This window comes from Staurois parvus, unplaced genomic scaffold (genome assembly GCF_062004578.1).
Source record: "Staurois parvus isolate SC_StPar_1 unplaced genomic scaffold, SC_StPar_1.0 ptg001137l, whole genome shotgun sequence".
NCBI classification, from domain to species: domain Eukaryota; kingdom Metazoa; phylum Chordata; class Amphibia; order Anura; family Ranidae; genus Staurois; species Staurois parvus.
In genome coordinates, this window is record NW_028318933.1 from 335,035 (window position 1) to 407,123 (window position 72,089).

The 72,089-nt window shown below is 43.5% G+C and overlaps 1 protein-coding gene across 1 annotated transcript; it reads left to right on the forward strand.

Annotated features, from left to right (window-relative positions):
- The first annotated feature begins 16,885 nt into the window (after positions 1-16,885).
- On the forward strand, positions 16,886-56,874 carry LOC149439266 (teneurin-4-like). Its single transcript, XM_089659237.1, has 3 exons — positions 16,886-17,175; positions 53,885-54,151; positions 56,786-56,874. Exons 1-3 carry the CDS (start codon positions 16,953-16,955, stop codon positions 56,872-56,874), a joined length of 579 nt encoding a protein of 192 aa, XP_089515363.1. The 5' UTR covers positions 16,886-16,952.
- Positions 56,875-72,089: the final 15,215 nt, after the last annotated feature.

Here is a 72,089-nt window from a genome sequence, read left to right on the forward strand (position 1 = left end):
ATCCCAATCTCTCCCTTCTCTCATCCCAATCCCTCCCTTCTCTCCTCCCAATCCTTTCATTCTCTCATCCCAATCCCTTCCTTCCATCATCCCAATCCTTCCCTTCTATCATCCCAATCCCTCCCTTCTCTCATCCCAATCCCTCCCTTCTCTCATCCCAATCCCTTCCTTCCATCATCCCAATCCTTCCCTCCTATCATCCCAATCCCTTCCTCCCATCATCCCAATGCTTCCCTTCTATCATCCCAATCCCTCCCTTCTATCATCCCAATCCCTCCCTCGATTCAGCTGTCACAGGCCGGGAGATCTGGATGAACAATGACACGGGCGGGTGTTGGGTTCAGGGTCAGTTCACACTCCATGCGTTTCAGTTGCTTTATTTCTGCATCGCCGATTAGAGGCTAAAATGTCACCAAATATAGGCTATCGCTGCCCCCCCCCCCCCCCCCCCGTATGGTTTGATTCCAGGGGTCTGCCTATTGATCGGGGGCAGGGAAGGGTGGTATTATCTCTGCGCCCCCATCACATTTTGGGGGGGGGTATAATCAGGAATGCAGCAGATGCATGCACGGGGCTACACATTTCATTGTGCTCCCCCCCCCCGCTACCTAAACAATGGTGTTGCCATGGCGTCTCCCCGAGGATACCTCCTTCTTTCCTAAATTCCCCCCAAAACCTCCTTCTTCCTCTGAGGATCGGACCTTCTATCATCCCAATCCCTCCCTTCTATCATCCCAATCCCTCCCTTCTCTCATTCCAATCCCTCCCTTCTATCATCCCAATCCCTCCCTTCTCTCATTCCAATCTCTCCCTTCTATTATCCCAATCCCTCCCTTCTCTCATTCCAATCCCTCCCTTCTCTCATCCCAATCCCTCCCTTCTATCATCCCAATCCCTCCCTTCTCTCATTCCAATCCCTCCCTTCTATCATCCCAATCCCTCCCTTCTCTCATCCCAATCCCTCCCTTCTACCATCCCAATCCCTTCCTTCTATCATCCCAATCCCTTCCTTCTATCATCCCAATCCCTCCCTTCTATCATCCCAATCCCTCCCGTCCCTCATCCCAATCCCTTCCTTCCATCATCCCATTCCCTTCCTTCTCTCATCCCATTCCCTTCCTTCTCTCATCCTAATCCCTTCCTTCTCTCATCCCAGTCCCTTCCTTCCATCATCCCAATCCCTCCCTTCCATCATCACAATCCCTCCCTTCTCTCATCCCAATCCCTTCCTTCTCTCATCCCAATCCCTCCCTTCTATCATCCCAATCCCTTCCTTTTCTCATCCCAATCCCTTCATTCTCTCATCCCAATCCCTTCCATCATCCCAATCCCTCCCTTCTATCATCCCAATCCCTCCCTTCTCTCATCCCAATCCCTCCCTTCTATCATCCCAATCCCTTCCTTCTATCATCCCAATCCCTCCCTTCTCTCATCCCAATCCCTCCCTTCTATCATCCCAATCCCTCCCTTCTCTCATCCCAATCTCTCCCTTCTATCATCCCAATCCCTCCCTTCTCTCATCCCAATCACTCCCTTCTCTCATCCCAATCCCTTCATTCTCTCATCCCAATCCCTTCCTTCCATCATCCCAATCCTTCCCTTCTATCATCCCAATCCCTTCCTTCTCTCATCCCAATCCCTCCCTTCCCTCTCATCCCAATCCCTTCCTTCTCTCATCCCAATCCCTCCCTTCTATCATCCCAATCCCTTCCTTTTCTCATCCCAATCCCTTCCTTCTCTCATCCCAATCCCTTCCATCATCCCAATCCCTCCCTTCTATCATCCCAATCCCTCCCTTCTATCATCCCAATCCCTCCCTTCTCTCATCCCAATCTCTCTCTTCTATCATCCCAATCTCTCCCTTCTCTCATCCCAATCCCTCCCTTCTCTCATCCCAATCCCTTCATTCTCTCATCCCAATCCCTTCCTTCCATCATCCCAATCCTTCCCTTCTATCATCCCAATCCCTCCCTTCTCTCATCCCAATCTCTCCCTTCTATCATCCCAATCCCTCCCTTCTATCACCCCAAGCCCTCCCTTCTCTCATCCCAATCTCTCCCTTCTATCATCCCAATCTCTCCCTTCTCTCATCCCAATCCCTCCCTTCTCTCCTCCCAATCCCTTCATTCTCTCATCCCAATCCCTTCCTTCCATCATCCCAATCCTTCCCTTCTATCATCCCAATCCCTCCCTTCTCTCATCCCAATCCCTCCCTTCTCTCATCCCAATCCCTTCCTTCCATCATCCCAATCCTTCCCTTCTATCATCCCAATCCCTTCCTTCCATCATCCCAATGCTTCCCTTCTATCATCCCAATCCCTCCCTTCTATCATCCCAATCCCTCCCTTCTATCATCCCATTCCCTCCCTCGATTCAGCTGTCACAGGCCGGGAGATCTGGATGAACAATGACACGGGCGGGTGTTGGGTTCAGGGTCAGTTCACACTCCATGCGTTTCAGTTGCTTTATTTCTGCATCCAAAACGCACAGAAAGTAGGTTACATGGTTGTCAGTGTCATAGTTCACATCAGTGCTTGCAGTTCCAGTGTGTTCCGGATGCATAATAAAAAGTAGAACAGGCTGCATTTTTCTGCACAGAACTGTACTGGAACGTGGTAAAACGCATCAAAAACACACCGCAACGCACCAAAACTGCACTGAAATAGACATGTCCCTATTTAATTGAATAAGAGAGAAAAAATTAACTGGAATGCATAAAAAACGCACTGGAAAGCGTCAAAAACGCATCAAAAACAGATGCAAAAACGCATCCGGAACGCATACGGACTGCGATTCCATAGTGCGAACCGGCTCCAAGTCTAGGTCACACCTATGCAGGTTGTGTTTGAACCGTTTCTGCATTGCATTTTGTGTTTTTGCACTTTTTTTTTACGCATTTTTGATTCGATTTGCATGGGTTTTTTTTCTCATTTTTTAACATTTTTCTTGTTGCTAGGCAGATTTAAAACGCAAAATGCAGAAAAAATGTTTGTCTTTGTTGTGCATTTGGCTGGCTGTGATGACAGCGGGCTCAATCATTAATCATAGTAGCATACGTGTCATAAATTAGGGAGATTTATGAGCTGAGGGCCAGAAAGTCATTTTTTATGGAAGCAGCCGACATTGGAGGTGCGACGTGCAGAATCGGATCGCATGAGTGTGAATACCCATGCAATCCGATTCTAATGCGGACCAAAAAAGGTTCCTGACCCTTTCCAAAAAACGCACCGGGTGAAAATGCAGAGCTGTGAACGTGTCCCACAGGAAATCATGTTAAATGGACTTCTCTGCTTTTTCGCAAAACGCAGCGGAAAACGTATAGGTGTGAACCTAGACTAAGGCAAGGTTCACACCTATGTGATCTGCGTTTGATCCATTTTGTAGTGCTTTTTGCGGTGCATTTTGCGTTTTTGCACAGGTGTTTTTTAAACATTTTTGATGCATTTTGCGTTTTTTTTTTCTTTTTGCTAGGTAGACTAAAATGCAAAATGCATCAAAAACACGTCAAAAACGCACTACATGCTTTTCTGCAGCATCTCCATTGAAGTCTATAGAACCAAAAACGCAACGTTTTGTGTTTAAAAAAAGTTCCTGACCCTTCCCAAAAAACGCAGCGGGTAAAAACGCAAAGATGTGAACCTGTCCCATAGGAAATCATGTTAAATGGACTGCTCTGCATTTTCGCAAAATGCATAGGTGTGAACCTAGACTTAGGCGAGGTTCACACCTATGTGGTCTGCGTTTGATCCGTTTTGTAGTGCATTTTGTGTTTTTTGCACATTTTTTTAAACATTTTTTATGCATTTTGAGTTTTTTTTTTTCTTTTTACTATAATGCAAAACGCAGCAAAAATGCAGCAAAAACGCACTTAATGCTTTTCTGCAGCATCTCCATCGAAGTCTATAGAACCAAAAATGCAACTTTTTGTGTTTAAAAAAGTCGCTGACCCTTTCTAAAAATGCACCAAGTGAAAACGCAGAGATGTGAACCTGTCCTATAGGAGATCATGTTAAATGGACTGCTCTGCATTTTTGCAAAATGCATAAGTGTGAACAGGGGCGGACTGACAACTCATGGGGCCCCCGGGCAATAGGGGATCATGGGGCCCCTGTGTCCTTGCCCAAACTCAAAAATGCCTATGAAAAAGGTACCAGGGACATCTCATGGGGCCCCCTACTGACCCCGGGCCCTCGAGCAGTGCCCGAGTTTCCAAATGGTCAGTCCGCCCCTGGGTGTGAACCTAGACTAAGGCGAGGTTCACACCTATGCGGTTTGCGTATGAACCGTTTTGTAGTGTTTTTTGCGATGCGTTTTGTGTTTTTGCGTTTGTGTTTTTTAAACATTTTTTATGCATTTTGCGTTTTTTTTCTTGTTGCTAGGCAGATTAAAATGCAAAATGCAGCAAAAACGCACTACATGCTTTTCTGCAGCATTTCTATTGAAGTCTATAAAACAAAAAATGCAACTTTTTGCGTTAAAAAAAAGTCCCTGACCCTTTCCAAAAAACGCACCAGGTGAAAACACGGAGATGTGAACCTGTCCCATAGGAAATCATGTTAAATGGACTGTACTGCGTAATAGGTGTGAATATTCATGCGATCTTTTTATAGTGCGAACCCAAAAAAAGGGTCCTGCACGTTTTTGGTGCGGTGCAATTAGAGCCATACAAAATGTATGGTTCAAATCACACCGCACAGAATTCGCTTGTGATTTGCTGTACAGTTCCTGTACGAATCACATGCGATATGTCGCACCGCACAAGTGTGAACCCGGGCTAAATTTGTGTCAGGGAAACCATTGTGGATTTAAAGTTGGTGTAAGCCAAACCGCTCAAATCTCATACAAGCTTTAACACATTTAGGCCAGTTCACACTACATGTGTTTCAGTTGCGTTTTTTCTGCATCCAAAACGCACAGAAAGTAGATTATATGGGTGTCAGTTTCATAGTTCACATCAGTGCTTGCAGTTCCAGTGCGTTTCAGGTGTAGAAAAGAAGCAGAACAGGCTGCATTTTATCTGCACAGAACTGTACTGAAATGTTGTAAAACGCACGGGAACGCACCAAGAACGCACTGGAATGCATATGTAGCAATTTAAATTGAAAAAGAGAGAAAAAATTAACTGAAATGCGTAAACAAACGCAATGGAACGCGTCAAAAATACATAAAAAACGCACTGGAACACACATATCGCTATTTAAATTGAAGAAAAAGAGAGAGGAAAAAATTAACTGGAATACATAGAAAATGCACTGGAAAGCATCAAAAGCACACCAAAAACACATCCGGAGTGCATCTCGACTGGCTTTCTATAGTGTGAACCAGCCCTTAAATTGAAGAAAAAGAGAAGAAAAAATGAACTGGAATGCATAAAAAAAACACACTGGAAAGCGTCAAAACCACATTAAAAATGCGCCAAAAACACGCATGCAAAAACGCATCCGGAACGCATCTCGACTGGCTTTCTATAGTGTGAACCACTCCTTAAATTGAAGAAAAAGAGAAGAAAAAATGAACTGGAATGCATAAAAACACACTGGAACGCGTCAAAACCACATTAAAAACGCACCAAAACCACATCCGGAAAGCATCTGGACTGCGATTCTATAGTGTGAACCGGCCCTAAGGCTAGGTGCACACCTATGCAGGTTGCATTGAGCAGTTTCTGCATCGTGTTTTGTGCTTTTGCACTTTTGCCGCGTTTGTGACGCATTTTTTGGTTGGGGTTTTTATTTTTATTTTTATTGTTGCTAGGCAGATTTAAAAAGCAAAACGCAGAAAAAAAACGCAATACATGCTTGACTGCAGCGTTTCCATTGAAGTGTATAGAAACAAAAACATAACTTTTTGCATTCAAAAAAGTCCCTGACCCTTTCCAAAAACCGCCCCGGGTGAAAACGCGGAGATGTGAACCTGTCCCATAAGAAATCATGTTAAATGGACTGCTGTGCGTTTCTGCAAAATGAAAAACGCTGCAGAAAACGCTTAGATGTGAACCTGGGGTGAAGCAGACCCCACCCCCCCCATATGAAACTCCATTACTACAGCTGTCATAGCACAACCTAACACATCTAAGTATAAATTATTCATCAAATGAGAAGTAGGGACAACGCTCTTGTGGCCCTGTGCACTCCGGGGACCCTTATTCAGCCTGATATCGTTCAGCCAATCCAGGCTCTGGAGAGATCCTGACTTTAATGTCGGGATCCACCCAGATGTGGATCGATACCTGACTCCGCCGAGAGCCTAAGCCAGCCTGCACAGCCCAGCATTCCAGTGAGTTCTGGAGGGGCAGAGCAGAGAGCTGGTGACTGACAGCCACCGGCTCTCTGCTCACTAAAGACTGATAACTGAGTGATCAGGGGTCTTTGATCGCTCCGTTCCGGGTCTTAGAGATGGTGGGGGATCTATGCTGCATCCACATCGGTAAGTATGTGAGTTTATTTTGTTTTCATCTTGAACTTCTCTTTTAATGCTCCTCTTATAGTCTTGTGTTGCTATTTTGGCTTGCAGACGTAATTGGTGAAAAGCTTCTTCTACCATTTTTGCTGCAGGTCCATCGATGACATCATCACCAGATCTCACACTTGCGCTGTACGAGATCGGTTGCTGCTTCCTTCCCTTCCTGTGGTTTTTGTAATTTTTTATGAATATTCCATATATTTATTATTATTTAATTAATGTACTAGGGAAAGAAGAATATATGTTATACTGGTGGTCCTTACCTAAGAATGGGGACCCTGGGTCTGTCCTGTTGCTGCCCTACATGCTGTGGCCCGCCCACTGGCTGTCCCACCAAATCCACCCACTGGGCACCCCACTAAGTCCTTTAGTGCACCCACTTTTATTTTAACATTCTTACAATTTAATATATGAAATTGAAACATGTATTCCAAGCCATAAGTGCGTTCGAGGTTTAACAGTAAGGAATTATATTTTGGGCAAAGAACAGCAAAGAGACATTCCCATATATTCAGCAAAGAGCCAGCCCCATGTATTCAGCAAAGAGACATCCACATATATCCTGCAAAGAGACAGCCTCATATATTCAGCAAATAGCCAGCCCCATATATTCAGCAAACAGCCCAATACATTCAGCAAATAGACAGCCCCATACATTCAGCAAAGAGAGAGTCCCATATATTCAGCAAATAGACAGCCTGATATATTCAGAAAAGAGATGACCCAATGCAGTAAAGAGACATCCACATATATTCAGCAAAGAGACATCCCAATACAGCAAAGAGACAGCCCCATATATTCAGCAAAGAGATGACCCAATGCAGTAAAGGGACATCCACATATATTCAGCAAAGAGACAGCCCCATATATTCAGCAAAGAGACATCCTAATTCAGCAAAAAGACAGCCCCATATATTCAGAAAAGAGATGACTCAATGCAGTAGAAATTCCCATATATCCAGCAAAGAGATGGCCCAATGCAGTAAAGAGACATCCCCATATATTCAGCAAAGCGACATCCCAATTAAGCAAAGAGACATCCCCATATATTCAGCAAAGAGATGGCCCAATGCAGTAAAGAGACAACCCCATATATTCAGCAAAGCGACATCCCAATTAAGCAAAGAGACATCCCCATATATTCAGCAAAGAGATGGCCCAATGCAGTAAAGAGACATCCCCATATATTTAGCAAAGAGATGACCCAATGCAGTAAAGAGACATTCCCATATACTCAGCAAAGAGATGGCCCAATGCAGTAAAGAGACATCCCCATATATTCAGCAAAGATATGACCCAATGCAGTAAAGAGACATTCCCATATATTCAGCAAAGAGATGGTCCAATGCAGTAAAGAGTCAGCCCAATCCAGAGACAGACTCATATAGCAAAGAGACATCCCCATATAGCAAAAAGACAGACGGACTGAAATCTGGACACATTACTCAAAACTTGGACTGCCTAGGTGAATCTAGAACAGGTGGCTACACTAGATGCCCCCCCCCCCCTGCATAATACAGTGGGCATGGGGAAGTGCCCACTGCGACAGGATGGTTGCACTGAAGATACATGTGTTCAGGTTTATGGTGGACTGAACCCTGGACACCCAGCACACTCAGAACATTGTATTAATTTCTGTGTCATGCGTACCTTTAAATGTTGCGCCCAGGGTGACATGCCCTCCATTATGCCACTACATCTGTCTGCTGAGCTTCTGCTCTCCCCCCTCCTGGAAGAGGGATGTGGGGTTCCTCATCCTAGCCCCCAAGAGAGGAGAGAGAACATTGGAAGCTGGGTTACCCCTCTGTCCCTCCTAGAATTAGCCAGGAAGAACATTAGGCCCATTGATCTGCAGGGACACGAGTAGCCACTGGCCAGGCCTGAGGCCTGAGTCCGCTCGCTATTGGAACTGTGCTGATCTGTTGAAGCCATGTATTGATTGAGGCTTTCAATAAAAGAATACTAGCCACATGCAGCCTCGTGGTGCCTTTTTTCAGTAAGAAGCGTGTGTGAAAGTTCTATTTGTGTTCCCTTGCTGTCAGGCCTAGAGATGGTGCCCAGTAACTGGAGCCCCTGGGAGTGAAGGGAATGAAGCATACACCCAGAAGGGTGGATCGGGGGTTTGTCTCTGCCCAACACCCATACATCGGGGAGAGGCAACGGGAAAAGTCCTGTATTGCACAAGAGGTCAGTTCTATGCTGGGGGTTGGCTTGGCTGCTCACCTTGGCCAAGCGCGATGCAGCCCACCACCCGCCGACAAATGCAAATGGCATTACACTGAAGCAGTAATGTTTCAAGTCACGGGCCACTGGGAAGGTACAAAGTGTGCCTCTTCCTGTACAAGACTGTTTTCATTTAAAAGAGACCCTTCCACTGACTTAAAAACGCAGGAGAGTCAATGCCTTAGCCAGGGGCGGACTGACCATTTAGCCACTCAGGCACTGCCCGAGGGCCCGGGGTCAGTAGGGAGCCCCCTTAGATGCCCCTGGTACCTTGCATAGGCTTTTTTGGGTGTGGTTTGAGTGTGGGCGAGGACACAGGGGCCCCATGATTTCCTATTGCCCAAGGGCCCCATGAGTTGTCAGTCTGCCCCTAGCCTTAGCACAGTCTCCTCTCTACTTGCACATTAAAGCCCTCTCCTCTTCTGGGAGTGTCTACTTCGTTTCTGTGCTGATCCAGCTCCTCTACCCTTCACTTTACCCCCATCCAAGGTGGTGTCACCCAGCAGCAGTCTCAATGCTTTTGAATGTATACATAAGAGAGGCCTTTACAGGTAAATTAAATGAATGAAATACAGTTAGGTCCATATATATTTGGACACAGGCACAATTTTCATACTTTTGGCTCTGTATGCCACCAGAATAAATTAAAACGGAACAATCCAAATGAATTTGAAGTGCAGACTTTCAGCTTTAATTCAAGGGGTTGAACATAAATATCAAGTACAAATTTTAGGAACGGCAACCATTTTGTATACACAGTCCCTCATTTTTCAGGGGCTCAAATATAATTGGACAACTGAATATAATCATAAATAAAATGTTAATTTTTCATATTTTGTTGAGAATCCTTTACTGGCAATGACTGCCTGAAGTCTGGAACCCATGGACATGACCAAAGACTGGGTTTCCTCCTTTCTGATGCTTTGCCAGGCTCTAACTGCAGCTGTCATCAGCTGTTCTTTGTTTGTGGGTCTTTCTGCCTTTAGTTTTGCCTTCAGCAAGTGAAATGCATTCTCAATTGGGTTGAGATCAGGTGATTGACTCAGCCATTGCAGAATATTCCACTTCTGTTCCTTCAAAAGCTCCTGGGTTGCTTTTGCAGTGTGTTTTGGATCATTGTCCATCTGTACTGTGAAGCGCCATCCAATCAACTTTGCTGCATTTGGCTGAATCTGGGCTGACCAGATATCTGTAAACACTGCAGAATTCATCCGGCTGCTTCTGTCTTCTGTCACATCATCAATAAACACCAATGACCCAGTGCCACTGGAAGCCATGCATGCCCATGCCATCACACTGCCTCCACCATGTTTTACAGATGACGTTGTGTGCTTTGGATCATGAGCTGTTCCAAGCCTTCTCCACACTTTTTCTTCCCGTCATTCTGGTACAGATTAATCTTAGTTTCATCCGTCCAAAGAATGCTTTTCCAGAACTGGTCTGGCTTTTTTAGATGGTATTTGGCAAAGTCTAATCTGGCTTTTCTATTCTTCAGGCTTATGAATGGTTTGCACCTTGTGGTGAACCCTCTGTATTTGCTCTCGTGAAGTCTTGTCTTGACTGTAGACTTTGACAATGATACGCCCACCTCCTGGAGAGTGTCCTTCACTTGTCTGGATGTTGTGAATTCGTTTTTCTTTACCATAGAGAGTATCCTGCGATCATCCACCACTGTTGTCTTCCTTGGATGTCCATGCCTTCTTATGTTGCTGAGCTCACCAGTGCTTTCTTCTTTCCTCAAAAAGAAACTGTTGATTTGGCCACTCCTAATTTTGCTGCTATCTTTCTGATGGATTTGTTTCATTTTTGAAGCCTTACAATGGTCTTTTTCACTTGCATGGACAGCTCCTTTGAACGCATGATGTAGGTTCACAGCAATAGATTCCAAATGCAAATACCACACTTAGAATCAACTCCAGAACGCCGTTTACATTGGTGATCAGTGGGAAGAATGTTCCTTACATTGGTGATAATTTGGAAGAATGCCCTTCACATTGGTTATTGGTGGGAAGAATGCCCCTTACATTGGTGGTAGGTGGGAAGAATGCTGCTTATACTGGTAATCAGTGGAAAGAATGCCCCATATGTTGCTGGTCAATGGGAAGAATGCCCCTTAGATTGGTGGTCAATCGCAAAAATGCCCAGTAGATTGTTGATCAATGGGAAGAATATCTCTTACATTGGAGGTCAATGGGAAGAATGCTCCATGCAGTAGTGAACAGTCGGAAGAATGCTCTTTACATTGGTGATCAGTGAGAAGAATGCCACTTCTTTGGTGGTCAGTGGGAAGAATGCCCTTTACATTGGTGATTGGTGGGAAGAATGTCCCTTACATTGCTGGTCGGTTGGAAGAATGCTGCTTACATTGGTGATCAGTGGGAAGAATGCCCCATGCGTTGCTGGACAATGGGAAGACTGCCCCTTAGATTGGTGGTCAATCAAAATAATGCCCAGTAGAATGGTGGTCAATGGGAAGAATATCTCTTACATTAGAGGTCAATGGGAAGAATGCACCTTATATTGGTGAACAGTCAGAAGAATGTTCTTTACATTGGTAATCAGTGGGAAGAATGCCCCTTCATTGGTGGACAATGGAAAGAAATCCCCTTAGATTGATGGTCAGTCAAAAGAATGCCCCTTAGATTGGTAGTCAGTGGGAAGTATATCTCTTACATTGGAGATCAGTGGGAAGTATATCTCTTACATTGGTGATCAGTGGGAAGTATATCTCTTACATTGGAGATCAGTGGGAAGAATTACCCTTACATTGGTCATTTATAGAAAGAATGCTACTTACATTGGTCATCTGTGAGAAGAATGCCCCATACATTGGTGATCAATGGGACAAATGCTCCTTACATTGGTGGTCAGAGGAAAGAATGTTACATACAGTCCTTGTTGATCAGCGGAAAAAAAATGCCCGTTACATTGGTGATCATTCAGGAAAATGCACTTTTTACAGGTGTTGAATAGGGAGAATGCCCCTTGCATTGGTGATTAGTGGGAAGAATTCATTGGTGATCAATAGGACGAATGTACCTTACATTGGGGGTCAATGTGAAGAATTCCCTTCCTACAGAAAGCTAAAAAGATCATTGGTCTTATGCTGGTGGCTCTATCAAGTGTCGTTTGCTCTGGAACTATAATGGTACCCCCCCAGGTCAAAGATCAATCTGCCAATCCTCAAGCCTCTAGCAGCTTCTAGAGCAGTGGTTCTCAACCTGTGGGTCGCGACCCCTTTGGGGGTCGAACAACCCTTTCACAGGGGTCCCCTAAGACCATCAGAAAACACATATTTCCTATGTGTAAAGAGCAGCTACTGTGTAGAAAGCAGCTGCTGTGTTGAAAGCAGCTACTCTGTTAAAAGCAGCTACTGTGTTGAAAGCAGCAGTATTGGAGGTAAAACGACACTCATGAATTATAATTACTGGGTAAATAATTTTATGGTTGGGGGTCACCACAACATGAGGAACTGTATTAAAGGGTCACAGCATTAGGAAGGTTGAGAACCACTGTTCTAGAGGAACTCTGGTTGAAAATGAACATGGAGATTTAAAAATGTATTGCTAGCACAACACAGAAATGACAAAGTCAATCTTTTGCTATAAACAACAAGAAAGACTTTTGTCTAGCTTCGTCATTCGCTTATTCCAGGCCTCTGCTTGTCCTATTTCTTCATTCAACCCAAAATTACTATGATTTGCATCTCGATAAAAGCATTGTTTGCAAATTCATTCTGAGCCAGTTTGACAATTGAGGCCGAACCGTTCATTAGCCAAGGCGAAAATACAATTTTCCTAATAAAACCTTCATTGGCGATGTGGCCGATGGCCAGGTGTGAGCCGTGTTTGTGTAACCGCTTACGTGTAAACGCTTCATCCATCTTGTCGTCCGAGGGAGCTGCAGCCCCTGCACAAGTTAAATGGTGTGTGATAAAACCACGATTACTGTTTATTATTAAAATAGGCTACTTAACAGAGATTCAATTGCCTTCTCAAGTATGTTTAGGAAATACGAATGTGTTTTATTATGTGTGCCCGCGGATTTAAGGGCTTTTTTTTTTTTTTCGCCCTTTTAACAAGTAATAAAAGGCTGTCAGTACGGCTCTTGTTTGTTCTTGTCCGATATCGTGCTGTTCACACTTGGCTAATATTTATATACGCACTTAATATTACAATTTTTTTTTTCATTCTATTTTACAAATTGCCTTTTCATTTATTTTTCACCGTCCGGCCTCTTGCTCCGCGGAGAAAAGGCAAACCGCTTCTTATTTATAAAGTGATGCTGATGTGAGGTAATGTTTTCTCGCCGTTAATTAAGTTTGCTCGGAGTGAAGTAGAGCCAGCCAGTCTACCGTAACTCAGTGGCCTTTTAACAGAATGCCGGTTGCAGGCTGCTAATGTGAAAATTGGGCCTGTTGGCGTGTACATGTTATAATAACAGCTACTGAGGGGTGAATGTTACCTTTCAACATCATGGATTGTGTTTATTATGATAAGCTATTCTTTTTTTTTCTCAAAGTGGCTAAAACATTGAGGGAATGATAGAACTAAGCTGAACTCCAGGTTAGAATCACATTTATATTACTCATACTAGCAAAACTTCCCAAATGAACACATTTGGGGTTATAATATACAATGGTAAAGAAGAGTCTTAGAGGGCACTATGTACAGGAGGGGAGTGAGGAAGATAAGACAGCGGGCAGTATGGGCAGAAAAGGAGTGTGAAGGGTTGACAGGAGCAGTATGTACAGGAGAGGAGTGTGGAGGGTATGATGGTGGGCAGTATGTACAGGAGAGGAGTGTGGAGGGTATGATGGGGGCAGTATGTACAGGAGAGGAGTGTGGAGGGTATGATGGTGGGCAGTATGTACAGGAGAGGAGTGTGGAGGGTATGATGGGGGCAGTATGTACAGGAGGGGAGTGAGGAATATAAGACAGCGGGCAGTATGGGCAGAAAAGGAGTGTGAAGGGTTGACAGGAGCAGTATGTACAGGAGAGGAGTGTGGAGGGTATGATGGGGGCAGTATGTACAGGAGAGGAGTGTGGAGGGTATGATGGTGGGCATTATGTACAGGAGAGGAGTGTGGAGGGTATGATGGGGGCATTATGTACAGGAGAGGAGTGTGGAGGGTATGATGGGGGCAGTATGTACAGGAGAGGAGTGTGGAGGGTATGATGGTATACAGTATGTACAGGAGAGGAGTGTGGAGGGTATAATGGGGCAGTATGTACAGGAGAGGAGTGTGGAGGGTATAATGGGGCAGTATGTACAGGAGAGGAGTGAGGAAGATAAGACAGAGAGCAGTATGGGCAGAACAGGAGTGTGAAGGGCTGACAGGAGCAGTATGTACAGGAGAGGAGTGTGGAGGGTATGATGGGGGCAGTATGTACAGGAGAGGAGTGTGGAGGGTATGATGGGGGCAGTATGTACAGGAGAGGAGTGTGGAGGGTATGATGGTGGGCAGTATGTACAGGAGAGGAGTGTGGAGGGTATGATGGGGGCAGTATGTACAGGAGAGGAGTGTGGAGGGTATGATGGGGGCAGTATGTACAGGAGAGGAGTGTGGAGGGTATGATGGGGGCAGTATGTACAGGAGAGGAGTGTGGAGGGTATGATGGGGGTAGTATGTACAGGAGAGGAGTGTGGAGGGTATTATGGTGGGCAGTATGTACAGGAGAGAGGTGTGGAGGGTATTATGGGGGCAGTATGTACAGGAGAGAGGTGTGGAGGGTATTATGGGGGCAGTATGTACAGGAGAGGAGTGTGGAGGTTATGATGGGGGCAGTATGTACAGGAGAGGAGTGTGGAGGGTATGATGGTGGGCAGTATGTACAGGAGAGGAGTGTGGAGGGTATTATGGGGGCAGTATGTACAGGAGAGAGGTGTGGAGGGTATGATTGTGGGCAGTATGTACAGGAGAGAGGTGTGGAGGGTATGATGGTGGGCAGTATGTACAGGAGAGGAGTGTGGAGGGTATGATGGGGGCAGTATGTACAGGAGAGGAGTGTGGAGGGTATGATGGGGGCAGTATGTACAGGAAAGAGGTGTGGAGGGTATGATCATGGGCAGTATGTGCAGAGAAGCAGTGCAGAGGGTTTGATGGGGGCAGTATGTGAAGAAGAATGGTGCAGATGGTAGGACAGTAGGCAATATGTGCAGGAAAGGAGGCAGGAGGCAGAACAATGGGCAACATGTGAAGGAGAACTGCACATAAGATAACAGGTAGTCTTTGCTGGAGAGAAGTGTGGAGGATATAATGGGGCAATATGAACAGGAGAGAAGTATGGAGAGTATGAAAGCAAGCAATGTGTGCAGGAAAGGGTTGTGGAGGGTATCACAAGGGGACATAAAGTCTAGGACAGCAGTGTGGAGGGTATGACAAGTGATATTATATGCAGGAAAGGATTGCAGGGGGTTGAAAGGGGGGAAAATGTTTGAATGATGTAGTGTAACTCTCCTTTTTGCCACTTGCGGTATGACAGTTTTGCTGGGCTTAATTGCTTTGAATCCTAATGAAATTGTGGGGTTATTCAACACATCTGCATGTCAATCTGCCTATAATTAATATTAATGGCCTTACAGCAGTACAGAGAAGCACATATGTTACTGGAGTGTATTGGATTATGTGTGGAAACCTAATCACATTACAGGCATATGCTTAGCATGTAAGATGCACATGTTCCAGGATTATGGAAGCTGCTGGTAAAAATGTCACATAGATGGTTTGATAAGGAAAGCTAAATTGAATAGTTACACAATGTGTAAGAGCAGCTAATGGATTATATCACTAGATCCGGTCTTTAACCAGTTCAGCTATCACACCTGTATACCCATTTGTGCAAAATCAATTTTCATTATGGGCCTGTTAATCTGGCAATAACGTTGGTATTACTCAAGACAACAAAATAGTACTTTCTTTTGGTGATTTTGTCTTGCAAAAATTGTTTTGTTTTTTTATGAAATCCATAGATCGGTGGATGAATGGTTGTCTACTCTTTCCTGTGCCATGTACCTCCCCTGTGGGACCTATTGGTGCCTACCCTTTCTTGTGCCATGTACCTCTCCTGTGGGACCTATTGGTGCCTATGCTTTCCTGTGCCATGTACCTCCCCCGTGGGACCTATTGGTGCCTACCCTTTCCTGTGCCATGTTCCTCCCCGGTAGGAACTATTGGTGCCTACCCTTTCTTGTGCCATGTACCTCTCCTGTGGGACCTATTGGTGCCTACCTTTTCCTGTCCCATGTATCTCCCCTGTGGGAACTATTGGTGCCTACCCTTTCCTGTGCTTTGTACCTCCCCTGTGGAACCTATTGGTGCCTACCCTTTCCTGTGCCATGTACCTCCCTGTGGGACCTATTGGTGCCTACCCTTTCCTATGCCATGTACCTCCTCTGTGGGACCTATTGGTGGCTACCCTTTCCTGTGCCATGTATCTCCCCTGTGGGACCTGTTGGTGGCTACCCTTTCCTGTGCCATGTATCTCTCCTGTGGGACCTATTGGTGCCTACCTTTTCCTGTGCCATGTATCTCCCCTGTGGGAACTATTGGTGCCTACCCTTTCCTGTGCTTTGTACCTCCCCTGTGGAACCTATTGGTGCCTACCCTTTCCTATGCCATGTACCTCCCCCGTGGGACCTATTGGTGGCTACCCTTTCCTGTGCCATGTATCTCCCCTGTGGGTCCTGTTGGTGGCTACCCTTTCCTGTGCAATGTCCCTCCCCTGTGGGACCTATTGGTGCCTACACTTTCCTGTGCCATGTACCTCCCCTGTGGGACCTATTGGTGCCTAACCTTTCCTGTGCTATGTACCTCTTCTGTGAGACCTGTTGGTGCCTAACCTTTTCTATTTTATTTACTTTCCCACCATTCAGCTCAAATCAAGTTCAAGGCCACCATTGAAGTACTGTAATGCGATAGTTGAACAACTTGGCCGGAGGGGGAGAGAAGGGTTGGTGCTAAAAGCAGCTTTACGCTTAGCCTGTGTACCTACTCCTCCTGTTCTTCATCTTTGCAGAGTGCATACTACTAAACCCATTTCATTTTTCATGAACATTTCAGGCAGCTCCATGTAATGATAGATTTCGGGTATTCAAATTAGCTAAAATAAAAACATACAAATATGAATCCTTATACAGTATATTCACCTGGAGTTCATTTTTTAAACAATTAAAAAAATTTTTTTGTACTTTCAGAAACATCACTGATTCCTCTCTTCAAAAGTAAAGGACCAATTCTGTTCAATGTTGAGGAGCAGGACCGTGCCATGGATGTGAAAGAGAGGAAACCGTACCGATCCCTAACCAGGAGGCGCGATACTGAGCGCCGATACACGAGTTCCTCGGCCGAAAGTGATGATAACAAGGTACCACAAAAATCTTACAGCTCCAGCGAGACTTTAAAAGCCTACGATCAAGACTCCAGACTATCCTACAGCAATCGTGTAAAGGATATGGTCCACCCAGAGGTCGATGAGTTCTGCCGATCTGGTGAGTGCCAACAACAGATCGATTTAAAAAGTATGTAAAGACAATACTTTTTTTTAGTTTTGGATAGAGTAGGGAATGCATAAGACCCCTTGAATTTTTTTTTATGATTTTTATGTCACTTCCTGTCCTGGGGCAAAGCAGAAGACAATTGACAATTGGAAGACAATGGTCAGCTGGACCAATAGACGGGGTGGCAACATAGACAGCGGCAATACAGACAGCAATGAAAACCTGATAGGAGTTCCGAACATTTCTTTCATTTAAAAAAAATGGATTTACAAACATTTTAACCAATTCAATTCTCATACCTGTACACCCCACCACAGCAATTTATACATTTTTACTATGGGAATTTCAACCTGTTTATTAAGCAATAAATGTATCATTACATAAAGTTGTTGTATACCCTTACATATACCTAGTGAAATGACTGGCCTCAGGCGATACACAGAGATTAAACAAATCCCCCTACATAAGTTGTACCTGTTTATCTGTAGCCCTCTTTCCTTTACAGCTATTCGAAGTGCATAATTTATACAGCTTGTCTGACATTTCAGAAAACAGGGGGCAGGGAGCTGAAATTACACTTTACAGAACTAATTGAAGAGAGCTCCCTGAGAGTTGATTGGAGGGAAGGGACACACCCCCTTTCACTCAGCACAGAGGAACAGAGCTGAGGCTGTCAATCACAAGCTGTGTGCTGGAGGTCCCTCCCCTGTCACCTTTTTACTCTTTGTGTTAAGAAAACTTGTCAGTTATTCATGCTGATAGCAGAGAAATGAGGCGCCAGACAGAAAGGACACTTAGTGTTCTTAATTGAGACAAGTACACAATATAGAGAGATACGCTTTGTTCATATTTCATGTCTGAGGTTTGCAACCACTTTAAGATAACAACATAATACTTTCATTTTTGAAAAGGACAAAAAAAGCTTTGTTTTGGCAGCATTGTCTTGCCAAGGCATTTTTTTTTCAAAGAAAACTATAGACATAAAGAATTTAAAAAATGGAAAAAAAAATGTTTTTTTTGTATTTTAGCCAAAAAATGGTATTAAGTAATAATAAAAAGATGCTTCTGGTACAAAATGTGGTCAGGTTATTTGCAAATAAATAATGGCATTTTTTTTTTCAGTTTCGAGCATTTTCTTTTCACTTCACACAGAAAAAATAAATAAAACAAATTGAAATTAAAATAAAAATGTAAAATATTGATGGTAAAAAAAATAGAAAAATTATCAGAAAGGGAAAAAGGGAAGGAATGAGTAAGTTAGGGCTGGTTAGAATAGGGGTACATAGAAATACATATGTCATACATATATCAAAGGTCACGCCTGTGATCTACATATGAATGATGTAGTAAACACAATAAAATAATATACAGTGGGTTAAATAATGATTTGATCCCCTGCAGATTTGGTAATTTTACCCACTTACAAAGAAATGAAGGGTCTATATTTTTTTATCATAGGTGTATTTTCAATCATAGAGACAGAATATCAACAAAAATACCATTAAAAAACACAATACAAATGTTATAAATTGTAAAAGTAGAGGCAATTATGGAGAGATATGATCATCTGCACCCGTATCCTACCTTCTTCATACAGTATGTGTGGCTGTTATTGCTGCCCCTCTGCAAAGTGATCCATGGAGAATCACTTTTCAGAGGGCATTTGACAAGTGGAGAGGAGGTGATAAGCCGCCTCCTTGCTGCCTGTTTTAACCACCAAAATGCTGACCCACCATGCTGCAGTTGCAGCACAGCCCCAATCACTTGAACAGCCCTAATACATACCTACACCCGTGTGAACAGACCTAATACATTCTATGGTAGATTTACGATCTAAAAAGCATGCAGCAAGTGAAATCAGAGCTACTGAGGTGCAGGGGCATCCCAAAGGGTTGGTGTCACCCCTCCAACAATCCCCGCAGGATGGATCGGATCTGCCGATTGAGCATAATGGATCGGAGTCCGATCCATTATGCTCCCCAATCCACAGATCCAATCCATCCTGCGGGGATATAGTGAAAGCGGGGTCCTGGGAGACCAGATATAGTGAATGCGGGGTCCTGGGAGATCAGATATAGTGAATGCAGGGTCCTGGGAGATCAGATATAGTGAATGCAGGGTCCTGGGAGATCAGATATAGTGAATGCAGGGTCTCGGGAGACCAGATATAGAGAATGCAGGGTCTGTGGAGACCAGATATAGTGAATGCAGGGTCCAGGGAGACCAGATATAGTGAATGCAGGATCCTGGGAGACCAGATATAGTGAATGTGGGGTCCTGGGAGACCAGATATAGTGAATGCAGGATCCTGGGAGACCAGATATAGTGAATGTGGGGTCCTGGGAGACTGGATATAGTGAATGCAGGGCCCTGAAAAATCAGATATAGTAAATGAAAGGTCCGGGGAGACCAGATATAGTGAATGCGAAGTCCTTGGAGACCAGATAAAGTGAATGCAGGATCCTGGGAGACCAGATATAGTGAATGCAGGGTCCTGGGAGATCAGATATAGTGAATGCGAAGTCCTTGGAGACCAGATAAAGTGAATGCAGGATCCTGGGAGACCAGATATAGTGAATGCAGGGTCCTGGGAGACCAGATATAGTGAATGCGGGGTCCTGGGAGACCAGATATAGTGAATGCGGGGTCCTGGGAGACCAGATATAATGAATGCGGGGTCCTGGGAGACTAGATATAGTGAATGCAGGGTCCTGGGAGATCAGATATAGTGAATGCAGGGTCCTGGGAGACCGGATATAGTGAATGCAGGGTCCTGGGAGACCAGATATAGTGAATGTGGGGTCCTGGGAGACCAGATATAGTGAATGCGGGGTCCTAGGAGACCAGATATAGTGAATGCGGGGTCCTGGGAGACCAGATATAATGAATGTGGGGTCCTCGGAGACCAGATATAGTGAATGCAGGGTCCTGGGAGATCAGATATAGTGAATGCAGGGTCCTGGGAGACCAGATATAGTGAATGCAGGGTCCTGGGAGACCAGATATAGTGAATGCAGGATCCTGGGAGACCAGATATAGTGAATGCAGGGTCCTGGGAGACCGGATTTAGTGAATGCAGTGTCCTGGGAGACCAGATATAGTGAATGCAGGGTCCTGGGAGACCAGATATAGTGAATGCAGGGTCCTGGGAGACCAGATATAGTGAATGCAGGATCCTGGGTTTAGTAACACTTTATGACTGCATGTGTAATAAAATGCACTCACAATTTATATACTGAAACAAAATCTATTAAACAAGCACATATTCATTAGATGTTTTATATTATATTAATCACAAGAGCGTGTATTTATATAAAACAAAGACTATAATTACCCTTTACACCCTCCATTATTTTTAGCTGAAGGAGGCGAGGTTCAATTACCAGAGTACTACCTTACTATCTGAAAGAGGCATGTTTAAAAGCCATAAAAATGAATATTATTCCTTCATCATTCCCAATAAACCCGTTACCTCCTTTACTGCTGGTTTATTGTACACTATAAGACCATATGTGCACTGGAAGTCATAAAAGTGTTATATCTAATAGGCAATCTTGCAAACATGTAGGTCACGCCACTGGAGAGCTAAAAACGGTAAAACATTTAAATCTCATTGATAGTAAGAACCTTAAACTAAATATAGCTCAGATTTTTGTATAAAAAAAAAAACAAAACATAGTAATGAGGAGGACTATCAACCACCTTAAAAGATCAAAAATGTATTAAAGCTGAATTCTAGGCACACAACATTTTTATTTAAATATTTTCCTTAACCCTTTTGTTTCCAGAGCTGTTTTAGTGTTTTTTACACACATTTAAAAATCATTTTAGGCCTTAAGATTAGTTAAACCCATCAAACAGTATATATATTCTATAAGCAGAGACCATGGAGAATAAAAAAGTGGTAGTTCCATTTTTCATGTCACATGATATTTGTACGGTTTATCAAGTGCAAAATTTCAGTAAAGAATGCATTTGAGTTAATATATTATCCAACAAAATACCCTTTGTTTTGTAAATTAAAAAAGATGAGGTTGTGCAGAGTAAGTAGATACCCAATATGTCAAGCTTTAAAGTGTTCCTAAACCCAGGACCCTTCATTCACTATATCTGATCTCCCAGGACCCTTCATTCACTATATCTGATCTCCCAGGACCCTGCATTCACTATATCTGATCTCCCAGGACCCTTCATTCACTATATCTGATCTCCCAGGACCCTTCATTCACTATATCTGATCTCCCAGGACCCTGCATTCACTATATCTGGTCTCCCCGGACCCTGCATTCACTAGATGTGGTCTCCCGGGATCCCGCATTCACTATATCTGGTTTCCCAGGACCCCGCATTCACTATATCTGGTCTCCCCGGACCCTGCAGTCACTATATCTGGTCTCCCAGGACCCTGCATTCACTATATCTGTTCTCCCTGGACCCTGAAATCACTATATCTGGTCTCCCAGGACCCCGCATTCACTATATCCGGTCTCCCAGGACCCTGCATTCACTATATCTGGTCTCCCTGGACCCTGCATTCACTATATCTGATCTCTCAGGATCCTGCATTCACTATCCCTGGTCTCTCAGGATCCCGTATTCACTATATCTGGTCTCCCAGGACCCTGCATTCACTATATCTGCTCTCCCCGGACCCCGCATTCACTATATCTGGTCTCCCAGGACCCTGCATTCACTATATCCAGTCTCCCAGGACCCTGCATTCACTATATCTGGTCTCCCAGGATCCCGCTTTTACTATACCTGGTCTCCCAGGACCCTGCATTCACTATATCTGGTCTCCCAGGACCCTGCATTCACTATATCTGGTCTCCCCGGACCCTGCATTCACTATATCTGATCTCTCAGGATCCTGCATTCACTATCTCTGGTTTCCCAGGACCCCAAATTTACTATATCTGGTCTCCCAGAACTCTGCATTCATTATATCTGATCTCCCAGAACCCTGCAATTACTATATCCGGTCTCCCAGGACCCTGCATTCACTATGTCTCGTCTCCCACAGTACACAGAAAATGGAAATGCAATTATTTTAGTAAATATAAACTGCTAAATACCTTTTCTCAATAGCAGTTAGAACAGTCTTGTGACTTCTATCAGTGACCAGCTGAGCACTGGTTAAAGCTTGTAGGAGTTTTCATTCTGCTCTAGGAAGATGCAGGACCCCTGACCTCTGTCTGGACAGTGCTGATTGGCCCTGTGCTGATCACATGCACTCTCCCAAGAAAAAAAAATATCTCTAGCAATACACACCAAACTGAGCATGTGCAGAGTGACTCCACACGATATATCTTATCAGGAGATAAGAGGGGGACAGGGGAAGAAGGGGAGGATCAGAGAAGTCAGGATCAATTGTTTTTACACAATGCAGACGATTAACCCCTTAGGTTCCACAGTGAGTATAACAAGCATGGTTTACTGCATATACAGACTGATCTTACTGTTGTGGGTTTAGTAACACTTTAAATTTGTGCACGCCTACAAAATGACAAACATCAGTACTCTATATTTTTCATAGGAAACACTTTAAAAGCCCCTTCAGATCATCGGTTTAAAGTTACCTGTGAAAGGTGACTCTATGCTCTGATTTCATATCTTAATTACTGCTTTTACTCAGGGGCGGACTAACAACTCATGGGGCCCCCGGGCAATAGGGGATCATGGGACCCCTGTGTCCTTGCCCAAACTCAAATCACACCCAAAAAAGCCTATGAAAGGTACCATGGGGCCCCCTACTTACCCTGGGCCCTCGGGCGGTGCCCGAGTTCCTGAACGGTTAGTCTGCCCCTGCTCTCATTCCAGCGTGCACAGCGACATGTAACATGCAATGTTATAAATCTCACATAGGCTTTAACATGTTAATATGATTACAAAAGAAAAGGTTTCGATGACTTTTTACATCTGCAATGTTTACTAAAATAATACCTGGTGATCCTGCGTGGAGACGCTTCCAGTAGTGTTTCTTTGTTCTCGCCCTGTTGTATGAGCTTTCTTTGGATACTACAAGTAGACATTTTGCCGTTATCACCATCGGGAAACCCACCCTGAAAAATTCAATGCAGCCATCGCAGGAGTGCCTACAGACAGAAGTGACTGCAAAAAGGATGCAGGGGGTCAGCAGCACTGAGATACAGCACACAATTAGAGAATAGCGAGATTTTCATCTACCCATGGGTGCAGGAAGTGGAAATTCTGGGAAGATCTTGGTTAGGTAGAACAGTGGAGATGCCAGGCAGTTGAGGTGGAAATTAAGATAATAAAAGATACAGGATATCATAGATATTATTGAGCCAAGTTGAGGTCTGGACTGTGCGCAGATGGAAGCAGTATGAAGGTATGGACTTTATAGTCAATGCCAGGTATGTTTATATATCATATACTTCAGTCCCGAACTAGACTGTGCAACACGAGTTGTCTACCTGTGTTGTGAAAGACCAAAAGGAAGTCCATATTGGCATTGTCTACATATATACATATACAGTTGCAAGAAAAAGTATGTGAACCCCTTGGGATTACGTGGAGTTTTGCATGAATTGGGCATAAAATGTGCTCTGAACGTCATCTAAGTCACAACAATAGAAGAACACAGTCTGCTGAACATAATACTACACAAACATTAGATGTTGCCATGGTTTAATTGCACATAAGATGTAAACATTCACAGTGCAGGGAGGAAAAAGTATGTGAGGCCCTAGCTTAATGACTTCTCCCAGAGCTAATTGGAGCCAGGAGTGAGCCAAACTTGACTCCAATCAGTGTGATGATATTGCATGTGTTGCTGACAGCTGTCCTGCCCTTAAAAAACACACACCTGTTTTGGGTTTACTGGTTTCAAGAAGCACTGTCTGATGTGAACCATGCCTCGCATAAAAGAGCTCTCAGAAGACCTACGATCAAGAATTGTTGACTTGCATGAAGCTGGAAAGGGTTACAAAAGTATCTCCAAAGGCCTTGATGTTCATGTGTCCACGGTAAGACAGACTGTCTACAAATGGAGAAAGTTTAGCACTGTTGCTACTCTCCCTAGGCGTGGTCGTCCTGTAAAAATGACTGCAAGAGCACAGCGCAGAATGCTGCATGAGGTAAAGAAGAATCCCAGAGTGTCAGCTAAAGACCTACAGAAATCTCTGGCACATGCTAACATTTTTGTTGACACATCTACAATAAGGAAAACATTAAACAAGAATGGAGTACATGGGAGGACACCACAGAGGAAGCCATTGCTGTCCAAAAAGAATATTGCAGCACGTTTGAAGTTTGCAAAAGAGCACCTGGATGTTCCACAGCACTACTGGCAAAATATACTGTGGACAGATGAAACCAAGATTGAGTTGTTTGGGAAGAACACACAACACTATGTGTGGAGAAAAAAAGGCACAGCACACCAACATCAAAACCTCATCCCCACTGTAAAACATGGCGGAGGGAGCATCATGGTTTGGGGCTGCTTTGCTGCCTCAGGGCCTAGACGGATTGTTGTCATTGATGGGAAAATGAATTCCAGAGTTTATCAAGACATTTTGCAGGAAAACGTACGACCATCTGTCCGCCAACTGAAGCTCTGCAGAGGATGGGTGATGCAACAGGACAATGACCCAAAGCATACAAGTAATTCAACAAAACAATGGCTGCAACAGCACAGAATACGCCTTCTGGAGTGGCCCAGTCAGAGTCCTGACCTCAACCCGATTGAAATGCTGTGGCATGACCTTAAGAGAGAGATTCACACCAGACATCCCAAGAATATTGCTACACTGAAACAGTTTTGTGAAGAGGAGTGGTCCAAAATGACTCCAGATCGTTGTGCAGGTCTGATCTGCAACTACAGGAAACGTTTGGTTGAGGTTATTGCTGCCAAAGGAGGGTCAACCAGTTATTAAGTCCAAAGGTTCACATACTTTTTCCTCCCTGCACTGTGAATGTTTACATGTTATGTGCAATTAAACCATGGCAACATCTAATGTTTGTGTAGTATTATGTTCAGCAGACTGTGTTCTTCTATTGTTGTGACTTAGATGACGTTCAGAGCACATTTTATGCCCAATTCATGCAAAACTCCATGTAATCCCAAGGGGTTCACATACTTTTTCTTGCAACTGTACAGTATGAATACAGCCTGTGGTGCAGGAGAAAGACTTTCACAAATGTTATATACATCCATCTTAAATTGCATGTGATCCTATGGACAATTGCTTGATGTATACAATTGAAGGGAGGATTCATTTTGCCTATCCTCCTGCAGATATAGGATTGTCTCTTAATTATTTTGTCTCACCGAAGAATATTTGTAGGGACTGGTGAACGGATTGCATCTTCTTGTCACATTATTAGACTATTTGTAGGGTTTATACGTGTTTCATATTGCATGTTCATAGAATAGTATACCACATAATATACAATAAAGTTGCACTTTCTTTAGCACACCCTACCCCAGTACAAATATAGATGAAGGGGGCTTGGCTGACCAATTAAATATATTTGGAAAAACAATTTCCAGCTTTTATTGGGAGGGTGTGTTATATGTTTTATGATTTTGTACTGATTGTATGTAATAAAATATTTTCATAGGAATACTGAAGAGTGGTGCCCATATAATTTTTTTTTTACTTCATAGTTCATAACCTTGAGCGTACCTGCCACCACCCATCAGCTTTGTATCAAAGTATCAACCAAACCATTCTCTTCGCTTCTTCCTAAAACTTCCTGCTGTCCAACTCCCTTGTTATTTCCTCCCACTTTTGTTTCCAGGACTTCTCCAAAGCCTCTCCCATTCTCTGGAACTCCTTACCCCAACCTGTCTGACAATCTATCCACCTTTAGGTGGTCCCCAAAAACCTATCTCTTCAGAGAAGCCTATCTGGCCTCTAACTAATAAACTGAACTTTTACTTTCTCCATCAGCTCATCCCCGACAGTTATTGCCTTTTGAATACCCTTGGCCCTTCCCTTTAGATTGTAAGCTCTAGAGATGTGCTTGTTTTGTTTCGGATTCGTTCACTAAATTCATAATTTTGTTTTATCATATTTGGTATGTTAGAATGTTTCGTTTTCAGAATGTTTCGTATATTCAGATTTGTTTTGCATATTTGTTATTTTCAAAATTCGAAAATTCAAGTTTGAAATTCAAAGATTGAATTTTGAGTTTTGGGAGACAGCTATATTCACTCTATTTTATTTGATTTGATTCTACTCTATTCTATTCTATCTTATTCTATTCTTTTCTATTCTTATATTTTCTGTTCTATTCTGATTTAGTCTATTCTTTTCCTTTCTATTCTATTCTATCTGTTCTATCCTGCTTTATTCTTCTCTTTTCCTTTCTATTCTATTCTGTTCCATTCTATTCAGCAGCCTAAGTAGGAGCCATCATCTTATTTCACTTTTATAGCTTACTGTACTTATTGCAATATGGCAGCAGCATGAACCGCGTTAGCTGTAGCGCTATGTTCCCTATTTTCTACATTGTGTAATGTCTAATTTGGATATGTCCAAATAAAGGTGATTAAATCAGATTCCAGCTGGAATTTTCTTCTCTAATACTTAATGCAATATGTTTCCATTTCGTATTCAAATTCATATTCAAATTCCAATTTAGATACTTTGTTTTGTTATCATTTATTTCGGATTTGTTGAAATTCATTACTGTTGTGATTCACCCAAGTCTCCAAAGAACGAAAATTTTGTCCATATCTCGATTTGTAATGAGACGAATTGTTTAGTATGTTTTAATGAGCAGGACCCTCCGATTCCATCATTTTGTAAAGTGCTGCGTAAACTGATGGCACTCTATAAATCTTGTGTAATATTATTATTAATATACAGGATTTATATAGCACCAACAGTTGCTCAGCGTTTTACAATATAACGGGAGACAATACATTAACAATACAGTTCAATACAAGAGGGATAGGAGGGCTCTGCTCCTTGGAGCTTACAATCTAGGAGGGAGGGGCTAGTGGTACAAAAGGTAATAACTGTGGGGGATGGACTGGTAGGAAGAGTAGAAGATTCCATTATTAGCTGAGGGCAGGGTAGGCTTCCCTGAAGAGATAGGTGTTCAGAGATCACCTAAAAGTGAGCAGAGTTGGCGATAGTCTGATAAATTGGGGTAGAGAGTTCCAGAAGATGGGGGAGGCTCATGTGAGGAGGAGACAAGGGAGCTAGAGAGTAGGAGGTCTTGCGAGGAGCGGAGAGTACGGTTTGGGTGATATTTGGAGACAAGATCGGTGATGTAATTTGGGGCAGAGATATAAATGGCTTTATATGTTATTGTTAATGTTTTGAATTTTATCCGTTGGGCAACAGGAAGCCAGTGGAGGGATTGGCAGAGAGGAGTGGCAGATACAGAACGGTTAGTAAGGTGGATGAGTTTGGCAGCAGCATTCATGATAGACTGAAGAGGGGATAGCCTGCGATGAGGTAGGCCAATGAGGAGGGAGTTACAATAGTCAAGGCGAGATATAACAAGGGAGTGAATAAGTTGCTTAGTGGTTTCCGAGGTTAGGAACGGCCGTATCTTGGAGATGTTGCGGAGGTGAAGTCTACAAGATTTGGACAGCGATTGGATTTGGGGCTGGAAGGACGGATGGGAGTCTAGGATTACACCTAGTACCCTGGCATGAGGGGAGGGACTGATGGTTGTGTTATTGATCTTGATGGAGAAGTTGGGGGGGGGGGCACGGGCTGGGGGGAATACTAAAAGCTCAGTTTTGGAAAGATTGAGTTTGAGGAAGTGGAGTGACATCCATGCTGATATGTAAATAGTAATATAATATATAATAATATAAATAATACAAAGAATGAGATTTCTATTAGTTAGTTTTGACTTCTGGTCCCACGTGTTTTATTTTTATTAATAAAGTCTTCATTTCCGCAGTGGCATGTACTTGCTTTTTTTTTAATCTGAGGTTTGAATGTAACTTCGCCTTCACGCTTTGCAACCTCTTATGTAATGAGTGCAGTCATTGAACCACCTTCACCTAAAATACCTTACTGAGCCTGAAAAGGCTGAGTAGGCAGCAAAATACACCTGACTTCTTCTGGGACCGCTACAGCGGCACACATCCCTTAATGTAATTGCAAATGTCTAATTTAGCAGTAAATGGCTAATGAATTGCATTTTCTCCAACCTTATTAAGCTCAGTTATTGATAAAACAGATGGTATTGTGTAAACAGCAGCTCTAGCTGGAGGTAAGGCAGTCGAGAAACATTGAACTGATCCCATCTCAGCCCTCGTCAGACTGCCATTACCAATGAGTAAAGTTAAATAATGTTGCCCGAAACAAGTTAACAAGCTTGTAGAAGGATGGCCGCCAGAGAAAATGAGGTCTACATACTCATCCACTGGGGGCTGTTGAGGTTGGAGCACGGCATCCTTTTCTGGTGGTTTATAAAGGGTGGTGCAAGTAAAAGGGAACACATACCTGGGGCATCCAATTTGGTGCCATCTTTTAAAGGCATAGTCTACCTTTTGCAAAAAAAAGAATAAATGCACCCATATTGATTGATAAAATAAATGAGTATTTATTATTTTTTTGTGTTGAAGCCAGGCGTGGACTGACAACTCATGGGGCCCCTGGTCAATAGGGGATCATGGGGCCCCTGTGTCCTTGCCCAAATTAAAAAAAGCCTATGAAAAAGGTACCAGGGGCATCTCATGGGGCCCCCTATTGACCCCGGGCCTTCGGGCAGTGCCCTAGTTTGCAAATGGTCAGTCTGCCCCTGGTTGAAGCCTACAAAGCCTTGCACTTGAATGTGCAATGCTCTTGCTCCTGCAGACTATTCCTCAAGCCCCATGTTCATATGAGATGTGGATTTTCAGGTGGAGTTCCACTCACGCTGTCAAAAAATAAAAGTCAGCAGCTACAAAAACTGTAGCTGCTGAATTTTAAAAAACAGCCACTTACCTGTCCCTCGGTCCCGTGGTGTGTCCCCCGCAGCCCGTTTCACCGGCCGTCCTGTATTCCAGAAGTCCGGCATCTTCAGTGTGGGCACCCGGCTGTGATAGCTTGCGGCTTCACAGCCGGGTACCCACTGCGCATGCTTGAGTAGCGCTGCGCTTCATGAATGGTCCTGTAGTCTTCTGGGACCTGTCACGTGTCCCAAAAGACTACGGGGAGGGAGAGAGGACAACTTCCATTTCCGATCGCCTAGGCGATTGGACCAGAAGTAGGAGCGGGTATCTGTCAAATTCGGGTACCCGCTCCCCCCCACCCCCCAAAGGTGCCAATCCTTAATGGGGAGTGGGGGAGCAGTCCTTAAAGCAGAACTTCCCCTTTTGGGTGGAGGTCCACTTTCAGTTGTAGAGCTGGAGGAAGCATCAATGGACTACAAGTAAAGTAATGCCATGTTGAGAATTATAAGTCCCTCTGCCGAGATGGCAGTAGGGATTTGTAGTTGATTCACAGATTCCTAGAAATATATGGCTCGACTGTGCAGGAGGAGCTACATACAGCTATGCAAAATGGGTATGATCAGGGGCGTATTTACCACAAGGCAAACAAGGCATTTGCCTAGGGCGGCATTTTTCAGGGGGGCAGCACTGCCCCCCGGAAGGAGGGATGGAAGAAGGGTCATATGTGGCATGGGGACCAGGTGGGATCCGAGAGAGGTTGCGGGCTGCTTGATGATGTATGCAGAGCCCGACACTTGTTCCTGGGGATGTCTGGAGCTGTGAAGGTGAGTGTCTTTGTCTGACAAGGGGGCCAGGGGGGTGTTAGTGGAAGGCTCTCTCAGGTGGGGGGTGGTCAGGGTTGTTGTTGATCAATGTCAGGTTCGCGGTCAAACATTCGAACTTAACAAAAGTCCAACTGCAAACTTCGAACAGAGGGGACAATTCACTAAGCGGTATCTTACTGCATCCGAGTATGTGGTAAGATACTGCACAGCATTTTTCCAAAAAAATGTTGGCATTCATTATTATTATTATACAGGATTTATATTATTATTATACAGGATTTATATAGCGCCAACAGTTTGCTCAGCGCTTTACAATATAACGGGAGACAATACAGCAACAATACAGTTCAATACAAGAGGGAAAGGAGCTTGGAGCTTACAATCTAGGATTAAAAAACGCTACTAAAATATTGCATGAATTATTATTTATAAAGGCTAGGTTCACACCTTTGTGTTGCGTTTTGTGTTTTTGCACGTGCGTTTTTGCCGTGCTTTTGATGCGTTTTGTGGTTTTTTTTTTTCATTTTTTATGTATTTTTCTTGTTGCTAGGCAGATTTTAAACGCAAAATGCATCAAAAACGCATAAAAAATGCAGCAAATACGCAACTAAAATGCAATACATGCTTTTCTGCAGCGCACACATTGAAGTCTATAGAACTAAAAACGCAATTTTTTGCATTCAAAAAAGTCCCTGACCCTTTCCAAAAAACACACGGGTGGAAATACAAAGATGTGAACGTGTCGCATAGGAAATCATGTTAAATGGACTGTACTGCATTTCTGCCAAACGCGGCAGAGAATACTTAGGTGTGAACCTGGGGTAAGTCATGCAATATTTTAGTAGTGAAAACAATTCAGTAATGTATCAGCTGTCGGTGGTGTTCCCTGCCGACAGATGAATGTTAAAAAATAGAAATGCCAGCAATTAAAAAATAAGCAAAAAAAACAGCATGGGGTTCCCCCCTCCCCATGCATACTAAGCCCTTCTGGTCTGGTATGGGCTGTGAGGGAAACCCCCATGCCAAATTAAAAAAAATATGGTGTGGGTCCCCCCCCCAAATAAATACCAAGCCCTTATCCGAGCATGCAGCCTGGCAGGTCAGGAAAGGAGGGCGGACGAGAGAGCCCCCCCTCCCCCCGAACAATATCAGGCCACATGCTCTCAACATAGGGAGGTGCTTCCTCACAACCGTGGCTGGTGATTGTGGGGGTCTGCGGGTGATAGAGATTATTGGAATCTGGAAGCCCCCAGATCCCAGCCCCCCCCCATGTGCATGAGTATGGGGTACATGGTATTAATACTAAAAAAAAAGGGTAGCATAAAAAATGACAGAAGACAGTCTTTGACAAGTCCTTTATTAAAACAACAATTTTAAAAATTTTCCCCGAAGTTCATCCAACGTTAATCACGATGCCTGCCGCCAACCACAAAAAAGAAAGGTCTCCGCTATCTACACCGACTTCTGCTGTCTGACTGCTCCACCAGCCTTATGACATCATCGACTGGTTGTGCTGCGATTGGCGATTGTGTCAGAGCGCAGTGCATTGTGGGGCGCGGCAGGTGAATAGCCTGCTGAATGCTCTTACCATTCATGTGTTTTCCGAACACACAAACAGCCGATGTTCCAGTTGAACTTACGTTCGACTCAAACATCAAGCCCATCACTGCTAAACATAAACTTACATTCGACTCGAACATGGGCCGTTCGTGTGTTCGCTGAACACACAAACGGTAAGGGCGTTCAGCGGGCTGTTCGCCCACTATGCCCCACAATGCACTGTGCCCTGACAGTGCATTCTGATCGACCAAAGCAATGCTTTGGTCAATCACAGCACATGATGATGCCACAAGGGGGCGTGGGTAGCCCTGCCCTCCTTGTGATGTCATCACAGTCAGGGGTGGACTGACCATTGGGGAACTCGGGCACTGCCCGAGGGCCCGGGGTCAGTAGGGGGACCCATGAGATGTTCCTGGTACCTTTCATAGGCTTTTTTGGGTGTGATTTGAGTGTAGGCGAGGACACAGGGGCCCCATGGTCCCCTATTGCCTGGGGGCCCCATGAGTTGTCAGTCCGCCCCTGATCACAGTATTTATGAACGGTCATCCGGGCGCGGCTGTCAGATGGTGGGAGCCAGCGTCGAAAACAGGTTTTCGTTGCCCTTTTTCGGGTCGGCGGTGGTGGCAGGCATCATGATTAATGTTGGATTTACTTTGGGGGACATTTTTTTTATTTTTGTTTGTCAAAGACTGTCTTCTGTCTTTTTTTACTATTTTTTTTTTGTGAATGGGTAGCGATACCATGTACCCCATACTCATTCACATGGAGGAGGGCTTGTTAAAGGGGGCTTCCAGATTCTGATAAGCCTCCTGTCCGCAGACCCCCACAACCACCAGCCAGGGTTGTAGGGAAGAGGCCATTGTCCCCATCAACATGGGGACAAGGTGCTTTGAGGGGAGCCATCCTGCCCCACAGCACCCCCACATGTTGAGGGCATGTGGTCTGGTATGACTCAGGAGGGGGGGTGTTCGGTCATTCCCCCCTCTTTCCTGACCTGCATGCTTGGATGAGGGTATGGTATGGATTTTGGGGGAGACCCGCACACCATTTTTTAGAATATTTTGGCATGGGGGTTCCCCTCAAAATCCATACCAGACCTGAAGGGCTTGGTATGGATGGGAGGGGGGACTCCACACCGTTTTAAGTAAAAAATTTTAATTGTCAGGCAATGCTGACAATTCTTTTGACATTCAGCTGTCATGCTGTATTTTAGTAGATGAGTGGTATCTTACCCTGGGTTCACATCTGTGCGGGTGGTGCTTCTGGGGATCCACACAAAAATCCGTGCAACTGCACCACCCGCACAGAGAAATGCGGACCCGCGGGTGGATGCCATTACTTCTAATGGCACGCCGCCTGCGCTGGAAAACGCAACCGTACTGGGAACCGAGGTTCCCATGCGGGCTGCGTTTTCCAAAGAAGTGCAGGGACTTGTTCCCTGCGTGTCACAGGCACGGGAGTCCATTCAAATGAATGGGCTCTCATGCCCGTGCAAAACACGGCCTGTACGGCCGCATATATGTGAACCGGGGGTTACTGCATACTTAGATGAGGTAAGATACCGCTCAGTAAATTGTCCCTGTTCGAAGTTCACGGCCGAACTTTCAGTAGGTTCAAATGTTTAGGGGGTGTTCGGCCTATCACTAGCAAGGAGCAGGGCATATGGCGGAGGGTATGGTCTCAGCAGGAGGCACAGTGTTCTAGCAGGCCTGGAGCAGTGGTACTGACTTCTGCTTTGGCGCCAAAACCAGCCAACCATGAAGCCCCTCATACAGACTGACCCCAGAGAATTTCCTTGAGGACTGTTAAAGTGAATGTAAACTGTTATATTCAATACATTATTATTAGTTGTTTTATGTGCAGGCAGTGTTGGGTTTTTGTATTAGGAAGCCAGTATGCTTTGCAAACTGAATGTCCTGGGTTTATCCAGTGATTTATCAATTGACATATGTTTATTTGTACTAGAAAGATTTTATATAAATGATAAAAGCTGTCCACCATCAGGGGCGGACTGACTATTCGGGGTCTTAGGCACTGCCCAAGGGCCCAGGGTCAGTAGGGGGCTCCATGAGATGCCCCTGGTACCTTTCATAGGCTTTTTCATAGGTTTTTTTGGGTGTGGCTTGAGTGTGGGCGAGGACACAGGGACCCCATGATCCCCTATTGCCTGGGGGCGCCATGAGTTGTCAGTTCGCCCCTGTCCACCATCACAAACAATACAGCCACCACATCACTGCAGCCATATAAAACTAATAATCTAAAGCCCTAGGTACTTGCTGGAAAATGCAGTGCCATGACATGTTGGGTCTAGGGTTGCCACCTCATCCCTTTAAAACCGGACACTTATTAAACTGCTTGCCCTCCTGAGGATTTACCCCCCTTCCTGAGCAGGCCATTTTTGCGATACGGCGCTGCATTACTTTAACTGAAAATTGCGCGGTCATGCAGCGCTACACCCAAATGAAATTTTTGTCCTTTTTTTCCCCACGAATTGAGCTTTCTTTCGGGGGCATTTGATCGCCTCTGCATTTTACATTTTTTGCCCCAAATATAAAAAAAGACCAACAATTTTCAGAAAATAAAATATTTTGGACTTTTTACTATTAGACATGTCCAATAAAAAAAAAAAAAATTTTTTACTGGACATGTCTAATAGCAAAAAGTCCAAAATAGTCCAAAAATCAAATTTCGTCTTAAATGTCTTCCTAAAAAAAAATTACCATACGTGTAAATTAATTGGTTTATGTAACAGTTATAGCATCTGCAAATGGCGGTATAGATACTGGGATTATTTAAAAAAATTGTATTTACTAGTAATGGCGACTTATAGCAGGACTGAAGGACTGCGGCGGACATTCTGACACTGGAGGAACTGACTTGGTGGCACGGAAATCCCCAGTGACACCAATACAGTGATCAGTGCTAAGAAAAAAGCACTGACACTGTACTAATGGCACTGGGCAGGAAGGGGTTAACATGAGGGGCGATCAAAGGGTTAACTGTGTGCTGGGAGTGTTTTACTAGGGGGGGTTATCTGTGTGCTTCACTGTAATCAAACTGCTTTGGATGGCTGTGCTGTGTTGTGCAGCATGCCTGAGCTGACAGGGAGGAGAGCTGTTAGTAAACAAAACAGTTCTCCTCCCCGTCGGAGATCCTTGGAAATCACCAGCCGCGAAATGCAAAATCACGTATGTACTGTATACGTGATTTTGCGCACCCATGCTGCCCTGTAGCAGTATTTCTGCTATAGGGCAGTCGGGAAGCAGTTAATTACACAGGTTCTGTGGCTGATTAAGGTGATAAATAAACTCACTAAGAGCCGTATCTGCATTGAATTAGACTCAGAACCTGTGTAATTAATATGTGTTCGGGTTTAAAGGGATAAGATGGCAACCATAGTTGGGTCCCAAGTCTTCTTTCTTCTGGACTGCAGATTAGGGCACTTCTGATCCTTCCTTATCCTGGGGGGGGGGTTATAGAAAAGTGTTAGAGTTGTTTGGGTTTTTTTGTAGCACTTTCCTAGTGTAGTGTAGACTGGTAGGTAAATTTAGTTGGGTCCTCTGTAATCAGAGGAGCTGGGGCTGATTGTTCATGGCTGCTCAGACTGCTGCTCCGAATACTTCCTCCTGGAATATGCAGTCCCTTTAAAACCGAACACATATTAATTACACAGGTACTGGGGCAAATTTAATGCAGATAAGGCACCAAGTGAGTTTAATGACCACCTTAATCAGCCACAGAACCTGTGGAATTAATATGTGTTCAGTTTTAAAGGGATGAGGTGGCAACCCTAGTCCCTTGAGATGTTGGGTCCCAAATCCCTTTCTTCTGGACTGCAGATTGGGGGACTTCTGATCATCCTCTTGGGGGGAATGTAGAAAAGTGTTAGAGAGTTGTTGTTTGTTTTTTTTGTTTTTTTTTCATAGCACCCTACTAGTGTAGTGTAGGCTGGTAGGTAAATTTTGTTGGGTCCACTGCAGGAGCGGACTGACAACTCATGGGGCCCCCGGGCTATAGGGGATCATGGGGCCCCTGTGTCCTAGCCAACACCCAAAAAAGCCTATGAAAAAGTCAATGAAAGGTACCAGGGGCATCTCATGGGGCCCCCTACTTACCCCTGGCCCTCGGGCAGTGCCCAAGTGCTCAAATGGTCAGTCTGCCCCTGGTCCCCTGTAATCAGAGGAGCTGGGGTTGATTATTCATGGCTACTCAGACTGCTGCTCAGAATACTTCCCCCTGGAATATGCAGTCCCATGAGATGTTGGGTCCCAAATCATCTTTCTTTTGGGCTGCAGATTGGGGCACTTCTGATTCTTCCTTCTCCTGGGAGGAGTGTAGAAAAGTTTTAGAGAGTTGTTATTCTGTTTTTTTTGTGTAGCACCTTCCTAGTGTAGTGTAGGCTTTCAGGTAAATTTAGTTGGGTCCTCTGTAATCAGAGGAGCTGGGGTTGATTATTCATGTCTGTTTAGACTGCTGCTCCAAATACTTCCCCCTATATACTAGAGGATTCTAGAATCATAGTGGGAGGAAGAACAGTAAGCACCCTGAATATTTATGGAACTCCAGCTAATCTCTGGGAAAGTATGCCCAGTAGGTGGTTGGAAAGCCCATTATTATTATTATTATTATTACTACGAGTTTATATAGCGCCAAAGGGTTTGCTCAGCGCTGTACAATAGGGGGGACAATACATGGCACAGTACAACAACAACAAACAACGTACGAGGGGTAAGAGGGCCCTACTCTTACGAGCTTACAATCTAGGAGGGAGGGGGTAAAGGTACAGTAGGAAGTGGCTGAGGGGGATGAAGTGGTGGGAGGAATGAGGGAGGATGGCCGTTAGGTGAGGGTGGGGTAGGCTTCCCTGAAGAGATGGGTTTTGAGGGAGCGCCTGAATGTGAATAGGGAAGGCGACAGTCTGATGGATTGGGGCAGTGAGTTCCAGAGGATGGGGGAGGACCTAGAGAAGTCCTGCAGTCGTGCATGGGAGGAGGAGACCAGGGAGCAGGATAGAAGGAGGTCCTGTGAGGAGCGAAGGGTACGGGTAGGGTGGTACTTGGTGATCAGGTTGGTGAGGTAGTCAGGGGCAGTGTTGTGAACGGCTTTGTAGGTCAGGGTTAGGAGTTTAAATTTGATGCGTTGGGCAATCGGGAGCCAGTGAATAGTCAGAGGCCTGAGGCAGCTGGTGCAGAGTTCTTGGGTCCAGTTCTGCAGGTGGAAAGCGCTGTGCCCCTGGGGCAGAACATTAAAAGGAACCCTCAGGAAGACACCGAGGTCCCAGCTAGGCTTAGCTGGGGGGCCTATTTGCAAGCTTAGGTCCTAGAGTCAAGTCGAGCCTTGGGAACCTCATTAGAGAGAGACAGGAGGAAGTTGCTGGGAAATAATCTAGCTTTCCTATGGTGGTGTACAGGGGCGGACTGACCATTTGGAAACTTGGGCACTGCCAGAAGGCCCGGGGTCAGTAGGGGGCCCCATGAGATGCCCCTGGTACCTTTTTCATAGGCTTTTTTGAGTTTGGGCAAGAACACAGGGGCCCCATGATCCCCTATTGCCCGGGGGCCCCATGAATTGTCAGTCCGCCCCTGGTGGTGTGAGTCCTAATCTCCCTCACCATCCAGAGCCTGGTTGATATCCAAAGGAGTCAACCGAAGATCCTGAGTAAAGTACCCCAGTGCTGGAAAATCAGTGACCCTGTGTAGCTTTTTGTTCCTGGATGAAGTCATAGTCACCATTAGCATAAAGGTTCTTTGGGACATTCAGTTCAGCAAGATAGCTAAGGAGTCCTCTAGCTGTCCAATTCTTCATGTTTGGTGTATCACATGCTCCCCTCATCCCCATTCAAATACTATGTTCCAATAAAACCTGAAAAGACACCCCTAGTGCTCTAACTGGGGGAATAGGACCAGGTTTACCAGTGACTCCTTTAGGGGTGTGCTTCATTTTTGTTTGGGAATGGTTAGGAGAGGTGCCCAGAGAAGAGCTTTATAAAGGAATACAAAACATCAGTTTCTAAACTATTAAACTTGAACAAAAGCATTTAATTCAAATTCACCAAAAACCTATTTTATTTTAACACTGAAATGGAAAAACTTGCATCATTTGAGAGTGTAATAACATTCCCAGTTATGTATCCAAGTATATTCACCTGCATAAAAATGAGGTATTTTCTTTTTTTAGGACTTCTTGGATTTATTCCTCTACGTTAACATTTTTGGCAAGCGGTGGCATGAAAACAGCTGTTATTTTTTTGGGGATTACAAGACAGGAAGACAGCTGTGTGCAGAAAAATATCATTCTTCACTATTCAGACATTATTGGAAATATTTATTTTTATGACAGTTCGCCGAAACGTTTACAAATGCCCAGGGCTTTTTTTTCCCAGAAAACAGGTGTAGGTACTCCCCTCTTCTCAGGTCCCCTAGCCACCTCCGAGCATCATCCTTTGGTTCTTACCCAGTACCACCCCTTTTAGAGATATCAGAACCAAGTATCATTTTGTGTTGCTAAGTAATTTGTATAGACTGTGTTAATAATAAAACAATGGTGTAAAAACCCCTACAGCCAGCAACAATCTACCCCCCAGCAACAATAGGTCCCCTCAAAAACAACAGATCCCCTCCAAGCAACAATAGATCATCCCCAGCAACAACCCCCACCACCAATCAAAAACAGATCCCCCAAGCAACCATAGATCCATCCACGGAATAATAAAGATCCCCCAGCAGCAACAATAGATATCCCAACAGCTAGCATGAAAGTGATTCTAAAGGCTTATTTTTTTTTTTTAGAAAAAATAATAAACATGTCTATACTTACCTGCTGTGTGCAGTGTTTTTCACAGAGCAGCCTGGATCCTCATCTTCTCAGATCCACCACAGGCTCTTCTGGCCTCTCCCTCCTGTCAGGTGCCCCCACAGCAAGCAGCTTGCTATGGGGGCACACGCTGCTCCGTGTGTTCATTCACACACGGAGCTGCATCTCAGCCCAGCCCCCTCTCTCTTCTCATTGACTCACTGGCTGAGATTGACAACAGTGGGAGTCAATGCCTCCCGCTTCTGTCTCAGCCAATGAGAAGAGGGAGTCCAAGATAGCCAAGACTCCAGTGCACATCGCTGGATCGAGATGGGGGCTTAGGTGAGTATTAGGGGGGTAAATTGGAAAAAAATGCTCCTAACACAGGGTGGTTATTGTGGGGATGAATTGAGAGTTCTAAAGTGCCTCATCCTCATAATGACTTGTTGTCGTAGTGCCTATAAAGTCCATGAGTTTCTTTCAGCCTAGGTTCACACTACAGCGATTGCGGAAATCCCATGTGAATCGCACAAGAACCACACCGCATTCCTGTTCACATCACATGCGATTTGTATGCGGTGCGATTGGAGCCATACATTTTGTATGGCTCTATTCTCACCGCACCCGCACCAGAAATGTGCAGGGCCCTTTTTTGGTTCTCACTAGAATCGGATCGCATGGGTATTCACACCTATGTGATCTGATTCTGCACATCGCACCACGTTTTGCGGACTGATGTGGGGTGTTGTTAACTTAACATACATATCCGCATTGGTCCATGCGAACAGGATGTGATGTGATGCGGTGCGGAATTCACACTGAAAACGCTGCAAATTCCGCACCGCATCAGTGTGAACCAGGGCTCAATTTACAATGAGTATTGGGGGGGTGGGGGCACTGCTGCACACAGAAGGTTTTTTACCTTCCTGCATAGAATGCATTGTGACAGGAGTCACTTTGGGTGAGGGGCATATGGAACACTGCCCCCTTTAGAGAGGTGGGGAGACCCCTGTCTCAGCTCCCCATATCCCTCTTATGTATAAGTCACTCTGTGCCTGTTAGGGGTACAGGGTGATTTGTTCTAATATTGGGGTGGGGGGTTGTTGACTGTTTAATGCCATGTGGTTGCATCCCATTGTTCTATTGTGTGTCTTGCCTGGGAGCAAACTATTATGTGATGTATGTGTTTGTGTGTATTGGCTTGGTGGGGGGTGTCTCCAGCAGCCCACCCTTCTGATGGGACTGTCTGCTGGTGTGTCTCTTGTTACTAAAGGTAGATGCCCCACCCTGTGCATTATGCAGGGAGGGGGGATTGTTCCCTTGAATGTATATATCTTGTATCTGTGTTAAAATAAAGTAGTATATTTCCTGGTTTCCTTCAAGACTGGTGTTCTCTAGTCTTGTTTGGTCAGTGGTGGTGTCTGTGGTCCGTGTTCGGACAGGGAAGCAGTATTATAATGGAAGTACCCAAGTGCAGTCAGGGTCTGGTTCCATTACATTCAAAATACCTTGAGCCTTTAGAACCACTTTAATAGACCCTCCAGTATCCATAAACAATAGACCTTCCTTCAACAGTAGATCCCTCCCAGGAACACATGACCCCACCAGCAACAATAAATCCCCCAGCAGCAGGGGCGGACTGACCATTTGGAAACCCGGGCACTGCTTAAGGGCCAGGAGTCAGCAGGGGGCCCCATGAGATGCCCCTGGTACCTTTTTCAGAGGCTTTTTTGAGTTTGGGCAAGGACACAGGGGCCCCATGATCTCCTATTGCCCAAGGGCCCCATGAGTTGTCAGTCCGCCCCTGCCCAGCAGCCAGCATTATTGAACCCTCTAACACACCCCAGCATCCCTTGTCATTATATACATTCATTCATTGCCAGAGGTGCTGGAATTGCGTTACCCCATGTTCCCACTGAAAAAAAGCCTTGCAAATGCCTACGTTAACATGAAACTTCAGCTTCTAGCTTTTACTAGAGTCATTAGGGGGTTAGACCCTCTGTCAGGCTTCAATTGTGGTTTTTGCCCCCATTGGGTAGATCTGCCCTTTTCATGGACTGATAGAAGACCATCTTATCACCTGGTATATACAACTACTAGAAGATATTCCTCCTCTGTGGCCCACATGCAGGCAGGAGGTGAAGCAGTGACAGAGAGTTGTAGGTACTGAATGGTGTTGTCACCTTTTTATGCCACGCAACCACATATCTCACCAGGAGTGTGCGCATGAAAACTGTGTCTACGTTGCTTGACAAATTGTCTGGCGGGATAAAAAAGCCTCTGTATTTTTCTGTCAGCTGCATATCTAGCTGTTCAGCTGGGGAGGCCTTTTCAGACTATTCAGTATTTTCTATCTCCCTCTTATTGACATACTGGAATTATTCCACTTTAAAAAGCGACATGGCGCATGAGATATGGAAATCAATGTATGTCATGCTGCCTATTGCAAATACATTTGATTTGACTTAATTGTAGCAGCGGTGTCTCTTCATAATTTATGAGCCGTGGCTCTGGCGGAGATCGCTTACCCTAAGAACAGAGAGATGTGTTTTGACAGAGACAGGGCCGTGTTTTAACTCCTGTACTGATGGATCGCTTCTTCTGCTGCAGCTGAAGAACTGTAAAGAGCACCCGCGACCTGGTAGCTGAAATGAAACTGCAAAGAAATAGGGGAGAAGAGGCTTTTGGATTATCAATTAATGTATTTATATAGTAACTAACTTTTTTTTTATTTAGCTAGTGTTAGTATCTGAATTTGATGCGTTATTGGTGTAGCACTTTCCTAGTGTAGAGTAGGCTACTAGGCTAGTTTGGCTCTTCTGTAATCAGAGGAGCAGGGTTGGATTGCCTAGCTCAGTGTTTTAGAGGCTTCTGCTCTGTTACTTCCCTTTGTCTTCCAGAGAGTTCTGGAACATAGTGGAAGGAGTCTGAAGTCTGATTATCTATGAGACTCCAATCCCTGGGGAAGTGTGCCCAGAAAGTGGTGAGAGACACCATAAATAGTTTTAGACCTGAGCAGCAGGTGCAACGTTCCTGGGTCCAGGGGTGGACTGACAACTCATGAGGGCCCCGGGCAATAGGGGATCATGGGGCCCCTGTGTCCTCGCCCACACTCAAACCACACCCAAAAAAGCCTATGAAATATACCAGGGACATCTCATGAGGCCCCCTACTGACCCAGGGCCCTTGGGCAGTGCCCGAGTTCCCCAATGGTCAGTCCGCCCCTGCCTGGGTCCAGTTCTGCAGAAGGAGACCCCTGTGCAGGGACTCTGCCCCTTGGGCAGAGGTCTTGGAGGAGCCCAGCCAGAAGACAGGGGGTTCCCAACTAGGCTTAGCTGGGGGGCCTAATTGCAAATCCAAGTCAGAGGATCTAGTTGGGTCAGGAAAAGCTCATGGGAGAGAGCCAGGAGAAAGTTGTGGAAGAGAACCCAAGCTGTCCAGAGGTGGTGATGAGCCTCCATCTCCTTCTCTAGGAAGAGTCTGGTGGAGCAGTCCTCAGGTTGTACAGTATTACAGTTTTCGGGGTATACTATATCCCCTATCCAAGTTCATTGTGCCCCAATAACCCCCCCCCCCCCCATACACCAAAAAAAAACAACCCTAGACTGTTGTTTGGAGCCAGTGGAAAAGTGCCAGAAATACTGTGTGTCTGGCTGTGTGTTCTCTAAGAGGGAAGCAGGACTCAATTCACCAGCAGCTCTTTAGGGGGTGCACCATAATAGCAAATCAGCAGGAGGCAACTGATTATCCTGTGACTAAGTGGGTACAAAACCCCAGTGTTGAGGAGTTGTGACATTGTGTAGCTTTGACACTCTGGAAGGAATACAGGTCACTGTCAGCATAGAGGTCCAGTGGGATATTCTATTTTTGCAGTGCAGTTATAATGGAGCAGTCCTCAAGTTGTACAGTTCTACAGTTTTTGGGGTATCCCATATCCCCTATCCAAGTTCATTGTTGCCCAATAACCCCACTCCCCCTCAAAAAACAAAAACAAACCTAGACTGTTGTTTGGAGCCAGTGGAAGAGTGCCAGAAATACTGTGTGTCTGGCTGTGTGTTCTCTAAGAGGGAAGTAGGACTCAATTCACCAGCAGCCTTTAGGGGGTGCACCATATTAGCCTTTTATGATCCGATGTACTAGAGAAGGGGGTGTGCTGCAGGCACATGTGTTAACAAGAGACATACTGACAGGAGGAGAGAGCAGAGCAAGCAGGGGAGTTTGCTGCACTGGCCAATCACATCTTTGGGGCTGACCAAACTTTATTGCCTAACTCCAGCAAAGAAAGATCAGGTCACAAGCCTGGCTGTGCTGTGTGACAGGGCTGTGTAAATCTCAGAAATTAAGGAAAAAGAAGGAGTCCTTAGAGAGCTCCCATTTATAGTATGTATTTCACCTTTGTATTTAGCCACTTGCCTGAACCTCTACACTGGTCCTGCCAAGCTCATATCAAAACTGACAGCTAACCTTGCCAAGTAGATTGCAGGATACTAGAAGTCCAGCTTTCTTTGGACATCAGAGCCCGCCTTTGGAAAACCATTTTGTTTACAGCAGTCAGTATTGTACAGACAATTGAAAAGCATGGGCAGCCTAGAAGGCCAAGCAGGTTTGAGCAATGGCAGTCTCAAAGTGATTAGGAACCCTGCTAAACAGCTTATAACCTGATGGCTCATCCAGGGGCAGACTGACAATGCATGGGGCCCCCGGGCAGTAGGGGATCATGGGGCGCCTGTATCCTCGTCCACACCCAAAAAAGCCTATGAAAAAGCCAATGAAAGGTACCACGGGCATCTCATGGGGCCCCCTACTGACCCTGGGCCCGAGTGCTCGAATGGTCAGTCTGCCCCTGGGTTCATCTCATGTTGATGAACAAAATTGTGTGCAGGTTTTTCATGCCAATAATTTGGTGCCCTTTAAATAGGGCACCCCAAAACTAGAATAGCACACAGTCACTATGACCCTGAGCTTGGGTCAGTGCTCACAATATCACAGGGCAATAATGGTGTGATCCTCCTGCGCTCCTAGCTAAAAAAATATAAATAAATAATTTATAAACCTTCTGACTGTGGGAACTGCTAACACCTAATCATATACCTTATGACAAGTAAATATCTTAAATATAATAGTGCAGCGCTAACCTAAATTAACTATGATCAATAAATGTGAAAATACGTGAACTAGCTCCTTAAAGTGAAAACATAAGTGTTAAGCATATTAATTACCTAATAAATAAATCAAGTCCAAATGGGACTATCAGGGGCGGACTGACCATTTGGAAACTCGGGCACTGCCTGGGGTCAGTAGGGGGCCCCATGAGATGCCCCTGGTACCTTTTTCACAGGCTTTTTGAGTTTGGGCAAGGACACAGGGGCCCCATGATCCCCTATTGCCCGACGGCCCCATGAGTTGTCAGTCCGCCCCTGGGAACTATATCAGATGTACAAAGTGAACTGATCCACTGTGGGATCCAATGTTATAACAATACGTGTTAAAAACAAACAAATATAAAGAAATTTGAATTGCAGTGTATGACATGAACTGATCCACTCAGGGATCCAATGTGATTTCCAAAGGGTGAAAACCCCCCAAAAAATAAAGGATATTTGAAATACACACTGTCCAAATGGGACTGAATAAAAGTGAAGAATGTCCAAATGGGACTGGATAAAGGAGAAGACAATAAAAAAAGTGTCAAAAAACCCCTTAATGTCACTCAAACTCAGCACCTAAAAATAAAAATGAATATAGATATACAAATATGAAAACAAATATAAAATTAATAAATAATAACTTCAAAATTACAAAGATATGTGCCAAATTACAAAGATACAAACACAAAAGTGAAAAAAAACACAAAAGTGGAAAAAAAGGTGTAAAAAAGAAAGGTTGCGTTGTGTCAGAGGTGTCATAGCGGCTGGAACCGTCAGAGGAAGAGAGGGGAGATCGGAGAGTGTTGTGAAACTGGCACTGACAGCCCGAATTCAATGGACAGCTCTCCTTGAGTTGGCTGTATCCAGGGGCGGACTGACAACTCATGGGGTCCCCGGGCAATAGGGGATCATGGGGCCCCTGTGTCCTTGTCCAAACTAAAAAAAGCCTATGAAAAAGGTACCAGGGGCATCTCATGGGGCCCCCTACTGACCCCGGGCCCTTAGGGCAGTACCCGAGTTTCCAAATGGTCAGTCCGCCCCTGGCTGTATCACATCCAGGGCTTTCTTTCTGCCGGAACGCGGCGGTACTGCGTTCCGCCACCTTTTTCTTCTTGTCCCCGCTCACCGACTGCCTCTGCAGAGCTGACAAGCTATGCAGAGCAGCGAAAGTGACAGGTGCCGGACGCGGCTTGTTTATGTCATGCTTGCGCGTGCCCGGCACCTGTCACTGCCGCTGCTCACAGCCGGTGAGCGGGGACATGCACGCTTCACCCCCCCCCCCTCTACCGCCAGCGTGTAAACATCGGGGGCGCGGACGATGGGCGAGGACACTATGCACGCTTCACCGCCCCCCCCCGCCGGCGTGTAAACATCGGGGGCGGCGCGGCGACATCAACGGCAGTGACAGCGTGGACGCAGGGGCCGTACAGCTTGGAGTAGGTAAGCTGCGCTCGGCTCCCTGTCACTGACTGCAGTATCATGTATTGCTCTAAATTTTTACTCTCTCCCCAGCCTGTGCCCACCTAAACTATCCCAACCACCTGTGCCCACCTAAACTATCTGAGCCCACCTAAACTATCCTCACCCACCTGAGCCCACCTAAACTATTTCAGAACGCAATTGCTCAGCGCTCAGCGGCGCCGATCGAGAGCGCCCCTCCTGTGCATGAGGAACAGGAAAGATAAATTCAGTGATGGACGGTATTTTTTGGAGGAAAAGGTGGCAACCCTAGGGGAGCCTGTAGGAGCAGGCACATCTACCAGACAGGGTACACATGCATGCTAGACTGATTTTATATCTATGCTGGACGTTTACAAACGGCCTGCCATGATTTTATATCTATGCATGTGTTCCTGGTGTCAGTACGGTACTGATTTTATATCTATGCGTGTGTTTCTGGTGTCAGTACGGTACTGATTTTATATCTATGCATGTGTTTCTGGTGTCAGTACGGTACTGATTTTATATCTATGCGTGTGTTTCTGGTGTCAGTACGGTACTGATTTTATATCTATGCATGTGTTTCTGGTGTCAGTACATTAGTCATTTTATATCTATGCATGTGTTTCTGGTGTCAGTACGGTACTGATTTTATATCTATGCGTGTGTTTCTGGTGTCAGTACGGTATTCATTTTATATCTATGCATGTGTTTCTGGTGTCAGTACATTAGTCATTTTATATCTATGCATGTGTTTCTGGTGTCAGTACATTAGTCATTTTATATCTATGCATGTGTTTCATGCAGATCATGCAAGAGGCAGCCGGGGGTCCGATGACATCATTTCCCTTATATGGTATGTACGGGAAATGATGTCATCGGAAGCCCCTCCCAAATTTTACTTGCATTCCTGTTCTCTAAAGGGGTGGTCCTAGGGTTTGATGGGGGCGTGGCCAGGTTTGGGTGGGGGAGTTCCACCACCTTTCCTCTGAGAAAAAAAGCCCTGATCACATCTATACTTACCTGGAAAGAACCCTGTTACCTTAAACGCAAATAACTGAAGGGGATATCATTGCTTTGAGAGGATATCATCCGCAGAGGAGTTTCTTAACGTGGAGGATCCTTTTTATGATCCCACAGGTGTTTTGACCAGTTTGGGTTGCGGCAAGGAGGTGAGGGGGCATTTCAGCCGTGTTTGGATATCTTTCATTTTGGTTGTCACGCACATCCACTTTGTCACCCCTCACGTTTGCCAAAGTCATTGGATTACTTGGTATTTATGCACCTTTTGAACTTTTTATATATGTGTTTTTAATATTAAGTAATTTATTATAAATATATATTTTTTTGACACTTTTGTGTTTTTTTCACTTTTGTGTTTGTATCTTTAGAATTTGGCACAATTTTGAAGTTATTATTTATTTATTTTAGATTTATTTTCATATCTATATTCATTTTTATTTTTAGGTGCTGAGTTTGAGTGACATTAAGGGTTTTTTTGACGCTCTTTTTTATTGTCTTTTCCTTTATCCAGTCCTATTTGGACAGTCTTCACTTTTATTCAGTCCCATTTGGACTGTGTATATTCTCAAATATCCTTTATTTTTTGGGGTTTTTCACCCTTTGGACTTCACATTGGATCCCCGAGTGGATCAGTTCACGTCATACTCTGCAATTCAAATTTCTTTCTATTTGTTTGTTTTTAACACATATTGTTATCGCATTGGATCCCGCAGTGTATCAGTTCACTTTGTACAATTGATATAGTCCCATTTGGACTTGATTTATTTATTAGGTAATTAATATGCTTAACACTTATGTTTTCACTTTAAGGATCTAGTTCACGTATTTTCACATTTATTGATTATAGTTCATTTAGGTTAACGCTGCACCATTATATTTAATATCACAAGGCAGCTACACACCTTCCAGCCTCCACCAGGCATTCTTCAGTGAGTTCTCCAGATCAGATCCTTAGGTGAAACTGAAACTGAGAGGCAACAGCCCCTGAGGCTGGCAACTTCTCCAGCAGGACAAGAACAGAACTGCTCCAGTCCTCAGACTACTTATATTCACCTCCGGCCATCTACTGGGCATACCTCGATAGGGATTGGCTGCAACACAATGAATATTCAAGCTGCCCATTTGACTCTCCCAGCCCTCTTTGTTCTGGAAGCCTCCAGCATGCAGGAGAAGCAATCAAAGTTGCATCCTGTGGGATCTGGAACAGTCCAGTGAAATCCAATGATTACTGAGGAGCCAGAACTAAATTTACCTATCATCTTACCTAAGAGGGTGTTGCACTAGTATGGCTGTTATAGTATTTTTTGATTGTGGTAATACAAGATGTTTAGGATGAGTGTTAGGTGTAGACTAAGGGGTAAAACCCAATTTGTTTCTCACCTTATTCCTTTATAGTCCTATACCAGCCACTGCATTATTAGTTTTTGACTAACTTTGGAAATTTGTTAAAAATACATTTTTCATGCTATAAAAAGGCTGCTTCTTACACTCTTACTACAGAGCTCAGTGCTATCAGAGCTAAGTAACAGACCCACCCCCTTGTATTGCAGAAAAGGGTAGGGGTGAGCATAATCTGTTCTGCTACTGAGCTCTGACGCTGAGCCAATGACAATAATGGGTCTAATTCCTGTGCTGAATGTTCTTCTCAGCCATAGTTGGGCACCCTGTACAACTGCTGTATGGAGAAACTGGAGTAAAAAAACATAAAGAAATAGAGTGAGGTTAAAATGTATCTAAACCCCAAAACAAAAATGTAATAAAGTCATGGCCAAAAATATTGGCACCCCTGCATTTCTGTCAGCTAATGCACTACTTCACCCAGAAAATTGTTGCAATTACACGTTTCAGCATTCTCATGTTTATTTCATTTGTTTGTATTGGTATGACACAAAAAAAGCGGAGAAACACAAAGCCATATCTGACACTTTCCACGCAAAACCCCAAAAATGGACTGGACAAAAAGATTGGCACCCTAAATTTATTATTTGTTAGCACACCCCTTAGAAAAAATAACTGATATCAATGGCTTCCTGTAACCATCAATGAGTTTCCTCCACCTCTCTACTGGAAATTTGGACCACTCTTCTTTCACCAACTGCTCCAGGTCTCTCAGATTGGAAGGGTTCCTTTTCCCAACTGCTGTTTTGAAATTTCCCCACAGATGCTCTCTGGGCATGAGATCTGGACTTATTGGTGGCCAGTTCAGTACTCTCCATCGCTTTGTCTGAAACCATTTCTGGGTGCTTTTTGACATGTGCTTTGAGTCATTGTCCTGCTGTAAGACACATGACCTCTGACAGAGACCCAATTTTCTGACACTGGGCCCTACATTGAACCCCAGAATTCTTTGGTAGTCTTCAGATTCCATAATGCCATGCACATGGTCAAGACATCCAGTGCCTGAAGCAACAAAGCAACCCCAAGACATCAGTGAACCTCCACCATGTGTGAATGTAGGACTGTATTCTTTTCTTTAAAGGCCTCATTTCTTTTTCTGAAAACAGTACAATGATGGGCTTTACCAAAAAGCTGTAATTTGGTTTCATCTGTCCACAGCACATTCTCCCAAAAAGATTTTGGCTTCCTCAGGTGAGTTTTGGTAAACTCCAATCTGGCTTTATTATGTTTCTGTCAGCAGTGGGGTCCTCCTGGATATCCTACTATAGCGTCCCTTTTCATTCAGATGCTGATGTATAGTGCGAGCCGACACAGTTGTACCTTGAGCCTGAAGGTCAGCTTGAATTTGTCTGGAAGTTGATCGAGGTTCTTTATCAACCATTCAAACAATCCCTCACTGCAATCTTTGAACAATTTTTCTCTTTCATCCACATCTAGAGAGATTAGCTACAGTGCCATGGGCTGTAAACTTCTTGACAATGTTGTACAGAGTGGACACAAGAACATTAAGATCTCTGGAGATGAACTTGTAACCTTGAGATTGTCCATGCTTTTCCACAATTTTTGTTCTCAGACAATTCTTTGTTGCTCTTTCTCTTCTCTGTGCTCTATGTGGCACACAAAGACACACAACAGAAAGGTTGAGTACATTTTTCACAATTGTAAGTTTAATTACAAATTACAGGAGATTTACAAACTTGGAATGCGATTATTTCTTTCAATGTTAAGAAGGTGCCAATAATTTTGTCCAATCCATTTTTGGAGTTTTGGGTGGAATGTGTCAGATTTGGCTTTTTGTTTCTCCACGTATTTGTGTCATACCAAAATAAACAAAAGAAATAAACATGAGAATGCCTAACATTTGTAATGGCAACAGTTTTCTGGGTGAAGTGGTGCATTATCTGACAGAAATGCAGGGGCGCCAATATTTTTGACCATGACTGTATATTGCAGATTACAAGTGATAGGTGTGGTAGTTACTCGTTTTTTTTTTTTCAAGCTTCTTTATCTTTTTTTTCATCTGGAAATCCTGCAAAGAATACACCTCCTGTCTCTGGGTAGTTATATCACTCCTCCACTGTATCTATGGTGGGAACCAAGGTTGTCACCCAAGGCTGCTTTCCTGATATGGACTCCAAACATGTCTGAATCTCATTATCTCCATTGCATAAGGACAGTTAGTAGTTTACAGAAGATAGTTAGGAAGTAAGTTATTCTTCGGTGAAGCTGACCTGACATGGCATTTTTAGTAAGATTGTGGGGAGGTGCAGCATGGTGTATTGGCAGTAAAGACCCAGAGTTGCAATAAAACTTGGACCTTGTATTAAAGAGAATGCCAAACTACAAATACCACAGCAGGAGAGCGCTGTTTTGGGAAAGCACTCACAGTTCAGTTCAAATGCAGAGAAGCAGCGAGAAGAGATTCACCGACTGTGTCTGTTTCAGAGGGTGAAGTGCAGCCTGGCCACTCCAGTCCCAAAAGGGAGGCTTCCCTGAGGATGGCGAAGCCCTAGCCCGTCCCTACTCATTAGGATCCTTTCCATGCCTCCAGTCACTTTCCCTGTCAGATGGGGTCTCTCGGACTGACCATTCAGACACTCGGGCACTGCCCGAGGGCCCGGGGTCAGTAGGGGGCCCCATGAGATGCCACTGGTACCTTTCATAGGCTTTTTTGAGTGTGGTTTGAGTGTGGGCAAGGACACAGGGGCCCCATGATCTCCTATTGCCCGGAGGCCCCATGAGTTGTCAGTCCGCCCCTGCTCTCTACTCTAACCACTTTGCAAATGTGAACCAAAACCCCAGGGGCAGGGATTTATAAAGACCATGCTGACCCAAGATTGCCACCAGAGGCTACCTGGATGCAGCATAGCCAACCAGAACCCTGCTCCATGACTCAGGAAACCATAGAGAAACCAGGTTTCCCTTGACTTCCTCTCAAGGCTGTGGTACCACTCGTTTGAGTACCACCTACAATGGAGCAAACAGACTGGATCTGCCTACAAGACCAATGGGTATTTTGTGTAGATTCAGAAAATGTTCTTAATTTGAGGGGGGAAAAAAAAGAAAACTGATGCAACTACCACATCTAATGATTGTCAGTGGCACCATATTGCATTTTTGAAGAAAGAAAACTAACCTTTAAATTATAACTAAACCCATAGTTATAATTTAAAGGTTAGTTTTCTTTCTTCTGAAGAATGATGCTCCCTGCTCTGCGTTCCCTAAGCTTTTTGGATAAAAGCCCAAGCCCAGCTCTTATGGCCTGAGAGAATCTATGCTCCTCACACCTGACGTAGCCACCACACCACCTCACCAGTCTCTATGAATAATCCCTGTTTTGTTTTGGCTGAGAAGCTGGCACTAAGAGAAACGACTTTGAACTCTCCGCTTTAACACCCCAAAAATGAAAAGCCTATTAGTGTGAATGTACTAGGAAAAAATGTTGTTGAATTTATTTTGAAATCCATCACCAAATCCATCTCTGGCACCTCTGCCAGACATAAAAAAAAAAGAAAGAAAGAGTAAGAACTGCCATTGAAAGAAACAGTGCAAATTACCACTTCTCCGTAAATCAAGTTGATTAATCTCTAAAACTTTAGGCGAACATTTGAAGCTGAGCAGTGCAGCGTTTTGTCAAAGCAAGGAGCTTTTTGTCTGGGTGCAATTATCACTGGCAGCTTTGTAGTACGAGGCTTGGCTCCTGAAGTTAGAAGGTGTGAAAGCCTAAGTTTCTCTGCCTGTCATGCTTGTCAGGAAACACAACCTGCCTGGCTTAATTAAAAAAGGTGTGAAGTGCAAGATGTGATTGAACCAGTTAGATGTTCCAACTTTGCCAGGCTAAGAAACGTTCATGATTCATCTGATCTTCTAGCTTCGAAACCTTGTTCGTTTGCTGGGACTGATGTGAATGTACAATACATAGATGTAAAGCGCTGCGTAAATTGACGACCCTATATAAGTACTTGTAATAAATACATACATACATAAATAAATAAATAAATATTTCAACCTCAAAATGGGGTTGGCACATTTTAGCTACTCAACCAAAACAACTGCATTGTAATACATGTGCTGGTGAGTAAATCAAGCGACATTGAATTAGGGGCTACACATTGGCATCGGCCTCATTTCACCTTATCTCTAGCAAGATTAGATGTGCCAAAGCTGTACAGGTTTGTGGGAGGTGATCACAGATATCTCATTTCCATTCATTAGAAATTACCAGGAATGCAGCCTATCCACTAGAGACCAGTGACATTGCTGAGAATGCAGCCTGTCCATCTACTAGAGACCAGTGACATCCCTGCGAATGCAGACTATCCATTCACTAGATACCAGTAACATTGCTGAGAATGCAACCTATCCCTTTACTAGAGACCAGTGACATCACTGAGAATGCAGCCTATCCCTTCACTAAAGACCAGTGACATCACTGAGAATGCCACCTATCCTTTCACTAGAGACCAGTGACATCACTGAGAATGCCGCCTATCCTTTCACTAGAGACCAGTGACATCACTGAGAATGCCGCCTATCCTTTCACTAGAGACCAGTGACATCACTGAGAATGCCACCTATCCTTTCACTAGAGACCAGTGACATCACTGAGAATGCCGCCTATCCTTTCACTAGAGACCAGTGACATCACTGAGAATACCGCCTATCCATTCACTAGAGACCAGTGACATCACTGAGAATGCAGCCTATCGATTCATTAGACACCAGTGACATCACTGAGAATGCAGCCTATCCATTTACTAGAGACCAGTGACATCACTGAGAATGCAGCCTATCCATTTACTAGAGACCAGTGACATCACTGAGAATGCAGCCTATCCCTTCACTAGAGACCAGTGACATCACTGAGAATGCAGCCTATCCATTCACTGGAGACCGGTGACATCACTGAGAATGCAGCCTATCCATTCACTAGAAACCAGTGACATCACTGGTAATGCAGCTCATTCATTTACTAAAGACCTGTGACCAGTGCCGGATGTGTAAGGGGGCAAAAGGGGTAACAGCTCAAGCGAACCACACACATCCAGAGTGCTTACACTGTTAAGGAAGGTAGCCTATGACTGCATGTGAGTGTGTTTGTGTGACCTCAGAATGGCATTGTGTCATGCATTTTGAAAATGTGTGACTATCATCGAGAATGTAAACCAGCTCCATATATGGGGGCCTCAAGAAACTGGAGTGCCCTGGACCCCCTCCCCCTAGAGTCTAAATCTGACCCTGCTAGTGACATTACAGAGAATGCAGCCTATCCATTCACTACGGACCTATGACATTACAGAGAACGCAGCCTATCCATTCACTACGCACCTATGACATGACAGAGAACGCAGCCTATCCATTCACTACGGACCTATGACATTACAGAGAACGCAGCTTATCCATTCACTACGGACCTATGACATGACAGAGAACGCAGCCTATCCATTCACTACGGACCTATGACATTACAGAGAACGCAGCCTATCCATTCACTACGGACCTATGACATTACAGAGAATGCAGCCTATCCATTCACTACAGACCTATGACATTACAGAGAACGCAGCCTATCCATTCACTACGGACCTATGACATTACAGAGAATGCAGCCTATCCATTCACTACGGACCTATGACATTACAGAGAACGCAGCCTATCCATTCGCTACGGACCTATGACATGACAGAGAATGCAGCCTATCCATTCGCTACGGACCTATGACATGACAGAGAATGCAGCCTATCCATTCACTAGAGACCAGTGACATCTTTGAGAATGCACCCTGCGAGTTAGGTGCAGCGTTGTGCAGCGGGTAGTGAACACACAGAGTCTAAGTTTGGCATTACCAATATAAAAGGTCAGCAAGTACAACAGGCCAAGTGGGGAGCACACCCGACCAGAGCTATTTACAACTGAGACATCGGTGGACTTGTCAGATGAAGAATACAAGATGCCAACAGCATCTGCCACTAGGAGCAGAATATGGCCTGGCCAGTACAAATTCAAAAGGGCAGACATCATGGAAGGTAGAAATTGTTCTTGCACTGTTCCTACTCCTCAAGAACCTTTCCTTATCTCTAAATACTGTCCCTGACAGATGGGGATCCTTTCCCTAGGCACTCACATAAAGCATAACAAGCCCAGGAGCTTTGCTTGACCCAAGATGGCCAAGCAAAGTCACATGGGGTGCCAGCTTCAAATTGGATAGCTGCCTCCTTGTGACAGAGGAGATCATAGAGGAACCAAGTTCCTCTTAACATCCTACTCCCCTTGCATTGCCACTATGTTCGAGCACCACCTGCAGAATGCACCTGTCTATACAATCTATCCATTCACTAAAGACCAGTGACATCACTGAAAAGGCAGCCTATCCTTTCACTAAAGAGCAGTGACATCACTGAGAAGACAGCCTATCCATTCACTAGAAACTAATGATATGAGTGGGAATTTAGCTTATCCATTTTTTAGAAAGCCAAAAACATCAATAAGAATGTAACTTATCCGTTCACTAAAGGCCAGTGGTATCACTGACAGTACAGCTGATTTATTCACTGTAGTTCAGCTATATAATTTTTCATTTTTTGGTGCATATTTAATATATTTAACAAGTTTTTAATAAAACTCAAATTTTTGCTGTGTTTTAGGTGGCAGCTTCACGTTACATGAACTGGGTCTTGGTGAAGTTACTCCTCCTCACGGGACACTGTACCGGACTGATATTAGCTTGCCACATTGTTATTCAATGTCTGGTGAAAACGATGCAGACAACGAAGCAGATGGAGTAATATCTCCGGAACATCCAGTGAGACTGTGGGCGCGGAACACCAAGTCTGGCCGTAGCTCTTGTCTATCTAGCAGAGCCAACTCCAACTTGACCCTCACTGACACCGAACATGAGCACACAGAAAACGGTAAGTGGCCTGTTATAGGTCTGACATTAATCAGTCACGTATCCACCTTTACTTTAATGAGATTTTAAAATCTGCATCTGTAACTTGACAAGGGGAATAGCTGGATTTGGATAAGTGAAAGGCCAAAGTGATATTTTTGTTTTTTGTGAAACAACCTTTAAGTACTATAGTGTCTCTGTCGCTCTTTTAACAAGATGCTTTTTCACAACTTTGAGGTTCTCAGCTTTGAGTTCCTGCTGCAGCTATTTAAAAGCTAAAATAGAATATTATGGCCTAACTAGTGGTTCTCCATAACGTTTAAACCGAACTATGAAGGGTGAGGAAGGCATAGAACTTCAATCAGGCTTTGTGGACTGTCTTAAGTCGGGAGACTTCCCCAGTTTCTTATTCTGACTACCCCCTTAGGTTGACTGCTAGTGCCACCAGGTCCCTATCTTAGTATGCCTGGTAAACTTTTGACAGGAAATAGCACATACTGGTTCTTTGGCACTTGAGACAGGGCTGCCTAACCATTCTGCAAAATTTCGGAACATTTGCTGATCTGTAATACACCATTTTTGGAGCCTTGTTTGGATTCCTATTGACTTCATTGGGACTTTGGACTGAGAAATTCCAAATTTTGAAGCTTCGTAAATTTTTAGAACCATCAAAAGTTGCCAAAATGTTCTCATCTCTCCTGCTGCCCCCGGAACAGGAAGTGAGATGAAATCTCCCCAGGAAGATCATGGACAGTAATAAGATTTGACATAAGTATTTATTGTCCCCACCCCCTTCTCCTTTAGAAAAGGTTTTGGCTGTTGCTAGGCTTTAACTACATGGCTTTATGTGATATCCAAGAGTAAGAGTTGAGCACCCTGCTAATGCCCTCAACTAAAGGGGGAAAAAACAAAAACTATGGGGGAAATGCTCACTGCTGAAATTGCCTGGAGCCACTAAATGGTTGTTTATGTGATACCAACAGTTGTAATATCATCACTGGGTCAATATAGGCTTTAATTGTGTGTATGAACAAGAGAGATATTTGGCACACTTAGAGGAAAAAGTCCAGATGTATTATGTGATGGCTAGTAAATGAACCACACGAGTGCTTAAAGTCCAAAGGTGGTTAAGGAATAATCCAACAATGCTTAACTCAGTGGCAGCCAATTCAAGAAGAGCTTGAAGAGACTCTGTGTAAACCATAAAAAGTAGAGAAGCAGCACCATCTAAGTCCTGCAATTAAAAAAATGTATTTCCACAACACTGACAACTCACAATAGTAGTAGTCAAATGAGCGCTTGTCAAACTTATGTCAACCGCTGTGCAACTACTGCCTGGTCCCACTGCAGGCAGGTCTCCATTGCACTGTCCTTGGCTGTGCTGGTGGTTCCCAGCACTTCCTGGTTGGTGTAGATCCACAGGGCGGGCAGGAGTGATGTCAGCTCCAGGTTCACCAGCAGTAGGTGTAGCACGCATTTGGAGCATGCATGCTTCTTCATCAGGCCATCAGCCACCAGGACAGCCAAGGACAGTGCTCTGGAGACCTGCCTTCAGTGGGACTGGACAGGAGTTGCACATCGGTTGACACCAGTTTGACGAGCGCTCATTTGACTACTACTATTGTGAGTTGCCAATTTTGTGGAAATAAATTATTTGTTTTTATCGATACACTTAGATGACGCTGCTCCTCTCCCTTTTCAATTGGGTGAGTATTTTCTAAATCAGCGGCTTGAATATCTGTTTGTGTAATGTCTGTATTGGACATGTACAATATCTGTTTGTGTAATGTCTGTATTGTGTAATGTCTGAATTCTGTACACAATTCAGGATTGAAATGTAGCTGGTTTATTTCGTCCAAAATTTAGTAAATTGCAGTTTGGTCCTTGACTAATGACGGTCTTTTTCTTGTACTAGAATTGGTTTACCAATCAAGAGAAAACTACTTTATGTGACTTCAAACCATTCAAAGAGCTGCGTTCATATCATTGTAAAGACTAGAAAACACAAGTATATCATTGTGAAAATATTTAATAGCCAAAACCCCCGTGTTAGAGTGCAACATTCCCTAAACTATCACGTATTGATATTCAGATATCACCTTAGAAATCAGCTGATGCTGAATTGGTGTAATTATGCAAGTTTTGGACCTCATTCTAGCCATATTGTTGGGCTAATATTTCCTTGCCAGTTAGTGCTTTTAATATGAATTAAGGATGAAGATGATGGTTTTTGTGCAGGGCTGTCTTATAGCATCATGGCCCCTGGGCAAAGGGCCAGCCTACCCCATATTTATGTACTTACTCTCAAGAATTAAAGTATAAATAATTGATAGAATTAAACATATATTTATTAGTCAAAAACATGAAAACAAAGGGTGCAAACGCCTGGCGCATTACCTTAAAAGAATTTATTGAAAATAAAAGACAAAGGCTTTTGCTCTGAGGAAGGGGACAGGGTCCCCGAAACACGTCAGCAGGTCACACCATCTTGTCTTGAGTTGGAGGTGGAGAGTGGTCCACATTGTGTGTTTATGCAATCACATGCCAATTACCTGCTTGGTTTGTGAGTAAAACCTTTGTCTTTTATTTTCAATAAATTGTTTTAAGGTAATGCACCAGGCGTTTGCACCCTCTTTGTTTTCATGTTTTTGTGCAGTGTTGGATTTCCCCAGTCTGAAGAGGACTGCACCACCATCTCATTCCAGTCCTGGTTGTGAGAAGTCCATGGGATCACACCTAGAGTGATGGTATCCATTTCTGAGCACGTCAAGTTTGACAAACTTTTTACTTTATATATTTATTAGTACCTTCAATCAAATTGATTTTAAACAACAAGAAAAGAGCCATAAATCAAAGACTAATCAACACAAAGGGCACAGTATGAGGGGAAGCAGAAGGGCAGAGTACAGGGGCAGGACTCAGGAGGCCTGGGATAATGAGGCACATTACAGGTTCTGGAATGCTGCCTAGGCCATCCCCTGACAACTTAGTAAAAAGCGTGACTATCCCGACAAAATCCGGGACAGTTGGCAAGTATGATGTAATGCAAGATTATCATGGGGCCCCCATGCACCTGAGGCCCATGAGCAGTGCCCAGAGGTGCCCATGCATTAAGACAGCCCTGTTTTATGGGATGTTGTCATCACATTAAAGGGTTCTGTTGTTCGTTGGGTATACCAGTTTTGCCCACTAACTCTGGGTTTTTTATGGTTGTCATAGTCACTTTTTGTGTTAGATGTTTGAGATTTGGTTTACAAACCTATTTACTGGCCACATTTTGTGCATATACTTTTTACTCCAAAAGACTTTATTGCTATGTTTATGAAATGTTGTAAGATTTCTGATTATGCTTTATACTTAATTACTAATCCCAGCTGCAATGGTATCACTCAAGTAATCCATTTGCCAGAAGCAATAAACATTATTAATTAAAATGATACTCCTGCCAAAAGGTGTTTGTTGTTGGAGTGAGGAAGGCTTAAAACCACAAATCATCAGTGAGACCTAGCACCTGTGGTTCATGGGAGGAGGAATAATGTCCTATTGTTGATGTTTAGTGGGAGAAATAGTACCCCATCATTGGTATCAGTGGGGAAAAATAGGGCCATCATGGGTAACAGTAGGAAGAATAGTGCCCCATCATTGGTGGCATTGGGAGGAATAGTGCCCCAATGTTGGTATTAGTGGGAGGAGTAGTGCACCATTGTTGGTATCAGTGGGAGGAATAGTGCCCCATCTTTGGTGTCATTGAGAGGAATAGTTCCCCCGTTGTTGGTATCAGTGGGAAGAATAGCACCAAATTGTTGGTACCACTAGGAAGAATAGTGCCCCATTATTGGTGTAATTGGGAAGAATAGTGCCCCATCATTGGTGTCAGTGGGAGAAATAGTGCCCCATTGCTGGTATTAGTGGGAGGAGTAGTGCACCATTGTTGGTATCAGTGGGAGGAATAGTGCCCCATCTTTAGTGTCATTGAGAGGAATAGTTCCCCCATTGTTGGTATCAGTGGGAACAAAAGCACCCCATTGTTGGTATCAGTGGGAAGAATAGTGCCCCTTCATTGGTGTCATTGGGAAGATTAGTGCCCCATCATTGGTGTCAGTGGGAGGAATAGTGCCCCATTTTTGGTATTAGTGAGAGGAATAGTGCAATATTGTTGGTATCGGTGGGAGGAATAGTGCCCTATGTTTGGTGTCATTGAGAGGAATAGTGCCCCCTTGTTGGTATGGGTGGGAAAATAACACCTCTTTGTTGGTATCAGTGGGAAGAATAGTGCCCCATCGTTTGTTGTCATTTGGGTTAATAGTGCCCCATTATTAATATCAGTGGGAGGAATAGTGTCACTCATTGATATCAGTAAGAAGAATAGTCCTCCCCCTCCCCCATTGGTATAATTGGGAAGAATAGTGCCCACTTGTTGGTATCAGTGGGAGGAATAGTGCCCCATCATTGGTGTCATTGGGAAGAATAGTGCCCCTTTGTTGGTATCAATGAAAGGAATAATGTGAGTTCATTTCTGTCAGTGGGAGGAATAGTGTCACGTTGACGGTTTTAGTCAGAGGAATAGTGCCCCATCATTGGTGTCATTGGGAGGAATACTGCCCCAAAATTGGTGTCATTGGGAAGAATAGTTCCCCCTCATTGGTATCATTGGGAAGGATAGTGCCTGTCTGTTGATATCAGTGGGAGGAATAGTGGCCCATTGTTGGTGTCATTGGGAAGAATAGTGCCCCATTGGTGTCATTGGGAAGAATAGTACCCCATCATTGGTATCAGTGGAAGGAATAGTGTGACTTCACTGGTGTCAGTGGGAGGAATAATATCACATTGTTGGTTTTAGTAGAAGGAATAGTGCCCAGTTATTGGTATTAGTGGGAGGAATAGTGTTTTTTCCTTGGTGTCTGGGAAAAATTGTGCCCATTGTTGGTGTCAGTGGAAGGAACAGTGTCCCATCACTGATATCAGTGGGGAAAAATATTGCCCTATCATTGGTGTCTGTAAGAGGAATAATGCCTCAAGGGCCCTTTAACTGCACAGACCACTGCCTTAGGACCTCCCTGTCCTCTCCTTCCCATGTTAGCTATCTAACCATCACTATCTCCAGCTCCCAATGCCTGAATATATGTCAGATTAACAACAGTATGTAATGTAATTTAGCCCTCGCTGACTTCAAATCCTCAACATATCTGTGAAGGGTGAAGGGTGATGCAAGAAGATAATATAAAGATGGATGTCAGGGAGTCCTACTGGCAGTATATTAAAATACATTCATTTTTGAGTGCAGAGCTGGACAAAATGGGTTTTTAATGGTCTGGAGTTCTGCTTTAAGCGACCAGACATTCGCATTTCTCTCCCTGAACACAATTACAGAGTAATGTGCTGCGGAGGGCTTGATTGTTTTCTTTACTTCCTAAATATTGTTTATTTGAAGAAAATGAACACGTATGCACTTGTAAGTGACTGATCACAGCTATAAAGCAGCAGGAAATGAAATCACAATGTTTCCTATATGTTACCATCTGAGCATTTTTAAATACCTTTTGTTCCTTCCTAAGCTACAGTATGTGCAAAGGACAGGAGAGTAATACGGAGGATGTTTGTACATTGCAAATAGTGGTTCTAGCTGCCTTGTATTATGAAATCAAATTGTAGAACCCCAGTAATAGGATATCGAAACCTAAGAACGAAAATGTAATGTATTGCAGCTTTCCAGCCCTTATGCAGGCCATAGACGGGTCGAAAACCGGCCATTTAAAAAAAAACACAAAAAATCGGTCGTTCAATAGGCCGACGTTACCACCAATGGTAAAAAAAATCGACCAATTTTTGGCCCGTCTATGGCTGGCATTTAACCCCATAATTACTTCTGTCCCTTGCAGAGAGCTACGCTATTATATTTGACATGAATAAGTCTTGCGGTTGCAACAATGTATCCATTTGTATCCATTTTGGATACAGATGGTTTTATTTGGATACAAATAGATACATTGTTGCAACCGCAAGACTTTTCATATAAAATATAATAGCGGACTGGAATTCTTCTTTTTCTTCTTTTTTTTCTTTTCTTCTTCTTCTTTTTCTTCTTCTTTTTCTTCTTCTTCTTCTTCTCCTTCTTATTATTTTTCTGCTTCTTCTTCTTTTCTTCCTCTTCTTCTTTTTCTTCTTCTTTTTCTTCTTTTTCTTCTTCTTCTTTTTCTTATTCTTTTTCTTCTTCTTCCAAGTCACGGCTCCTGCGCAGATTTTTTATCGGTAAAATGATCGGCCGATTTGCGCATCAGTGCCGAGAAAATAGGCGTTCTTTTTCTTCTTCTTTTTCTTCTTTTTCTTTTTCTTCTTCTTCTCCTTCTTTTTCTCTTCCTATTATTATTTTTCTGCTTCTTCTTCTTTTTCTTCTTCTTCTTCTTCTTTTTCTTCTTCTTTTTCTTCCTCTTCTTCTTCTTTTTCTTCTTCTTCCAGGTCACGGCTCATGCGCAGATTTTTTTATCGCTAAAACGATCGGCCGATTTGCCCATCAGTGCCGGGAAAATAGGTCGATTTTTTTCCAACTTTACCAATAAAAAAATGTGCCAAAACTTCGAAAAACAGCCAACCAATTAACCCACTAATGGTGTGAAAATTGGCCGATTTTTTTTTCGGCTGCAAAATCGACCGATGTTTGACCCGTCTATGGCCTGCATTAGACAGGACTGCTGTTAGAAACCACGGGGCCCCTTACAGCCAACTTGATAGGGCCCCCCACCCCAAGAAAAACAGTTTACTATGCTTTATTTAAGGTGGTTAAGTGTGTGGGCGTGCCCCTGATGAGGAAACACGCAGGCTGGAGCCACAGACACACGCTACTGCGCATGCGCGAATGGCCGGCAGCCATTTTGGAAATTGGAAAATTTTAATTTTTTTGCCAATCAATGCTTAATTATTATTATTATTATACAGGATTTATATAGCACCAACAGTTTGCTCAGCACTTTGCCTAATGATGTTTGCTTACATACCTTCAATAAATGTTGTGATTATGGTTTATGCGGAGCGTTGTTTCTTTGCATGTTTTCCACTAGTCCAAGCCGTATCCTGAATGGTTTAGCTACCCTAGTTAAGGTCCATTGTTTGGAAGATCCTTATCTGGTGTTTTGGTGATCTGGAGGAGGATTCCAGTGACTGGCTTTCTGGATTGTATAAAAAAGCGTGATTGCCCACTCTTAACAGGGGGTCATGCCTTTCTGGTAAACCTTCTGTAGTAGTGGTTGGTGACAGGACAACTGTCCTTGGTTTTCTTTTGTTTCATCACAGCCTCTGGTACTTTTCTTTTCTTTTCTTTTTGGATGGACTATTTTCTTGGGTACATTTTTCATTGTTTTCTAATGAGTACTGTGGGGGAGGGGCCTTTACTAATGGAAACAATTTGTACTGCTGGGGAGGGATCTTTGCTAGTGGAAAATTATTACTGGCAGGGAGGGACCATTACTAATGGAGAAAAAATGAACACTGCTGGGGAGGAGCCTTTGCTAATGGAAAATTAAAACTGATTATTTGTAACTTTTAAGCTCTGAACTTTTATGTATTTATTGTTGATTGCCTAGTATCAGGGTTTTTGTGTTCAGCTGCTATATGTTTTACACTTCATTTTTGATTATTGATTATCTATTGTGGTTGTTATTAGCACAGGCTTATATATATATATATATATATATATATATATATATATATATATTTATGCTTTATTTATGAATGATTAGCACAGGTATATATATATATATATATATATATATATATATATATATATATGTGTGTGTGTGTGTGTGTGTGTGTATATATATATATATGGTTTATTTATGAATGAACACAGTGAGCGATTGGTACCGATCAGTCATTGTGTTCATTCAGGAAAGGAAGGGTCTGGTAAATGTGATTGTTTACTGCACCCTCCCTCCCACTCTCCATCCTGAAGAATCCTATTATGTGCTTGCAGCTGCTGGTGGGAAGGAGAGGAGGGAAGTCTGCAGCACTGGGGGGGGTGGGGCACACAGGGGAAACTGGCAGGGTGAAACGTATGGTGCACAGGGAGGGTGATGGGTGCAGCAAGGGGGCAATTACTGGAACCGATCCCCTGTATGGTTTTCTCTGCAGCAGCAGAAAGCAAAAAGCTTTAAGCGACCAGACATTCACATTTCTCTCCCTGAACAGAATTACAGAGTAATGTGCTGCGGAGGGCTTGATTGCTTTCTTTACTTCCTAAATATTGTTTATTTGAAGAAATTGAACACGTATGCACTTGTAAGTGACTGCACACCATCCCTTCCCGCTGCCTATCGGCACCTCTTCAGGCTCTCCCATGCGATCGGGGAGCCCAGAATCCGGTCGGTGGTAGCGCTGGGTTAGCACAGAGTTGACCAAGGACAGGATTGTCCCTGGCTATCTCTTTGATCCAGGCCAGAAGCGACGTCATGATGTCACTACGTCACTTGTACACACTGCCATTTTTTTTTCCCTGGAAAGCAGAGATCAATATATATATTTTTTTAATCTCACGCTTTCCAGGGTAGAAGATATTTCTGGGATCTTATAGACCCCAGATGTCTCCATAAAGAGGACCTGTAATCCCTTATTTCTATCACAAAGGATGTTTACATTTCTTGTCATAGTATTAAAAATGATAAAAAAGACAGGGAAAATAAAATTAAAATAAATAATAAAAAACAAATTAAGGCACCTCGCCCCCTTGTGCTTGCACAGAGAAGCAACCGCATACGTAGGTCATGCCCACATATCTAAACGGTGTTCGCACCACACATGTGAGAGGTATCGCTAGGAACGTCATAGCAAGAGCAATAATTCCAGCACTAGACCTCCTCTGTAACTCGAAACGGGCGTTGTCTATGGAAATTTTTAAGTATTGACTTAGATGCCAATTAGATGCGACTTTGGATAGTTGTGACTTTGATGCAACTACTTTTTGCTAATAGGAAAGTATGACAGTTCTGTTCCTATAGAGTGACTATGATGTGACTTTGAAGATAGAGGAGACAGATGCCAAAGCGACCTCCCCAGTGTGAATTGCGGTGTTGGTCTCAGTTAACTCTCCAGCCACTCCCTCTGATGCATTTTACCCCGCCCACTGGGGCTTGGTCACAGATTTGATCTGGTTTGATGTGACTCTCTGGCACTCAAGTAGCATCAAAGTCACACCCATCCAAAAGTTCTACCCAAGTCAGATCCAAGTAGCACCTATCCAAAGTTGCATGTGACTTTGGATGGGTGCATCTAAGTTGCATCCAAGTTGCATCCATCCAGTCACATCCAAGTCACACCCATCCAAAGTTGCACCCATCCAAAGTCATACCAATCAAAAGTTGCACCAATGCCACATCAAAGCTGCACCCATCCAAAATCACATGAAAGTCACATCAAAGTGGCATCCACGTCAATACTTTCCTATTGCCAAAACTTCCCCAAAAAATGCATCAAAAACTAAAAACGCCCTGGAAAAATTCATCAATCGCAACACACAGAGGTGTGAACTTAGTCTAAAGCCCATCTCTGGAATAGCTCTTGACCAGGGGCAGACTGACCATTTAGCCAATCGTGCACTGCCCGAGGGTCCGGGGTCAGTAGGGAGCCCCATGAGATGCCCCTGGTACCTTGCATAGGCTTTTTTGGGTGTGGTTTGAGTGTGGGCGAGGACTCAGGGGTCCCATGATTTCCTATTGCCCAGGGGCCCCATGAGTTGTCAGTCCACCCCTGCTCTTGACCCTCCTATCCCTCCCTTCCAACCTCTTCTTACCTGGTCAGCAGTGATTTTAAAAAAAAGTATCTTGTTAAACCTTTTCATACCCACCTAACTCCACCATCCATGATCCTCAGGAAGTGACCAACTATGGGTTCCAGTGCTACAGTCTGCACCCTGGCCAACTGATCGCCCCTTCTTGTCATCATCATGCTGCTGCAGGCTTTTGGATCCCAAGTAAACCCCTCAGCTGGATAACCAATAGAAAGTGTCCATATCATCCAGGCAGTGAAGGGGTCACCCACAAAATGGCCCTCCTGCTCTTCAGTGATGGTAGACAGGAGAAGGCTGAGGACCTGGCGCAAGGCATTTTGACCAGGACCCAGCAATTAGTGGGAGGAAGATACATATGCATGGATTTAATTTAGCAAAGGAACTTGTGTTTGGAATATAGTAAACTTAGTCTCTACTGTAAAAGACACCCAGAAGTTATTTGTTAATAAACCTTTCCTCCTACACCTCGAACACCTAAAATATAAATCCCTATTTCAGTAACAAGTGTCACCGGAGCAATTTAAAATTCTTTTACCTCTGCCGCAGAGAGTCTAATTTATGACCTAGTGACCGTTCCCAGGAAAGCTGTTAATGTATATTTTTAGGGCAGCTTACAAGAATTTTGTTTTAAAATTCAGTGATTCTCTCGTTTAAGTGTTCCTGTGAGAACATAAGATACAGTTCAGTGTGAATCAAGGAATGAAATCCAGACGTCAGACAGGAGAAGGTTCATGGATACCATTTCATGCCAAAATGTTACTTTTGTGAAGTGGTGCCTGTAGCCAACGCGGGGGTGATGGTGGAGGGCAGACAACATTGGAGAGATATAAAACCAAGCTTTTCTTCTTCTGTGGGCGGCTGGACACAACTAGGCTTAGGCAAGAATCTGAATATTCAGTATTAAATTGTTATTTATGGGGGGGGGGGTTGTATTTGTAATTTTGTATGTTGTATTTTGGGTGAAAATATTTGAATAAGTGACATTGAATTTTATATTGAAATGGAATAGAAATGAAAAAATTTTATTAAATATAAAAAAAATATATATAATTATTAATTATGGTGCAGGTGATCCCTTAAAAAGATATTTTGGAATCCTTATGTGGCTTTTCATGTATTGTCACTTCAGCTTGAGTGTTAGAAGTTACCTAAAGTCTGAATGCTAAATGTGCATAATTGTGTAAAATATTTGTTTTATATTTAAAGCCTAATTTTACGTAAAAATTAAAAAAAAAAATCATCATAAGGATCAGTACTTACTTTTAACCTCCCTAGCGGTATGATTATTTCCAATTTTTGGTGCTGAAAGCGGTACCATTTTTTTGCATGGAAATATGTAGTTTTTTATTGTAGGCTGTAATTTGTAGGAATAACTCACTGAAATCTGTCCGAAAAAGAGTCTAGTAAACATTCCGGATATGATAAAACTTGAAACACGAAATCATAAATAATAATTTAATTAATAATCATAAAAAATAATAATATAATAATAATAAATTTAATTCAATAATATAATCAAACCAAAAACACTGAAATTTGAAATACAGAGGCAAATTCGCACATCACTGAGCAAAGTCGCAAAATCGTTTTCAGTGTCTGATGAGGAATTTCCCCCACGAATCATTATCACTCAATTCTGCAAGTGGTTCTAATTTACTATCGCTGTTCTCTAGCCGGTCTAAAACCGCTTTTGACATAAAGGGGCGCTTTTTGGAAGCCATGGACTTTTCTAAGTTTCCAGGCAGAAAGAACAGTAAAAATGCAGGCAGGGCACAGGACAAAGCACTCGGGACAAAATGTATGTGAAATGCATTGAAAGAGCAATGTTTTACTATATAATAATCATTTTTTAAAAAAATGACATTTTTAAAAAATTTCAAATTTGCCGCCGATTCCGGCGCCCGTACGTCCCGACGTCACAGGGACCGGAACACAGAAGCCGGATGCCGGCATCGGCCGGAGGAAATGGTGGGGGACGCTGCAAGGGACACATCGCGGGAGTGAAGGACAAGGTAAGTGCTGCAGGGACCCCCTGAGCAACGCCGCATGGTAAGCCCGAGTGTAGCTCGGGGTTACCGCTCTTGGTACTGAAATTTTACCCCGAGCTACACTCGGGAATACCGCCAGGGAGGTTAATGAGAACTGTCCCTTGAGCTGACTCCAGTTGCTGACTGTCCTAACTGAAATTTGATGTCCTCTGTAGACATGTGCAGTTTGTTTTGTTCTGAATCGAAATTTTTGTTATTCAGAGATTTGGATGTATCTGAATGTCTGAATTATAATAGTACAGAATTTAAACAAATCCAAAATAACGAAATTATATTTTGTATGAAATAAATTACCCAAATTGAATTTGATATGAATATGAAAATGAAATCTAATTCAAAATCAAGATCGAAATGTAAACATATTGCTGGCTATAGCTGATTTCCTTCAAAGACTGTGTATTAAAATATAGCCATCTTCCAAAATTCAAATTTAAAAAATAATGGAATAGAATACAATAAATTAGAAAAGAAAAGCATAGCATAGAACATAAAACAAAGGAATAGCATAGAGAAGAATAGAATAGAAAATCAAAGAATAGAATAGAATAGAATGAATATAGCCATTTTCCAAAATTTGAATTTCAAAAAGAATGGAATAGAATACAATAAAGTAGAAAATAAAATAAAAAATATAATTGAACATAAAATAAAGGAATCGCATAGAGAAGAATAGAATAGAATAGAAAATAAATGAATAGAATACAATGAATATAGCCATCTTCCGAAATTCACATTTCGAATAGAATAAAATAAAATAGACTAGAATAAAAGAGAACAGATTAGAAAAGAATAGAGAATAAAAGAACTAAATAGAATTAAAAAAAGCATATACTACAACATACTAGAATACAATAGAATAAAATAGAATATAGCTGTCTTCCAAAATTTGAAATTTTGAAATTTAAATTTTAAATAGAATAGAAGAAAATAGATAAAATATAGCAGTCTTTTGAAATTCAATTTTCAAAACAAATAGAATAAAAAAATAAAACAGAATAGATAAAATAGAAAATAATAGAATAGAAGAAAAGAGAATAGAATAGAAAGAATATAGCCACCTTCCTAAATTTGAATTTCGAATAGATTAGATCCAGCTATCCTTCATAATAAACTCGGATCGATTCAATATTTTCGATTAAAATTTCAGTACTTCAGATCCATTGGAAAAATCTGAATCCGGTCGAAAATGAATAAACAAAACTAACCTAAATGATTTTTGTTACAAATACAACAAAACAAAATTAGTAACTTAACAAATTGATCAAAACAAAACAAATGTTTTCGTTCTGCACATGTCTAGTCCTTTGACCATTTCCCCGGGAAATCGAGACTCACCAGACCAGGCAATGTTTTTCTAATCTTCTGTTGTCCAATTTTGGTGATCCTGTGCGCATTGTAGTCTTTGTTTCCTGTTCGAAGCTGACAGGAGTGGCACCCGGTGTGGTCTTCTGCTACTGTAGTCCATCTGCTTCAAGGTTTGACGTGTTGTACGTTCAGAGATGGTATTCAGCATACCTTGGTTGTAACAAGTGGTTATTTGAGCTACTGTTGCCTTTCTGTAATCTCTAACCAGTCTGCCCATTCTCCTCTGACCTCTGACATCAACAAGGCATTTACGTCCACACAACTGCCGCTCACTGAATATTTTCTCTTTTTCTGACCATTCTCTGTAAACACTAGAGGTGGCTGTGTGTGAAAATCCCAGCAGATCAGCAGTTTTTGAAATACTCAGACCAGCCTGTCTGGCGCCAACAACCATGCCATGTTCAAAGCCACTTAAATCCCCTTTCTTCCCTATTCTGATGCTCGGTTTGAACTTCAGCAAGTCGTCTTCACCACTTCTAGATGCCTAAATGCATTGAGTTGCTGCCATGTGATTGGCTGATTAGCAATATGTGTTACCAAGCAATTGAACATATGGACCTAATAAAGTGGCCGGTGAGAGTATGTGGGGCAGATGTGACGCTTTCTTGGGGTCTCTCACAGTATAAGCCATGTTCTGGCTTGGTCAGAAGGCAGAATGTATTTACATTCTGATAGGAGTTATTCAGTGCTATATGGGGCAGGTATAAATATATTTGTGGGGCAGGTATGAGGCTTTCTTGGGCCCTCTCATAGTGAGGGCCATACTCTGGCTTGGTTGGTAGCCAACCTTTACTTACTCGTTCAGTGGTTTGGGTTGGATGTGGCAGGAGCCGCAAAATGTAATATGCTTGTGCCAGAACTTTGTTTTTAACACATCTGGATAAATGCATTTTTCTAACTGTTGTGGGATAACAAGTCTCCGTATTCCTTCAAGAATCTTATTTGTCTGTCTTGTTGGAGAGTGCCTATGTCAACTTCATGTTGTAAAACATATAGCCCTGCAATCTGTTAAAGAACAAGTACAGGGAGCAACTGGGGGCTGTGAAACGGGAGCTGTGTCTACCTTTCATCAGTCCCCTCCAGAACAGGGCGACTGTGTGCACTGCTGTGTTTTTTTTACATTTTAGACTGGGGTGCCTCAACATTTTGCATACTTCTAGAGGGTGCCTTGCCTGAACAAGGGTCGAGAGATGGGGATCTAAGTAACTGCTGCCTCCGACTGCTAGTCTCGGTAGATTTGGACAGAGATTTGGTGATATCACTACCGTGCTGCTCATTGTTCTCCTTGCTGGAGAGGAAGCTATAGCAGAGGACCTGCATTACAGGGATCTCCCTGCTTCTGCTTTATCCATTCTGTGGATCTGTGCTTTTTGAACCTTTCCTGATGCCATTTGGTTATTTATCCACCAGTCTTCATGTTATAGCTCCTTGCTGGAGAGGAAGCTGTACCTGACCACATGCAGTGCAGGGATCTCCCTGCTTCTGCTTTATCCATTCTTTGGATCTGTGCTTTCTGAACCTTTCCTGATGTCGCTTGATTATTTATCCACCAGTCTTCATGTTATAGCTCCTTGCTGGAGAGGAAGCTGTACCTGAGCACCTGCATTGTAGAGATCTCCCTGCTTCTGCTTTATCCATTCTGTGAATCTGTGCTTTCTGAACCTCTCTTGATGCCACGTGCTTATTTATTCACCGGTCATCATGGGGTAGCTCCTTGCTGGAGAGGAAGCTGTACCTGACCACATGCAGTGCAGGGATCTCCCTTCTTCTGCTTTATCTATTCTTTGTATCTGTGCTTTCTGAACCTCTTCTGATGCCACTTGCTTATTTATCCACCAGTCATCATGGGATAGCTCCTTACTGGAAAGGAATCTGTACCCGAGGACCTGCAGTACAAGGATCTCCCTGCTTCTGCTTTATCCATTCTGTGGATCTGTGCTTTCTAAACCTCTCCTGATGCTGCTTGCTTATTTAACCACCGGTCATCATGGGATAGCTCCTTGCTGGAGAGGAAGCTGTACCTGAGCACCTGTAGTGCAGGGATCTCCCTGTTTCTGTTTTATCCATTCTGTGGATCTGTGCTTTCTGAAGCTCTCCTGATGCTCCTTGATTTTTTTAACCACCAGTTATCGTGGTGTAGCTCTGACAAGAGGAAGCAAAGCCATACCTCTTCCAAGATGACCACCTCCCAACAGAAAAGCAATGCAGAAGGCATGGTAAGTCAGTAATGCAGAAAAGATTAGCTGCAGGAGTGGTGACTAGGGCTTTGCCTTTTCTGAGCACAGTTTCTACAGTTCAGGTCCTCTTTAGGACTTCAATGCTAAACTTAGGTGATCCAAAATATGCAGGTTTTTTTCCCATATATTTATGGTAAAATAATGAGGACTCATTCACAGGCTGCACCAAAGAAAGGCCCCCTTCATATTTATCTGGTAACTGTATAGCACCGTTCAGACCTTTCCATCGCTTGACTAATCCCATGCATTCACAAGCAAGTGCCTTTGCCTGTTCATAATCACATCTACACATCAGAGCCCGGGGAGCAGGCAAGCGTGGCCTCCCCACTGCACTGCCGTGTCACTTCATGGAATTTCCATGGCTTCAAACAGATCAACAGATTGGAGGGCGCATTATGAAACCCACAAAAAGCCGCGTCTCCGGTTTCATGCTTGCTGCTGCTATTGTCGTGACAGGCCAAACACTGTTATCGCTGAATGCTTTTGCCTCCAAGATTTCAATGTGAAACTTTTCCCAAACTGATGTTATAGATATACCACTGTAAGGGGAGAGAGAGTGAATATAAAATGTGCACGGTGGAATAAAAAGGGTTCTTAATTGCGTGTAAATTCCACTTTGTTATTTATTCTTGATTGGGTGCACTGTTGCGGAGTGGATACAAAAGGTACATTTTATGGCTGTGATGTTATCAGCGGTCAGGTCATGGCACATTTCTTCATGCTGTATATCTATATAAACAGTATAGTATAGTACAGAATGTATTATAATTCTGTTTAGTGAGGTTGCTCATGTTCGGTAGGTGCAGAGTTTTTTCTCTATAACTCTCTATTATTTTTTTGTCTTGCATTCAGGTCATGTTGAAGACATATTGCTTTATGGCTTTATTATTGAGTGTTTAAAGTGGATCCAAACTCAATCACTAAAATATCAAATAAGCTTTAACATGTCGTTTCAAAGCTTCTATTCTATCTTTTGCAATCTGCCAACTTGGGTTTCATGCCATAAAGGTCCTTGTTCAAGCTCTGCGCAGCCTTTCTCAACCTTTTCAATACAGAGGAACCCTTGAAATAACTTTACGGTCTTAGGAAATCCCTGCTAAAATTTGTAAAAATATGTGTGACTTGCGAGCCAAACTATATACTCAATAAAGTGTTTCTATGGATCGCCAACATTTAACACATAACTCAAACTGTGCAATCTAATAATACATTTATAAATGTAGCGCTCCCTAATACCACAAAATAAATAAATATATACTTGTAATTTGTGATAAACACATACCATAAACAAACTATTTTTTTTATAAAACAATTACAGTGACCATGATCTAAATAAACAAAAAATAAAAAAATGGTTTTTTTTTATAAAATAAAAAATGTGGTTATTTATTTTGCTCTAAAAAATAGTCCCATCAATCAATAAGTGATCCAATAATAGTGACGTAGTGACTTATAAATCATCAAATGGTGACTTTCCGTGATCCTCCAACCAGTAAAATTGTGCGCTCACCTCCTTCTATGCCTAAAAAATAGGCTACACACGCTTGTGGTTCACACAACCTGGAACCTGCCAGAATAGTTGTAGTATACCATGGATGTATGGTCCTTCCTATGGATAACACGGCTAGCCCCTTGTTAGCTGGATATCCCTGCAGGGATTAATCCCTCCTTGATCTGTTAGAAATCACCTGCTTTTCTCCTCCTTATTCATTCCTCTATGTTGAACATCCAAGTGGTACCTATTTTGAACCAATCTAAAACCATGCAGGATTTCCTCTCCGAGTTCTCTTCCTCTGATACTCACATTCTCATACTGAAGAAATTCAGACAGAAAAGTCTCTGCATCTTACTCCTCGCCCCTGTAGGCTCTCTCCATCCGTCCGATCGCTCTTGCGAAGCCTCCTCTCTAATGCACTCTGTGGTCACATACCTATCTCTTTCACATACAACGAAGGGTTAACACTGCTGCATTGTATGTGATGACATTGAATGACCACCTACAGCCCAGAGATTAGAGGGAAAGGGGACAGCACCAGAGTATACTCCCAGAGATTAGAGGGAAAAGGGACAGCACCAGAGTATACTCCCAGAGATTAGAGGGAAAGGGGACAGCACCAGAGTATACTCCCAGAGATTAGAGGGAAAAGGGACAGTACCAGAGTATACTCCCAGAGATTAGAGGGAAAGGGGACAGTACCAGAGTATACTCCCAGAGATTAGAGGGAAAGGGGACAGTACCAGAGTATACTCTGGTGCTGTCCCTTTTCCCTCTAATCTCTGGGCTGTAGGTGGTCATTCAATGTCGTCACTATTATTGGATCACTTATTGATTGATGGGACTATTTTTTAGAGCAAAATAAATAACCACATTTTTTATTTTATATAAAAAAAATAATAATTTTTTTATTCCCTGCTAAAATTTACTGTACCTACAGTTCATGATACATTAGTGCAATGGTCAGTGGAAAGAATGCTCCTTACACTTGAGGTCATTGGCAAGAATTAACACCTTATAGATAGCTAAAAGAATCAATG

What these genes read in the sequence shown, in the direction of transcription:
- LOC149439266 (XM_089659237.1), top strand. Translation starts at nt 16,953, where the DNA reads ATGGATGTGAAAGAGAGGAAACCGTACCGATCCCTAACCAGGAGGCGC. An exon ending in CGATGAGTTCTGCCGATCTG is followed by an intron (nt 17,176 to 53,884) that starts GTGAGTGCCAAC and finishes GCTGTGTTTTAG; the next exon opens with GTGGCAGCTTCACGTTACAT. An exon ending in ACATGAGCACACAGAAAACG is followed by an intron (nt 54,152 to 56,785) that starts GTAAGTGGCCTG and finishes GTTTTTGTGCAG; the next exon opens with TGTTGGATTTCCCCAGTCTG.